At 40.9% G+C, this 70,559-nt stretch overlaps 4 protein-coding genes and 1 long non-coding RNA gene across 8 annotated transcripts; 3 read left to right on the top strand and 2 right to left on the bottom strand.

The window, feature by feature from the left end:
* Positions 1–22,781: 22,781 nt before the first annotated feature.
* Positions 22,782–23,928, bottom strand: LOC124348375. The gene is made up of 3 exons (XR_006919957.1): positions 23,586–23,928; positions 23,427–23,523; positions 22,782–23,359 (listed from the first exon to the last, which is right to left on the bottom strand). It is a non-coding gene; the product is annotated as an uncharacterized LOC124348375 (long non-coding RNA).
* Positions 23,929–28,654: 4,726 nt separating this feature from the next.
* Positions 28,655–33,109, top strand: LOC124348470 (integrator complex subunit 4-like). Its single transcript, XM_046798695.1, has 18 exons — positions 28,655–28,893; positions 28,961–29,119; positions 29,235–29,363; positions 29,431–29,514; positions 29,602–29,664; positions 29,743–29,901; positions 30,005–30,144; positions 30,205–30,397; positions 30,511–30,685; positions 30,798–30,885; positions 30,953–31,070; positions 31,135–31,257; positions 31,321–31,456; positions 31,532–31,665; positions 31,733–32,061; positions 32,127–32,291; positions 32,356–32,500; positions 32,578–33,109. Exons 1-18 carry the CDS (start codon positions 28,843–28,845, stop codon positions 33,040–33,042), a joined length of 2,856 nt encoding a protein of 951 aa, XP_046654651.1. The 5' UTR covers positions 28,655–28,842; the 3' UTR covers positions 33,043–33,109.
* Positions 33,110–33,328: 219 nt separating this feature from the next.
* On the top strand, positions 33,329–34,640 carry LOC124348472 (eukaryotic translation initiation factor 6-like). The gene is made up of 6 exons (XM_046798697.1): positions 33,329–33,553; positions 33,643–33,728; positions 33,823–33,947; positions 34,014–34,241; positions 34,315–34,499; positions 34,565–34,640. Exons 1-6 carry the CDS (start codon positions 33,447–33,449, stop codon positions 34,572–34,574), a joined length of 741 nt encoding a protein of 246 aa, XP_046654653.1. The 5' UTR covers positions 33,329–33,446; the 3' UTR covers positions 34,575–34,640.
* Positions 34,641–34,705: 65 nt separating this feature from the next.
* On the bottom strand, positions 34,706–39,724 carry LOC124348471. 2 transcript variants are annotated; one of them, XR_006919991.1, is made up of 8 exons: positions 36,842–39,724; positions 36,716–36,771; positions 36,458–36,600; positions 36,162–36,385; positions 35,657–35,736; positions 35,398–35,538; positions 35,169–35,325; positions 34,706–35,098 (listed from the first exon to the last, which is right to left on the bottom strand). XR_006919991.1 is itself a non-coding variant. In XM_046798696.1 (7 exons), the coding sequence occupies exons 1-7, from the start codon at positions 36,912–36,914 to the stop codon at positions 35,275–35,277; spliced, it is 768 nt and encodes a 255-aa protein (XP_046654652.1). In that variant the 5' UTR covers positions 36,915–39,724; the 3' UTR covers positions 35,125–35,274. The 2 variants fall into 2 exon arrangements, 1 of the variants encoding a protein (XP_046654652.1); XM_046798696.1 differs by lacking the exon at positions 34,706–35,098 and having other exon boundaries at positions 35,125–35,325.
* Positions 36,609–63,432, top strand: LOC124348469 (filamin-C-like). Of its 3 annotated transcripts, none has more exons than XM_046798694.1 (47): positions 36,609–36,627; positions 43,318–43,442; positions 43,563–43,693; positions 43,768–43,981; positions 44,054–44,171; positions 44,242–44,429; positions 45,536–45,691; positions 45,930–46,058; positions 46,132–46,350; positions 47,477–47,699; positions 48,014–48,157; positions 48,268–48,369; positions 48,619–49,116; positions 49,213–49,320; positions 49,431–49,631; positions 50,441–50,579; positions 51,109–51,188; positions 51,286–51,425; positions 51,739–51,766; positions 53,957–54,358; positions 54,425–54,564; positions 54,751–54,778; positions 54,839–54,985; positions 55,097–55,315; positions 55,424–55,597; positions 55,662–55,811; positions 56,657–56,881; positions 56,984–57,151; positions 57,220–57,447; positions 57,522–57,659; positions 57,739–57,912; positions 57,975–58,205; positions 58,270–58,385; positions 58,454–58,652; positions 58,720–58,905; positions 58,982–59,203; positions 59,277–59,450; positions 59,517–59,900; positions 59,971–60,287; positions 60,361–60,640; positions 60,730–61,083; positions 61,149–61,287; positions 61,361–61,503; positions 61,679–61,813; positions 62,141–62,323; positions 62,459–62,640; positions 62,896–63,432. In XM_046798694.1, the coding sequence occupies exons 2-47, from the start codon at positions 43,425–43,427 to the stop codon at positions 63,025–63,027; spliced, it is 8,406 nt and encodes a 2,801-aa protein (XP_046654650.1). In that variant the 5' UTR covers positions 36,609–36,627; positions 43,318–43,424; the 3' UTR covers positions 63,028–63,432. The 3 variants fall into 3 exon arrangements, with proteins under 3 accessions (XP_046654650.1, XP_046654648.1, XP_046654649.1); XM_046798692.1 differs by lacking the exon at positions 36,609–36,627 and adding an exon at positions 40,174–40,837; XM_046798693.1 differs by lacking the exons at positions 36,609–36,627; positions 48,268–48,369 and adding an exon at positions 40,174–40,837.
* Positions 63,433–70,559: the final 7,127 nt, after the last annotated feature.

Here is a 70,559-nt window from a genome sequence, read left to right as displayed (position 1 = left end):
CTTCCCACACCTTTAATAGAAGAAAAAAAACGTCAGACCTTTTTTCACTTCCAACGTCCAAATGGCGTTCGGGTTTAGGACGGCCCGACCTTCCCTACTTTCTCTCTTTGTCGTAGCCTACGACCGTCGTCGGCTTTAGAATTGGGACTTCCAGTTACTCTTGGTGTCGAATTATCTTTACACATTTATTAAATCATCTTAATATTGTCACGGGCGAATTCAAAATGGCAACTAATACACTTGCTGAACGTGGCACTACAATGTAAATCACTGAGACGCTGGCCGTCGACACTGGCACATTATGGGGCAGTGAATCACACCATCTGTCTACACTATTCTAAACCAACTACTCCGATGGTCCAAGTGGGTTTAAACTAACGTAAGCAACACACACTGTAAAAGTGCGAAGATTGTAAACACGCACGCAAAAGCACAGAGCAAATTAGCTTGCGACAGGACCGGACAACAGGAGGCGAACTCTGAAATAAAAGAAAGATGAATCTGGTTTAACTAAGCAGCCAAGCAACCAACACCATCTAGAAGTCACCGGGCATGCACAATAGAATAATAGGAAACGTAATTAGATCACACAAAACAGGCTGAACGTGAAAATATCATTGCAAGACTTCGGTCGCTTGTTGTGTATTACACAAAATAGCGATTGATAGGAAAATTCCATTTGATGATCTTGAATTGGATGAGATAGATGAGGTGTGAGGTGAGGTCGCTCACTTCCATCCTGCCCAGTCAGTATCTGAAGCTCGAGCTAGTCAGTTGGGCAAAGCAAAAAGACAAAGAATTGCTCAAAACTTATTTGGCCGATGTTTGTTTTTTTCGTTATTGATCTTGCCGATCATTCATTGTATTTGCACACATCACACTGCGGACAAAATAGACAATAATGATATTCAAATGTTGTCATAAGGATCAAAGATAATGTCTTGTATGTCTTTTGGGATTTTGGCAGCAGTCATTGGATTGTTCAACTTGTAACGCAACTCCATGGTAGCAGAGAGTAATCGTAAGCGTATCTCTATCATGTGGGCGTGGCCAGCCGTCTCACTTGTAGAACAAGGCTCGAATTGCGTAGTTTTCTTGGTCTCTCTGATGGTTTTGGAATTGCGATTCAAAATTTTATTCAAAGTAGAATGAAGGGGCGAGTCAGCGACACCAGAATAAACGGAAACGGCGCTAGATGGACCCTTTTGCGTATTCTTTCTGTCCCGTAAATTGAATGAGTCTTCCGGCTGAGTGTTGACCTACGAGCGTTGTTAATAGTTGTATGTATGTATGTCTCAATGTATGTATGTTAATTAGTTAATAGTTAGACGAACTTCTTCTTCTTCATCATCATCAGCAGATAATTCTATCCCATCTCCATTGTTACTCTTCTCACCCACCATATAACTAAATAAAGAACCAATGTTTGTATGAATTTTGTTTAAAAATCGTTGCTGAATAAATAATATATACCTGTTATTTGACGACGACTTATCAGCCCTTTGGATAAGGTCATTAATTGCATTTTCATCTGGCAGCCTACCTAACATGTGCTCAAACACATCCCTCGCTTGACCATTGAGCAATTCATAAACTGCTTCGATGTCAATGACGCCCTGTTATGCAATTAATTATTATAATAGTCTATTTTTATCATATTCGATTCAGAAATTGAATCAGAGATACAAACCTCCTATCTTACAATCATCGCTGTCTTATTATTACAGCAAATGAGGCCGTCGTCGACCCAGATAGCCATTATGAGGATTTCTGTTTCTCTTCGTCTAAAGTAAACACATGGGTCATGCTTGCTACAGGTAAAGATAAACAGAATCAGGAAATCGTTGAACTTCTCGTTCCAAACCTGTGGGGCTTGTTTAAGTCCGTAGATGCACTTCACCAATCTTCCAACGAGGTGCTCACTTTCTGGTGTGGTGAAGCCCTCTGGCTGTTCAATGTAAATATCTTCCTCCACTAGAACGTTTAAAAAGGCTGTTTTTATGTCTAGTTGTGCCATTTCGAGGTCGAATATTGAACATAGGGACAAATGATACGAAGTGAGGTGTATCCTACTACTGGTGCATATAAAGCGTACTCATTAAAATCAATACCTTTAACTTGAGAATAGCCTTTTGCTACGAAGCGCAACTTGTAGCGTGTAGGAGTTTCTAGATGCCCGGGTTTCACCTTGCCAATATGCGTACGACCAGGTGGCAAAGTAACCAGTTGCCACGTCCCGTTACGGATATGGGAGTCATATTCTTCTTGGACCATAGGAAAGCTTCACGAGACTCCATTGCTTCTCGGAAAGAGCCTGGCTCGGAAGACTGCTCACCAAAATCCATTGAAGTCATCGACTGAATTATTTTCGGCTTCCGGTTTCTGAGTGGGTATCGTCGTTCGATGGGCGTCGTGACGTTGTCTAGATCGTCGTTACCCGGTTGTATGTTCTTTTTCAAATCGTGTTGATTCAACGTGTGAATGTCAACTCCGTTGATTTCGCGCTGTGCGATTCGCGCGTTGTAATTCAGTGAGGGGCAAGGGATCGACTGAGTGCTCGCCAAGTGATGGGGGAATTGGCTGCTTTGTGACCTGAGGTTTGGCAGCTGGAGGGTTTGTGATGGGTAGTGGAGACTTCAGCTGTTAGACGGTCGCCTAAATCACCATCCAGGGTGAATGTTGACTGCTTTGCGAAGGGGAAATCTGGTAACGACGACGAGGTTGAAGTTTCAGGATTGATCAGCCATTCAATCTTCTTCAAATTTGACTTCGTCGCTTATAACGACTTTTAAAGTAGACAAGATCAGAACACGAAAACCGGTTGAGGTCATGTCGTAACCGAGGAACATTCCTTTTTCTGCTTTTCGGTACAATTTTTGACGTTTATTATCTATGACATGTACAAAACATGAGATACCGAATTGACGTATGTGTGAGACGTTAGGTTTAGTAGCTGAGTATCTTTCAATTGCTGTCACGTTCCTAGTCCGAGATAGAGTGCGGTTAAGAGTGTATACGGCATAATTTATGGCTTCTGCCCAGAGTTGTAGCAATACATGAGAGGTGACTGGATGCTTCCTGCCATATAGAGCACTTCGTGCTGCTTCAAGTATTGTCCTGTTGTCTCGCTCGGAGACTCCGTTTTGCTGTGGGGTGTATGCGATGGTATATTGGCGTTTGATGCCCAACTCATCTACCCAGATCCAGTGTTGTCCTCTGTACTCGGTGCCATTATCTGTGTGGATACATTTAATTATTCTTCCGGTTTCATTTTGAAAAGATGGGATATAAATTTTAAATTTACCAACTACTTCACTAACTAACCACTAAGTTACCATCAATGATCTCCCAATGATTTTCATGAACTTTTGTTTAATTTTACTGACCAATTGTAGTTGTATTATTCAGGAACATTGGGATGAATACAATTTTCAAAATGGATGGAAAACCTAGGCGACGAATAAGGGAATCAAACAAATGGGTTGCATTCTATCACCTTTCGTTCTTCTAACGTCTTGACGTTGAACACTATCTTCACTATCGCTTCTATTTTCATAAAGAACCAAATTTATATCATTCAGAATCACTAGTCACTCGATTCTGTGTTGCTGCTAGAGCTCAACATATTTGTTTTATCAAACAATTTTGACATTCGTCTGCTAAAAATTATTAAATTTAGCCCTACTACAATCAATTATTTGCACTGCAAAGCCAAACTTAGAGGTCGTTAATCCAAAAAAATTTGGATTACACTTTCCAGAAAGTAAAGTAAGAATTAGAGTAAAAACATCTGGACTTACAACAATTTTGGTTGAGAATCTCGTTTTTGGACTTAAAAGTGAGAAAATCAGTTTAGTACGAAAGAAAATCATAAATTTAAGTACGAAAATCAAAGTTAAGTACAAAAACTGACTACTGACTTAAACTTTCGTTCAGAATTTCACCCCTGTTGATTTCATATATTACAGATAAAAGGGAAATAAATAGTTACCTAATGGTAAGATGTGGATGAATAGAAGTCTCTACAACTCTGCATTCATTTGTGTTGTCAGTTGTCAGCTAATGGCCCCTGCTGCTGTTTCTGTAGTCTATTTTACACAATGGGAATAAAGAATTAGTCTACTGATAACACGAGTAGAGATAACGAATATAAAAATCTTAACACAATTATATTTACGTGACATATTCACTGGAAATTTTTTTTTCAGTTGTAACAGCCCAACGACTACTGCTGCTATTGATAAATTCTATTACAGAGAATGGACATAAAAGATTAGCTAAAGATTACATGCATAGAGAAAGGTATAAACACAATAACAAACACAAAATTTACCTGACGAATTCATTTCACAATCCTCCATCCTATGTAGTTCAGAATCAGCTTCCATAGCTGAACGCATAATAGCCATATGGTGGTGAATTACGGCACTGATTTTAACAGGACTTCGTTCATCCTTCTCGTCTATAAAATAGTTGCTCAGAATTTTGCTGTACATAATGCCTTTTGATGTTTCCTCAGTAAATTCCCAATGCATGTCGGTGTTTACTCTGATCGCAGGGTCCTAAACGTCGACTGCAGACGTCATGAAATTATGCATCTCGAAAGCGTTCACAAACAATAGCCAGCTGTCATTTATGGATAATATCACAATTGCACGCCGCCCATTAAGGGATTTTACGGACAAAGCGACGGGCGTGGTAATTAGAATTCTGGCTGGGTATCAGCAACGATATCATGACCCTCATCGAAGGATGCGTGACATGTCAAGAGCGACTCGCTAGTCATCACAAAAAGACTATGATGACGAAAGAGCACATAGTAGCACGTGATCGTGAGGCGGCAATCAACGATGTCGCAAAAGAGCGTTACAGCGAGTCTGCAAGTCGCTTATCCCCACCTCCCATCGGTTCAGTAGTGCGGATGCAATATCCCAATTCAAAGCTGTAGAATGCTGTTAGAATTTGTGTGGGTTTTTTGTGGTCGTACCATGTTAAATTCCCGAGCGGAAGCGTGCTGTGGCGGAATCTCCGATTTCTCCGTCGCCGCCTAATTGTAGCCGACTCCTTCGTGCACGCTGCTCATCCAACAGAAAGTATTCCAACAGAAACCGTCAGGGGGCCCGGGAATAAGTCCGTACCTAGATACGAAATCCGTTAATAGAAAGGTGAAGATCAGACCAATCAACAGATTTGTTAAATATTAACATGAACATCGATTTGGGAGCACTCAATGACATTTTTTTTGGACGCACCAGTGAAGTACTTGGTTGCACATAAGCTGGAGGTTATGAGTCGCTATAGCTGGATCTTTGTGCGATGTGACTAAGGTTGGGTCATCTGCGAAGCCTACTATGGTGAAGGGAAAATCTAAGTGGAGTCTCAAGACGTCGTCAATAAGGACGGACCACAAAAAGGGAGATAAAACTCCACCCTGAGGGCAGCCTAAATTAATAGAGAAGCTTGCTGAGGAACCGTTATGGGAGAGGAGCGCCAGTTGGTTGAATAGGAAGAAAGACACAAGTTTGACCAAGTAAATCGGACAGTCGCGCCGGGCAAGAGCCGCAAGAATTGCGGGGTGCCGGACAGTGTCAAAAGTGCTTTTAATGTCTAAAAAGCCGCAAGCAGTGGTACGCTCTTTGAGAATTCCCGCCTCACAAAACGATTTGAGGGCATGACCTGCCGATTTGGTTGGTCTGCCAGAAGTAAAACCTAGAAGCTCTTGGCGCGTCACAACTCTCTCTGATAAATAGACTTAGAGGCAGAAAAAAATGGCCCTGTTTTCGTCTGTTCTCAGGTTGGACCAGCCTTTGAAGGCCTGTATTGCCCTATGTCTCAGAGCGCATAGCTCCTGGTTTCACCAAGGCATACCCCGCGACTGATGCGAGAGTTGGTTGCCCCTTTGTTGGTTCGCACGCTGCCGCAAAAACGACGCCTGCTAATTTGGTCACTAAGGATTCTATCTGCTGCTCCGAAGCTACTAATGGTAGCACTATTCTACCAATTGTAGCTGCCACTTTTAGGCGCAATTCCGCCGTGTTGATACGAGAAATGTGAGGTGGTCTCGGAGACCGACTATCTGTTACGAACAGTTATTCTTATAGAGGGAAGAGTAAGCGATTCAAGCCACATGCACATATTTGCTAAGTGTCCATATTGAGTTAACATGTATACATATTAGGGTGTACAGTAAAAAATGGACATTTTTTTATTCATTCGGCATTCGAGATTTGGGTTAATAATTGTAAAATAAATAACTTCTTAAAGTCTTAGATTTTTAAAATAAAATTATCTTTCCCCACTTGCCAGAATAATTTTTGTGTTTGGTTGAAATTCATTTTTTAAAATATATTTTTGGTTAGATACTGAATTAAAACTAAATAAATTTAAACGGCGCTTGGCCGTTCGTTAGCTACACATATGAGGCACGTTTACTTAAAATTTGAGCCCTCCACCTCTTTTTTATCTTCACGCACAATAAGGGAAAAATAACTCTATTTGGATTTAAAGTACATTTGTATTGTTTTTGTACTATTACAACATTTCCATTGCTTCTTTACTCATATTTGAGATACTGAAATTGAAACGATGTCCACCAGTCTTGACTATAAGTGAGACCAAGCAAAGCAAAAATAAGCCAACGCCCAAACGCCCAAACGCCCTACTGGTCATGTCTTCCTCCTCCCCCCTCCAAAAAATATATGAATGAAAATAGACATCAAATAGCTTCTCTGTTTGTTTCTGGATTCGTGCTGATCGTCGGAGTCGTGTGGTTGAAGGTGGGACATGATGAAGGTGGTTTTCGAATCCATGGAATGGATCATCATATATTTGCTTCTCATCACTGCCATCATCATCCTCCCCTTGGGAATCATTGACAGGTTGATTAGCATCAATTTGGGCAGGGTCTAGGTCACTAGCTTCTCCTTCGGCTTGATCGAGGTGGCTCTGCGTTCATATCAGTACCAATTTTCTATTGTAAAGGCAGTTAATAAATGTGGTGCTTCCTGGGGTTTATACAACAGCACATTACCACTGGCTGCTGTGGGAAAATCGAGTAGTAGTCTGTATCCACAGTGGCCCTTGGGCTTTCGACAGTAGATCCCTCTTAAAAGATTACATCTCTGCTGGTGATGAGTTTTCTTAGCAGGGTCCCAGATCCTGTACAGAGTAGAGGATCCCTCGCAGTAGCCTACATCATTCCCTGGATCGATTTTTGCTGAACAGAATTCTTTCTTTTCTCAACAGGTACGTGAACAAAGGCGAGACATCCAAATACTTTGAGGTTAGAAACATCGGGTTCTCTCCCGTGCCAGAGCTGATATGGGGTGATGTTGTTAGTGCTGGAGATGGAGCGATTCTGCACGTAGGTGGCATATTTGACGGCGAGGCCTCACAGTTCTTGGAGGACATTCTTCCCGTATATTTGGCTTCTAGCTGATTCAACAATAGTCCGATTTGCTCGTTCGCTGACTCTATTTAATTGTGGCGTGTAGGGAGGGGTAATCTGATGGATTATCCCTGAGTTTGCCAGCCAGTCTCGGAAGTCGTTGCTGCAGAACTCTCCGCCTCCGTCAGACCTTAAGGTCTTTGCTTCTTCTCCGGTCTCAGACTTTAGTTTCACAGTGAATCTCTTGAATGTTGCTGGTACTTCGGATTTCTTTTGGATTAGTTGCACTTCACATTTTCCCGTCGTTCTGCATTTTCACATCCTCCCGCTTTGTCATCTAGCGCGCTGAATTCTAGTTCTCTTTCGTTGTCGCGTCGCCACTAGTGGCCGTCTACTCTATCAAAACTGCCTCGCCGTAGGAACAGCCCATTGAGCCGTACCTTGCACGCCGCTCAACACGAAGAGAGGAAAGAGAGTCAACGCAAAGAAAAGGCAGCCGATCGATAAAAGAAGAGAAGCTGCACAGGATAAAGACAAAAAAGCAAGACAAGATTACATCCGTTGGGCAATCCAAGAAGCTGAAAGAATCCGAAAACAAATTTTGGCAGACCGAGCAGCCGAAGCCGCAGCCAAGACCCAACAACTAGCTGCCGTGCAAGAAGAAGAGATAGAAGACGACTACTCCAAATCCAAGAAGAAAGCCAAGACAAATTCGAACACGTGGTCCTAGCGACTGGTCCTAAGTCACCCTAGGCTTGTTGGTCCGTCTGTTATTGGGCCCAGCGCAGTCATAGTCCTAAGAGCGCGGTCCTAAGCCTGCAAAGGTTCATTGGGCCAGCTTCTAGTTGGGCTTGATGTGTCATCAAATTTTTGTGTGTATTTGTGTACAGACTTGATGGTCCTAAATTGGGTCTCTCGCTGTAATTAGTTCATGCCTTCATCAAATACAATCATTTCGTCCCACAAATCATTCTAAAAAAAACAACAACAACAACTTCAAAATGGCAACCGCCAACGGCGGTGATGATCTGAATACAAGGGGTTACCTTGCGCGGCCTCCCAGCCGCTCAGCTGATGTGCAGACGGATCACACCGCTAGATACCCGCCTTTAAATACAGCTCGTGATCTCGAACAACAGAGATCAAATGAGAAGTCTCGTCTGACCAGGCTGGCCAATACGATCGCAAAACACACGGTCGACCGCGGAAGTCGCACCATTCTCAGAACCTATCGCGAAAATTTTTCCGCCCAAAGAAATCTATGCATGACATGTCACAACAATTATTGTTCATTAAAACGTTCAGTTGACCCAGAAGACAAAAGATGGGTCGATGAAATCAACGATAACACCCAACGCATCTACGACAACATTGATACTTAACTCTGAACACGTCCCGACCGCCATCAAACGCCGCTCCAGGTACTCCAGTACGACTTTCTCCCGCCAATTCCGCACCAAGTCATCATTCATCTCATCGCCAATCATACAGCGAGTCCGTAGCCATACCTTCGCCTGACTTTGCAAGAGCCCTCGACCATGAGAAAAAACGCTGCATCGAACTAGAGAAACAGCTTGCTCAAATGCAACTCCAAGAAAAAGAAAAAATTAAACGGGCAGTCGAAGCAGAACGGATTTTATTGGCTGCAGATTACAATAAAGTTCACAGCGACAAAATAAAAAAAGTTCAACTAGCAGCCAAACAAATCGAAGATGAAAATGACAAGTTCCGAAGCGAGCTACGCGCTGAAAGGAAAAAGGCGCAAATGGGCTAGACGAAGCCAACGAAAAACAACGCCAGCTACTTCAACAACAAGATGAGCGGCAGAGAGTTGAAGAAAAACTTTAAAACAAATCTAATTTCTTCAACTAAAAGTGAACGAGTCAAGTGGGAAGCCTAATACCGACTCTAAAGAAGCTGAATCAACGACCAAAAAAATTTACTTTCAACAGTGGACCACCCAAACCGACGACATTCAGTCAACAAAAACAGTAGAGGCGGGTGATCTCATCAGAAACACAAGATCCGTGTTCCGGCTACCCAAAATGGATATAAATCCCTATGATGGAGATCCCAAGAAATGGCCAGATTTTATCGCGATCTTCCGGGACTTAGTGCATTCAGACTCAACAACAGAAAAAATGGCAATTCTGAAACGATCCTTGTCAGATGAAATCAGGAATGGACTGGTCGATTCACTAAGCAGTCCGGCTTTGTATCATGAAGCTTTGACGGAACTAGAAACCACATATGGACATCCTCAAATAGTGTCCAGGGCTTACATTCAATCTTTGATTGAGCTCCCGAAAGTTCCCAGCAACGAGCAAGACTTTACTAAAGTTTTCTCAAGCTCTCACGGGGGCTGTATCATAATTAAAACACGGAGGTTACGATCATGAGCTGAAATCATCCGGAATTTTAGAAATCATCCTCGCCAAGCTTCCCGCCGAGCTTCAAAGCAGGTGAGGGAAAAAGATCGTGAAAAACCACCCAGTCTGCCTCTCGTTGCAAGATTTCGCTCCATGGATTCAGACGATCGCCAAGGCTGAAATGATGGCAAAACGTTGTCAAATTTCTACAGCTACATCATTGACAAACAAACATGGACAAAAGCAGGGCCGGCAGCCGGAAAATAAAGCTAAGCATCCGCCGACAATCAATTCCATCAATCAAAAACCACCAGCTCCCGCCCCCAAAACCGTAAAATTTAGCGAGGTGAACGTAGGTGAAGTAACCCAATAACACGGACGTGCCTGTTGTGCCGAGAAGATCACCGCCTAGCCCAGTGCAAGCAATTCATCGCGCTGTCGCTAAACGAAAGAGCCAACTTGATTAAGCAATGGAGTTGTTGCCTGCGCTGCTTAAGCAAAGGTCATATTATGCGCGTGTAAACAGCAGAAAGAAGTGCAACGTCGACGAATGTTCTTCACCGCACCATCCTTTGCTGCACGGTGCACCTCGGATTTTTGTACCACCTCAATCAGAAGAATCGAATAAATCGGCAGCAGCAATTAAATCAAGAAAAATTTCGGCAAGTATCTACTGCAAGAGAATTCAATCACAACCTTGCTTCTTACGGTGCCGATCATAGTTGAAGCCAACGGCATTCAGAAAGATTCAGTTGGTCTCTTAGACCCTGGAAGTCAAGCCTCGTTGATTATCGACAAACTCGCCAAACATCTCAAACTGGAAGGACCAATGGAGTCATCACCACTCAGCACGTTCCATGGCGATGACCCGAAAAATAAAGTAAGAAAAGTAGCCTTTAACATCTTAACAAGCGACACCAGCAAATCGTTGAATGTTAAAGCCGGTTACACGGTGCCAAGGCTGGAAATCCAATCGACAAAAGTCGATTGGACGACATTCAAACACCAATGGGACCATCTCACCAACATTGAGCCGATCAATGCAAACTTGGCGCAAGTTGAAGTTTTATTAGGACGCGATGTGATGCGGGTTCATGACGTTCTCGATTCTCGATATCCATCCGACGGCGACGATGCTCCTGACGGAATAAAAACACATTTCGGCTGGTGTATTACCGGTCCAGTTCCGTCAGTCATGCTAAACCCGTCCGTCAATTCAATTTCAACTCATCGGTTTTCCGACCAACTTCTTCAAGACTTTGTGACACAATTTTGGTTGACAGAACCCTTTGGCGTTCGTCCTCTCACGACTCCGACGCAAGAAGACAAAATCGCTCTGAAGATTCTACAAAAAACTACACAGCATAATGGCGAGCGATACGAGGTGGGGCTGATGCTGTAGCCGTCCGTCATTTTAATTCATTAGAAAAACGATTAAAGCGTGATCCAGCGTTCGTGGCGTGTTATTCCAAATTTGTGATGGAATACATCGTTGGGTCACGCCAAGGAAGTTAACGACTCCGAACCAGCCTCTCCAGGTTTCATCTGGTATATGCCTCACCACGGAGAAGTTAATCCTCACAAACCAGAAAAGGTGCGAGTTATTTTCAACCCGTCAGCCCGCCATCGAGGAACTTCACTCAACCAGCTCTACAAAGGGCCCGACCTTTTAACTAGTTTGATTGGCGTCCTTCTCCGATTTAGGCGTTTTCCGGTTCCAATTTCTGGTGACATCGAAAAAATGTACCACCAGGTGTTAGTTCCGGCCCAGCAACAATCCCTCTTTCGGTTCCTGTGGAAAAATCCAGACGAAGTGGGATCACCAAAAACATTCCAGATGACTGTCCATGTATTCGGCGCAGTATCTTCTCCCACAAGCTGCATTTATGCCTTGAGAAGAACCGCAGAAGATTTTGGATCCCGTTACCCATCAGTAGCCGAGCGTGTGCTCACAAACATCTATGTCGACGATTACTTGGACTCAACCAAGACGGAAGAAGAAGCTGCTGACGTCGTAAAAAACGTTTCCGCCTTGTTGAAATGTGGCGGCTTTAATATGGCGCAGTGGCTTTCCACGTCTCGCACAGTATTGGCAACTTTAGATAAATCCGACCTCCTTCGATCGCTTGATCTAGACGCCGATCAATTGCCAATCGAACGCACGCTGGGTCTGCTATGGAATTGCGAGAACGATTCATTTAATTTCAAATCATCCATCGAATCCACCGCCAAAACAAAACGACAAGTGTTCCAGCAAGTTGCTTCAGTTTTCGACCCTTTGGGCTTTTTGGCGCCGATTGTGATGAGCGCTAAAATTCTACTCCAAGACATTTGGAGATCCGGATGTGATTGGGAAGATCCGCTTCCACAACGTCTTTTATCCATTTGGAATTCATGGGCAACCGAACTCCAAGCGATTAATTCAATTAAAATCCCGCGGTGCTTCCAATTAAAAGAAAAGCCAATTTCTTATGAGCTTCACGTCTGCACGGATGCATCCGAACTCGGTTTTGGAGCTTGCGTGTACCTACGAGCAGAATATCAATCCAGTTTTCGCCTCACCCTCCTGTTGGCGAAATCCAGAGTGTCACCTCTTCGCCAGCTCTCAATGCCAAGACTCGAGCTGCAAGGAGCTGTGCTTGGCCTCCGCCTTTCTATTACAGCCAGCAAAGGGCTTGGTCCAATCGCGGCAAAGATTTTTTATTGGTGCGACTCACAAATGGTTTTACAGTGGATTCATTCCAAGTCCTGTAACTTACAGGACTTGGAATGAAGTAACTTACAGGCTGTAAGTACCACGCCTTCGTGGCCCATCGCGTCACGGAAATATTGGACAGCAGCCAGTGGAGGCACATCCCAGGAGAAGTGAATCCCGCAGATGATTTTTCTCGAGGGATTCCAGCCACTCATTCATCACCTCAACATCGATGGTTTCGCGGGCCGGATTTTCTTTCACTGCCTCAAAGTTCCTGGCCAGCAAGCATCACAATAACTGAGCCCTCCTCCGATGATCCTGAACTTTCACCAGCAAAGTGGGTCGGCTATGTACAAGTGGCCGACGACCACACCTTTAAACTTTTTAAAGCTTCGTCTAATTTACACAAGTTGAAAAGATATGTAGCATGGCTGCTTCGCTTTGTCAACAACCAAACTCTCAAACCCGACTCTTGCAACATCTCTCCGGTTTTTTAAGGCGCCGGAACTCCGAGATGCCTTACGATTCATCATTCGGGTGGACCAGCGCCATTATTTCGATGAAGAGATGCGATGCTTAAAACAGAAAAAACCTGTGCCTACTGCCTCGCAGCTAGCCACACTCACACCAGTTTTAGACACCTTCGGCATCATCCGAGTCGGAGGCAGAATTCAACATTCGTCGCTTCTAGAAGATGTCAAACATCCGATTGTTCTCTCATCGGACAGTCAACTAGCTATTATGATCATCAGCGACGTTCATAAGCTCAACATTCATTCGGCTACCGAGCCAACTCTACACTATCTATGCTCGCAGTACCATGTTCTTCACCCGAGAGCTACCATCAATAAAGTCATCCGCCATTGCTTTCCGTGCAAGCTAAAAAATAGCCAACCGGATCCTCCTTTGATGGGCCCCCTTCCAGCGAGTCGTCTGAAGTCTCACCTTCCGTCTTTCACCAATGTCGGAATTGATTTTTTCGGGCCTTTTCCAGTCGTCATGTTCCGGAGAACTGTCAAACGCTACGGTGTCATGTTCACCTGCTTGGACTGCCGTACGGTTCATCTCGAAATCGCAGATTCTCTTGACTTGGAATCATTCGTCAACGCATTTTCTCGCTTCGCCAACCGCCGTGGTTTGCCCAGGTTGTGCTACAGTGACAACGGCACCAATTTGGTAGCAGGAGAGCAAGAAATCAACAAAGCCCTGTCACGATGGAAGCCGCAAGAACTGGTGCAAAGAATTGAAAAATTGAAGAATCAACCCGTTGAATGGCATTTTAGCCCCCCAGCAGCTCCGCATTCCGGAGGCTCTTGGGAGAGCTTAATAAAATATGCAAAAACCGCTCTACGTGGCATTCTAAACCAGCGGTCTGTCAACGATGACGTTCTTCCCACAGCGATGGTGGGAGCAGAAGCGCTCCGCAATTCTCGTCCCTTAACACACGTCAGTGTTAACCCCGACGATATGGAGGCTCTCACACCCAATCATTTCTTGTTGCTTCGCGCTCATCCTGGGTGCAATTTGGATTTTCCTCCGGACGCCCAGCCATCCAGTCATAAGCGACACCAACACGCCCAACAGCTTATAACTCACTTTTGGAATCGCTGGCTACGCGAATATGTTCCCGATCGGATCGAGTGCCAGAAGTGGCTGCGTGAACGTCGAAATCTAGCCGTCGGAGATTTGGTCCTCGTCGTCACTGCAAATTCTCCTCGAGGATATTGGCCAATAGGCCGAGTAGTCAACGTTCACCAAGGTCGAGACGGATTTATTCGTTCCGCCGACGTGAAAGTCGTCCGTGCACTTCCACTTTCAAGTAAAAAGGGCAATGGACCGACCGATCTCAACTGTACCACTCATCCCTACACGCGCCCCGTTCACAAGCTTTGTCTCCTCGAAGAAGACGCATCATCAGATGTTTCCGAAATCGGAAACAAGGCCGGCTATGTTCACAATGCTTAATTTCGATGCCATTTGGCAACGTCATCCTGACAAAAGCTTGTGATTTATACGCGCGCACACTTTTTCTATTTTCCCTAACTTATCTAATTTTTCTGAGTTCTCGTTGTTCCTTTGGCTCGATCGAGCCGATTGGCACTCGCCTCTTTAGTGTTCATAAGCATTTTGATTTAAACGAGATCTTTTCTATTGTGGCAAAACCGGAATACAAATCTTTTTCGTGTGTTCCAACAAATTCAGTTTCAGTAGGCTTATTCTAAACTTTATTCGATGCATCGACGAGTATGAACCTCTGAACAGTTCATACTTTGCGAGCAGACGAATTTCGATTTTTCCTTTTCACACAAGTTAAAACTCGACAAGTGAAAATGTCTGTTCCACCACCAAGACCACGCATGCCATGATATGTTACGGTGAATGGTGTGCGATATCTGTTAAATAACACTCCATCAGTTCAAAGTAAGTTAATCAAAATATTATAATTAATGTTCGTAGCCTAATAGGGATGTGTGTTTGTATCTGTAAAATCTATAGGGGTTTCACCAGTGGCTGTGGCACCACGAGGAAATGTTCCAACTGTTATACGTCTACCATCTGTTCCTAAATCTCTCCTCATAATCAACTGCCGCTTGTATTGGAACCAAGAGGAAATGTGCCAAATGTTTTATGCCTACCATCTGTTCCAAAATCTCTTCATCATAATCAACTGCCAGTTACATCCCCTTGTAAGTTTATTGATTTGGTGTGTTAGATTTGTTCGTAAATAAATTTAAGGCATTTATCAAATTTCAAACCCAACACACTTTTTTTAATCATTGCGTAATATGTCTGTGAAACTAATATAAATATTTTTGTGAAAGGTGCACCACCGTTTGAGAAGGCAACACACCCTCACTCGCAGCAATTAGTTCTTGTACCGTTAGCTAGAAAAGGTAGTAAATATTTTCTCTCTTTCATAGTTTTCTACTTTCAACCATAATTATATGTTTTATTGCAGATACGGAGAAGGTTATTGTGGAAAGCAATGAAGAACTAACCCAATCTACTCAATATGATACTGCAAAATCTGGTCAGCGTTGGGAGGACAAAGAAATTATCATGTTGCTCTCCTGTTACGAGAAGTTCCTTCATCGTTTTCAAAAGAAACGAGAGCCGGAAAAACGGATACGGACAGAAGTACGATTGAATTGTTTACTTTTTCATCATTACTTTTAATTTTTGCCTTTATATCCAGTATAGGTTTCTGATTTAATGCAAACGAAAGGAGTTACTGTATCTGTTGAACGCCGCATGGCGAAGTGGAAATCTTTGCGGGAACGTTACAACAACACCAATGAGAAACTTCAGAAGGATGGGAGCGTCAAAAGATCGCAGTGGCCTTACTTTGAGCGAATGAATGCTATCCTTGGCTTCGAAGACACGGTTATACTGCAGTATATGCATGAGGTAGGAGCCGGCTCGAAATCAAAGTTGCCCAACGAAGACTTGAAACGTTCGTGTGAAGAAAAGTCATCAACTTCATCTACCATCCAATAGAAAATGAAAACAAGAACTAACGCGGGTGAAACACTGAATCGGTTAACCGATCTAGAATACGAAAGAAACGCAAGAGACAAGGAGTTTTTAGAAACATGGAAATCGAAAAGTTAATCAAATGCTGCGAAGAACAACGCCATTATTGCTGCATCACAGGCGATCGGACAAGTATCATTGGCGATTCTCGAAAGATTGAAGAGAAAAGACAGTGAAAGCTCCAAGGTAACATATTTAAAAAGAAAATGCAGAAATATGAATTAAATTTTTTTTTGTAATAGGTCTCGTCAACACATCTTTCTATTCTGGATGGATTTCTTATCTCATTACTGAATATTGAAGCAAGCAGACCACACAAATTATTTTTACAACGGTTGGCCAGGACAGAACACATTTTCGCAATCATTTATTTCATTTGACAAATTAGTCCATTGTTTAAGCAGTCATTTTTTGGTTAAAATAAGTCAAGTGTAACCTGGTTTTTATCGGCTGAAGGTCCCAAACAAAATTTATGTTAAAATTATTTTCTTTATTGTTAGAAGTATAACATGATTAGTTTCTTCACTTACTAAAAACATTTCTTTGGTTTACCGTTCTCGTGTTTCAGTTGTGCAAGTAACAAAACAATTTAATTTTGTATCGTTTCTTTATTACATAATTGTCAAACCAATACAAACTAAAAGTTGTTTCAACTCAAACAATCAAATCTTCGGCCATTCCTCTTCTTTTTTCCATCCCTGCAATTAGATTTTCTTCAACGTCGTCATTTTCAAAATCATCATCTTCGTGTAGATAAAGTTCAAGGTTAACAATAGGCCCATCATTGATCCAGCCATCGTATTCAAGACTGAAGTTGTGCAAGCACGCTGCAACCATCAGCATTGTATGTGCGTTTTCGAGTTTGGAAAAATCGAGAAATTTAAGCCGACGCCATTTCATTCTTTTTAACCCGATGGCCCAACTCTCAACACTTTGACGATCAGCCTTGAGGACTACGTTTAAGGCGTTTTCATGTTCTTCCAGTTCCCAATTTATTTTAAATAGCACCATGATGTACACACTGAGTGGATGGGCAGTATCTGCCAATAGGTGAAAGTTTCTTTCGCCTAATCTAACTTGTAATGACTATGACAACGAACTATTCCGAAAAATTTTTGGATCATGCATCGATCCAGGCCACCCAACACTGACATCAATGGACCTAAGTTGTCTTGTTGCAACAACTTGCACTTTTACTGTAGTCTTGCACTTTCTGCTCGCATACACTGGCAATTTTTGAAGGGGTTGCCTTATCTCTACCTCAAAACTGTCAAGATAACCTACATGGATTTAGGTACTATTTTTAAACAGCTCTTCAATTAGAAATATTATTTCTTACCAATGGTGTTAGCAAGAGGGTTTTCTGAAAGAGGCCCATATTGATCTATTGTCGGCCACCTAATGAAGACGTTGGCTATTGTAGAAATTTGTCGAAAAGTCTTCAAAACGATGTAATGAACGTTTCCACGATTAAGACCGAAACGTCGTGATAGTACTCTGAAAGATTCTCTGTTTGCGAGACACCAAAGTGTCATCAACATCTCGTCGGTGACCAGAATTCCAGTGTATAAGTTTTCTCTTCTTATAACTGGGCCAACTATAATAATAAGATTCTGAAAACGCAAAGCCATAGATGATAAAAAACATTTGACAATGTGAATAGCTTCGTATGTCAACAAACCTGAAAAACCAATTTTTATAGTCTAAAATCATTTTTAAACTGAACTTCAGGGTATCCTTGAAACCACGTACCAACGCATTTAGTGAAGAAAACTTCATTGTTGGCATTTACTCGTTGTCGAGCTCTTCTTTGGTGTTGTAAAAGTTCATCAAAAACATAATTACGCCTTGCAATAAATTCTCGAACAACATTGGCATCACCATCTTCACCGCCAATTAACTGGAAAAAGATAATAACTTGGTTCAAAAACAAAATAATTTCTTCGATTATTTTTGTATTGAATACATCAATCACAGTGAATAAGACTTCAATATCGTCTGAAATCCGAGTTGAGTCGCATTTTAATGATTTTTTGGTAAATTTGGCAACATAGCAATCGCGCAAAAGAGCACAATATGCGTTGCCACTTAACGAACCCCTGAGTGGCAGTTAGCGCTCTTTCAGTTTTGGAATCATGCTCTTCGACTTCAATATCCAAGTGGTAGAGTGCCTTCTCCTCGGATCTCCTCCCTTCCATAATGACGACTTCATCTCTTGAGAAAGAGACGCTGTTGTTGGTGAAGATTACATCAAGACTCACAGCAGTAGCATGGCCAATTGAGTATTGGTTGATGCCTAGTCCTGGAACATAAAGCACACCCCTCATCGTTCCTGTAATTGGGTCATTGGTTAATAAGAAGTCAGTCTTCCTACATGGAGAGAGTTGTTCATTTATACCAAAGATAGTCTTTCCTGTGGCGGCCACTGTGACGTCTCCTTGACCCGCAACAGCGAGCTATGCCTCTCCTATCCCACACACAGTCCATTTGTCTGCTGTCAACAGGTACGAAGTTGGTGAGGAGAGATCTGTTATCTGTCATGTGCTGACTCGCTCCACTGTCTGCGTACCACTCTGTTGGTCTTTAAAAAAAATTATAGGACACAGGGCAGAGAATAATGACTAGGCTTTGGTTAAACATACTTATTAGCATTATCGCTCGTCGATGATTTGTAGCTGAATCCTCTACGGTCCTTGTTGTCTTTCGCCGGGATCTGTTATCTTTTTTTTATATCTGTCATCACGCCTCCGATCGTTGTTGTCAGTCCTCCTGGATCCGTTGTCATGTCTCTGATCCTTTTCATCGTATCTTCTCCGTTTACGGTCCCGTTCTTCCTGTTCTTCTTCCAGGCGGCGCTTGCAGGCTCGCATTTTGCTCTAATGTGATTAGACTCACAAAATTGCCAGCATCCCTTTTCTTTTCTTTTCCAAAAGGACGAAGTTTAGATCCACTAAGCTGCAATTAGCCAATCTTAAACTTGTTTCTGACAAGAACAAATCAAACGAACACCTTTTTGATCAGTTGACGGAGAATTCCAGAGTCTGTTCTTGACATTGGAGTCGGCAGACAACACTGTGAAAGTAGTAATCAGCGGGGTCAATTCCGTTTGAAGAGAAGCCATGAAATCAGGGATAGATGGGCGAAGATAGACCGAGACGAAGCGGACAGAACATTTAGGTGACTGCAGGTCCACCACTGAAATGTGATTACTGACACATCTTTACACTGCACGGCAAGAAGTAGCCAAAGAGAGTTTCACCAATATGGGCGCACCATAAGAATGGTCAGAGCCGATAGCGTGGAACGCTATGTAACCCTGAGTCATATCAGACAGAGTGGGGTGGGTGAGAAGAGCGCATAAGGCTCTTGAATCAAAATGACATCGATACTGTTCTCTGGGATCACATCAGACAGGGAGACACCGGCTAGCTTGGAATTTCGTAGGCTTTTTTGAAGGCACTTGAATCTTTGTAGAGAATGGTGACGTAAAGAGGGTTTGGGGTAGCTCATGGTTGGTTAGATGTATTGTGCTTTACGAAATTAGCTACCACACTTTTATGTGCCACACACACATAAGAACCAGATGCCCAATTCGGAAAACAAGAAGCGCAATTTAGGCTCGGGTGGGAGACATTGCAAGACTACGTGGCGTGCGCTTGGCTGCATTTGCCGCATGCAACTGGTTTGATAGATAACCTGGCTAAGTGCCCATAGCCTTGGCAGCGATTTCAGGATCTGACCTCTTTATTATGGTCTACTTCAATGACGGCATCTAATTCTAAGCGTCCCTGTTTCAGATATTGATCTCGGCTGACTTTGCAGAGAAGGCTTAATCTGACTAACGAGAAGTCGGCGCGATTAAAAATGATTCTGACACTAGAAATTTTACCTTTCAGTAATGGATTTTCGGAATGTAGCTTTTCTATGAGGTTACAACATTGCTTGGTTCTAGCGTTAAATAGTTCTGCGCTGTCGATGGAACCATCGTCTCTAATCATACTAATCCTGGACACACCATTTAGCCTGAGAATGGCCGGGTAGCTTTTCGTCGGGGCATGGACATTCTGGAAGAACTTCTCTGCTGCTGGACGGTCCAGGAGTTCTCAGGCTTTGTCGCGGTTGGATTCGCCCCTAAAGATTAACTTTACTAATTTTTTTCCGCTTTGTCGGATCAACTGTTGTACGACTGGACCCCCTTTCTCCTCCTCTAGACCAAGCAAGTCATCCACAGTACTTTCTGTGATTGATTTGACAGAGACAGTATCCCTGACTCTAGCGATCAGAAATGGTTTTACCGGTATGTTAGTAGGCAGTTTTCTACTCGGAGGCGCAACCAACGGGTCAGACGCAATTGAGAAGGACTGATTATCGTTTGTTAACTGAGCAGAGGGCAATGGGACGTGACTTGGGACTCGGCTTGAGGCAACCGAAGTGAGCTCAAAAAGATTTGTGTCTTTATCGGCAAGAGCAAGTTTGGCAAGCACGAGTTCTTTTTATTTACCTTTTTTTACAGATAGATGATGAAGTTGAAAATTTTCATAGTAATTGTGACGAATAAGTTCAGGAATAAACGCAAATTATTGCCTGATTCAAAACAATTAAAAATCTCTTGCGTTTTATTCCAACAAAACATACAACAGTTATTTTAGTCAAATTCAGCGCAGTAGACTGATAAAACAATATACTTGGGTGAAATTAATCGAAATAAGTAATTTTAATTCAAAAATCTCTCTTATTTCCCAAACGGCAAAAAAGCTCTTTTCATCGTGCATCTAGCGGTTCAATTGAATCGATTTTGATTTAATTGAAACCAAAGAATTTAATTTAAAAATGTCAGCCAATCAGGGTGCACTAGGCACCGTTTTGAGAAAAAAGAGAGGGATTTTTTAATTTCAACTATTTATTTTATTTAATTCACCCAATTATATTGTTTTATCAGTCATCTCCGCTGAATTTGACTACAATAACTATATATATGTTAGAAGACAAAGAAGACAAGAACAAGACATTTTTATCCGTTTTTAATTAGACAACAATTTGCGTTTATTCCTGAATTTATTCGTCACACTCGATCAAATTCTTCGTGATTGGAATGTCCCACAGATAGCTTAGCAACATCTTAGCAAATGTTGAATAGTTACAGATCACATCATAACAGAAATATACAGTACCTACACAAAGTTTGGAAACACGGCGAGTGTTTCCGCGCTTCTAACACGGCGGCTTACGGCCAAAGTGTCTCCCTTTTTTCGCGATAACTCACGTTTGAGTTATCGCAAAGCAAATTTTAAAAAATCTTCTTGGTGAGGAAAGAATTTCCTTTCACCATGATTTTTTGTAGATTTTAGTGAATTGAAGTTTATACCCCAAAAGACTAGATATAAAGTTTGGAAACATCGGCGCGCTCGCCATATGTTTCCAAGCTATAGTGTATGCTAGTTAAAAAATCATAAAAAATTTAAATTAATCAATTATGACTTGAAACTTGCACCAACGGTAGACGACATAGTCGTCTTCATTTGGTCAAAGTTTCAAATTTTTTAAATCAAACGCTGATTTTTGCCGATTTTTTAAAGAAAAATTCTGATTAATTTTCGTGGCGCAGGGACGAAATCCTAGCCCGGGGGAAGAATAGAGGGAAGGAAAAAGGAGAGAACAAAGGGGTCCGACGGTTTTCCCTCTTCTATTCTTCCCTCGGGGCAGGATACGCTCCACGCGACGAGAGAAGAAAAATCAACATTTAATGAAAAAATCGGCAAAAATCAGCGTTTAATTTAAAAAATTTTAACAAGCGATCCGCCACTCAAAGAGACCGTTTTGGGGGTTTTTGATTTTTCGGAAATCGTCGCTGGGGGTTCTAAAAATAAACAAATAGATGAGTTTTGTGCAAAATTTTTCGCTAAGTCGATTGCTAAAAACCGCAATCGCCTAGCTTTTGTAGTTTGGGAGATATTTAAAAAAAACTGAGAGGGGGTAGCCGAAATTTGGACTTTTTTTCGTTTTTTGTGCAGCAGTTTTCTCGTCAACTGCTGCACCTAAAAATAATCCAATTGGTTTAAAATGATGGGATAGCCCGTCTCTTCAAACCATTTTAATGTTTTTTAAATATTCGGCTTAGTATCCGAGATATTAATGATTGAAATTTTGAAAAAAAATTTCCAAAAATTTCTTCGTTTTTTGGCCATGCCGGCCTTCATCCCGTAAGCCACCTAGCGCTCGCGAAAGCAAAATTTCCCCCTCTTTGCCTTTAGGGTATGTTGGGGTGGTCTCCCTCATAACGTCAGCCTACACCTATCGAGAGGGGGTGGTCACCACAACAGACCCTAAAGGCAAAGAGGGGGAAATTTTGCTTTCGCGAGCGCTAGGTGGCTTACGGGATGAAGGCCGGCATGGCCAAAAAACGAAGAAATTTTTGGAAATTTTTTTCAAAATTTCAATCATTAATATCTCGGCTTCTAAGCCGAATATTTAAAAAACATTAAAATGGTTTGAAGAGACGGGCTATCCCATCATTTTAAACCAATTGGATTATTTTTAGGTGCAGCAGTTGACGAGAAAACTGCTGCACAAAAAACGAAAAAAAGTCCAAATTTCGGCTACCCCCTCTCAGTTTTTTTAAAATATCTCCCAAACTACAAAAACTAGGCGATTGCGGTTTTTAGCAATCGACTTAGCGAAAACTTTTGCACAAAACCCATCTATTTGTTTATTTTTAGAACCCCCAGCGACGATTTCCAAAAAATCAAAAACCCCCAAAACGGTCTCTTTGAGTGGCGGATTGCTTGTTAAACTTTGACCAAATGAAGACGACTATGTCGTCTACCGTTGGTGCAAGTTTCAAGTCATAATTGATTAATTTCAATTTTTTATAATTTTTAAAGTAGCATACACTTTAGCTTGGAAACATATGGCGAGCGCGCCGATGTTTCCAAACTTTATATCTAGTCTTTTGGGGTATAAACTTCAATTCACTAAAATCTACAAAAAATCATGGTGAAAGGAAATTCTTTCCTCACCAAGAAGATTTTTTTTAATTTGCTTTGCGATAACTCAAACGTGAGTTATCGCGTAAAAAAGGGAGACACTTTGGCCTTAAGCCGCCGTGTTAGAAGCGCGGAAACACTCGCCGTGTTTCCAAACTTTGTGTAGGTACTGTAAGTATCCTATTTCTTAGTGCCCAAAAAATTAAATGGAAGTAATGCACGAAATGGTAGCTTTCTCCAGTTTTTAAATTTCTTGTAACAAGAATGTTTAAATGCCGACAACAAGCAGAGCCAAGACCGGTTTCATCTTGTGATCTTGAGTACGAAAGCGAGATCTACTTTCTCGTCCTGCTTTGAAGGTGATGTTTCCACACGAATCGTGTCCTCTTTTCTACATGACCGCATAAGCATATGTTAGTGTGCACCAGGCCTGTAAATCTAATAAAAATATAGGGTACTTATTGCGGCTGGATCGAAGTGATCATTTCAATATGCGTTTCAAAGTCTCCGTCCAATTCCATCGCTTCATTGCCATACAGAAAATCCATGTAGCCACTGTGAGAGACACAAAAAGTTTCACATGAAATAATTTATATTTTTTTGTCGTGTTCTTTTACCTTCCGGCAGACTCGTATCGGTATTGCTTCATCACGACATCAAAATGCGTGTACAAGCAAGGTTCTACGCAACATTTACATTTCATCTTTTCTCGTTTTTTTATATCAACTTCAATTGTGATGATACAAAACATGAGAAAAAGGAAAACTTGTAACTGCGTTTATTATTACCTGGGGTTTACAGCTGCCAGTAACGATTCTGCTGGGAACAGGCAGAGGTCGGGCTTATATATTGGGAGAAACTGATTGTACCATCACTTGTAGTGATGGTGCAAGAGAGAGAGAGAGAGAAAGCACAGGAAGGAAGTGTCTTGGTCTAGTAGTACTAGACAATCACAGGATGTCCGGGATGTAGTGAAGGTCGTGTGTGGTGAACCATGACATCCGGTATGAGGATATAAAGACTGGGATCTTCACACTCCTTCCCTTCTCGGTGAAGATTTCGAATCAGGATATGCAACAGGTATCAGAAGGTGGTCACACTTAGTAAGTACAAGTCGTTTTTTTTATTATTGCTGCTACTCTAAGCTATTTAAAGTAAAATAGTAGACCATTACCCATTGTAAAGTGATTTGTTACTTGGTGCGGTCAAAACGATGGATTACATACGTGATAATAATTGGATTTGTTACGTACAATAAATGTGAATTTGTTTAAAAATATTGTCTTATTGCCTTGGTGTGGTCAAAACAAACGTGTTAGTTTAATAATGTTGTCTTCTCGCGCGCCACAATTTTCCAGCATGGAACTCGTACTTATAGTACAAGTTCATGCAAGCGCGAGTGTATTTTCTAATCAGCTTCTGACGATGACGTTGGTAATCTCCCTCTCTCCGGAGGACTAACGGTGTTGCGTAAGAGTCTTGGATCTGGCTTGACCCTGGTGGTGTTGGGGAAGGCAAATCTCGCTGTGTCGATCGGGAGTATGGTGGTGGGCGATCCTCTGGCGAATACGGTAAATCCTCGTTGACCTCGGTGGCATCGCCATCCTCTGACGTGGGTTCTCCTGATGGATTCTCGTGTTGGTCTGCTTTCTCGTCTTCGGAGGTGGATTGGTCGGCGATCTCTTCGTTTCAGTTCTTCTGTGGCCTCTTGTACTGGTTCCTCTCGTTCAGTGGGGGTATTGTTTTGTACCATGTCCCCTTCCAGTTCAAATAGGCCATCACAAATAACGTGATCTTGGTGGTACCTTGTTGATGTTGCGTATTCCACTTAGCCTTCTCGCCTTGTTACTCATGCTGGAATTGTTCTTACTTCCAATCTTACGTCTAGAGAAAAGAGAGCGAGTGCGCCATGGGTCCCGTGACGAAAATGCGAGAAAGACGTACTAGCTATTTTCAACATCACGGGGTTTATTGTAGACATCTAAAATATGCAGAAATATAAATTAGATCGATGAAATGTTTTTGTTTCATTAATCATTTAAACATTAGACCATTAGAGTCCTTACCCGTACTGATTCAGCCGACATTTTTTCAAGCATTTCTATATATTTCATAGCAGCGGTTGAAGGAGTTTTGTGTTTTAAATGGAACCATTGGATCAGAACTGACTTGGTGAAAAGAGTACAACTTCTAGTTGGAGAACCTGGCCAGAATCCAGATAACACATATTCTCTCCACGACAGCCAAATTGGTTTTCGAGTAGGTCGATCGACTGAGTCAGCCGGATCGACACATGTCCAACTTATTGAAGGCAATCTTAAGAAGAAGCTAATCACTTGCTGCGCGTTCCTCGACATCAAAAGCGCGTTCGACGCCGCTTGGCAGCCCACGATCTTAAACGGGTTACTAAAAAGGGTTGTCCCCTCTACCTTATTAAAATTATTAGCAGTTTTCTCTATTCAAGCAAAGCAGAGCTGTCATGCGCAGACACCACCCTATTAACTACAGTTGACCTAGGCTGCCCACGAGGCAGTATACTGTCGCGATTTCTCTGGAACGTTCTGGTAGACAGCCTGCTAGACACGCATTTCTCTTTCGCCAACAAAGTCATAGCCTATACTGACGATCTGGTTCTCTGTACGTGACATTACGGCCCGAAGATAGCTCGTAAGAACCTGCAGTCTTCGATCAACCACGCCATTTCGTGGGGTGCAGCGGCAAAGCTGGCATTCAATGCGGTTAAAACTGTGTACATATTTTTCTCTCGTAGACGACGGAATCAATTAGGCCTCCCTCCAATCCATGTAAACAACACACCAGTTAACCCCTCCAGTAGCTGCACTTACCTCGGGCTCACCATCGACACAAAGTTGAACTGGCGTAAGCACGCAATGAAGAAATACACTAGCAACAAGCGTTTATTTTTTATTGTAAACAAATGCTGCCGGCTCACATGGGGCATATCTCGAGAGAAACTAATCACAATTTACAAATTCATATTCCTCCCCAAATTATTGTATGGCTGTATCGTCTGGGGTGGTGCATTGAGACAAAATTGGTGCATTAAACTACTCCGGGCCGATCAGCGACCATTAATAATTGCTATTTCCAGGTCCTTCAGAACAAATTCGACACTGTCAGCCCTTGTTCTTGCCAATATTTCACCGCTCGACTATTCTATCAAGGAACGGATCGGCCTAAAAGTATTGTTGCAAGACGACTTCCCGATAGCCCTCTCATTCTCGGCTGTAGTCAACAACATAGTCGCATCAATCCGTAATCTAACCCGCCTCCACAAAATTGCAACTACACCCATTTCTGTATTTCTGTCGCAGCGCGCTACGGGATAAGCTAACGCTGGATTGGAACAACGAGTGGGTAACGTCATCAATTGCCCCGATAACCAGATTATTCTTTTCCACCATTACACACTCAGTGGTGCTGACCAAACGACGACTGACAGCAGCCACTGTCCAAATACTAACGGGCCACTCAATACTAAATGGCTACCTGGCCAAAATAGGCAAACGGGCGTCAACGCTTTGCGACTGCCAAATGGATGGTGAAACAGTACCCCATTTCCTATTCCACTGCAGCCTCCATCACACATCCAGATCAGCCTTCATAAATCAAACCTTATCATTATAAGCCGCTTGGCCACCCGATCTATCTCTTATCCCACAAAATAAAATCCTCTGGGACGAAATGGTAAACTTCATAACCGTTTCCCATCGTTTCTGTATCGAATAAGCCGATAAATCCCACACGCTAATTTTGGAAATGAGCCGGGTAACTCCGACAAGAGTAAGGCCGTTCTTAAATGACCGACCAGACTCGAGGACGAGGAGCCAGTCCGGACTCTGTCGCTTGGCCAGAGTACCTTCAAATCTTGTGACTAGACTCTACCAATGGTGGGGTTCATGTCATTTTTCGTCCCTCAGACTAAAGAGATAGGAAACATAGCAAAAGTCGGGCGGCTCTGACTGAAGTCGGGCCATCCCAAAAAGATGGCTCGATTTGAAGACTAAGAGACAATCGATACCGCCCCATTGACCATGCTTAACTTTTCTTCTTTCCTCCCTTTCTTTTTACCTCCCTTCCTCCGGATTGAAGTAACGATGTGTGTTATTGTTTTCGTTATTATAAAGCTTAACGCTGGAATTGTAAATATTTCTACTGTAATACACAGGAAACACTCGCTATACGAGTACGCCTTTATAAAAAAAATATTCTCCTAACGACAGAACAGGTTCTTTATGATAATTGCAGTTAGGGTTGAGGCATCACAATGAGGGAGCACTGAGATCAAACCAATCTGCATTTTAAAATATAAGTGAATTTTACTGTTTAATTAAATTATACAGAAAACATAATGTTTTTTTACCTTCTAGAAAACACACAATCACTGAAATTTCTTTCGATGGTTCCAGGCTGAGAGTACTCTTGGAATCACAACCAGCAGCGGAACAAAGCAGGGGACAGAGACTTCTGTATAATTTTCTAAAATTTACATTAAATGTGCAATAAAAAAATTTCTATTTCTAAATTTACAACATTGCTTCACCATACTCTCTATCACTCTGCTCTGATAAAATCACGATTCACGATGGCAATTATGGAAAAAGTTCAGTGCTTCCACTTTCAAATCGCTGAAGCTTGTTCCAATTCCCCAGACGACAATGTTGTCATGAGGTTAGAGTTCTTGACACCGAAACGTATTGGAACAGAGTGCTGTCTTTAAAGATCGACGGGAAGCCTAGATTTTCCAATCTCAGCATTTGTATTGACTTTCTGTTTTCCATGCCGTTCAGCAATGTTATAGCTGAACGGGAATTTAGTGCTTTTAAACTGATCAAAACGGACCATCGTAATCCGCTTCACAATCTAACTGTTTGTTCTCTCCTTCGAATCAAGCATTGGGGGTCTAACGAAGATCATTCTGCTTCTAGTGTCGTTATCCCTAAAACACTTGTCGATAAAGTTAAGTCCGTTAAGGCTAATGTCTCCATTGCAAATGGAATGTTGAGGGGTCGCAATACCAATAACAACCGTCAGGGTAAGCCGATGACTGATGGAGTCGCATAGGGTGGCCACAATTATGGAAAGACGGACTTCAAATACATAAAAACACTAAAAAGGCTCTCAGGTACCGCAAAATAAAATAGGGGTGATCCCTCAAGGGACGAGGGGTGGGCTCAGGGGTGCGCAAAGGGGCGGCCAAGGACGCTACGGAAGCCCGGTAAACCAAAAACTTTAAAGTCGATTTACTCAGGGATGCGTTCATTTGCACAAACTTTCCCATATACCATTCGAATCGGCTTAACGAGCTCTATCGAATGGCGTTAAGTTTGATTATTATTATTATTATTATTGGAGATTCCGTGCCACTCTAGGCCACTGCCTGCACTTTTAACCTTTTATATGTTCTTACCGTTAACTTCCAACAACCTCCCAAAAAATGTGAAAACTTTTTCAATGTGAGAATGTTATTCGGAAATGTCCAGTCAAACACTTGTCAAAAAGCAATAAAGAAATTCGTTTTGTTTTTTCAATTTCTTTTCTTTTTCTTTTTTTTTCATTGAAATGAACAGGGTTTTTGGGGGGGGTTTTCCCTCGAAAACAGAAAACTTTAAATAAGGTTTTCTGGCAACGCCACGGCGTATCCCAGAAACAACAGAAGTGGAAGCACTGGAAAAGTTACTGTTTAGCACATACTAAATGTGGCAGACAGGGAGACAGCCACAGCTGTAAATCATACATTGTTTACAAAATTTACAAGAAGTAAGAAACGAAATATTCCAAAAAGACAAAAAAAAGTGCCGCTGCTTGCTGATCGAAATCTGTAGAACAGAGAACAAAATCAAATAGCCTACTATGGCGGTATTGAAAAAAAGAGCTTTAGCTGAATATAGTCAAGTTGTACAGGTACAAGCAGAAGCAAATGAATAATTTGAATATACATTTGTAATCTATATTTAAACTAAATGTTTAGGAGGAAGCATGTAGTAAGCCTTTACAGTTAATGAAGAAACCTCACCTTTCAAGTGCAGTAGAGGATGAACATGTAACTGTCAATACATTTGAAAAACTAGAAACAAGTGAAGCATTGGTGGCCTATTTAAACCATATCCAGCTCAATCTTTCATTCCAAGTAAGATTAAAGACTGTTAGAAGATATGTTTATGTGTTGTTTTTACTTTACTGTAGGTCATACAAATATTGCCGTCATCACTAATCAAATTGTTTTAATTTATTTCATTCTTTAGACTGATGACAAAGTTGTTCTTTTGAGAAAGCTTATTGACACTTACCATCATAGTGAACAGTCTTATGTACGCCTGAAAATTGTTTGCATTTTAGGTGACTTTAGGAAAGTTCCAAAATTTGATGTTCAGGTAATATGCTTTGTTAAATAAATTTCCATTATTTGTTTGTGATGCATTATTTGTTTTTTTATTATAGATTATAATCAATGAAATAATAAAACTTATTTCAACTGAGACTTCACATAAAGTATGTGCTTCAATGATATGCACATTGAAAAAGGTATCTATATAACAACTAGTCGTAATATACTATAACTGTTACCTAGATAATAATTAATTGTCTGTGATTTTTTTGTGTTACAAATAGCTAGGCAGTTTGCTTTCATCTGATAGCCCAGTGCTTGGAAAAATTATTGCCATTGGCACTAAGGTATGTAGGCTATAAGCTTAACATTTAAGCATTTTATCAGTCTATATATTATTGTAATATATTTAAATGAATTTGCAGTTACTTAACAATTCCAATCACCTGGTGAAATGCCACTGTCTTTCTTTACTTGGAGGCTTGAGAAGTCTTAATAATCTTCAAGGTGAAAATGTAAAACTCATCTGTAAATTTACGAAATCTCAAGATCCTCGAGTGCGTACGGCTGCTTATGATGCACTGGTAAGAATATCCTATTTGTACTCTTTTTTTCTATCACTATTCTCTTCAATGACTCCGCTTCTTTATACATCAATATATATTGGTCTTATTATTATTTATATAGCTCCAATTGCATGACCGGGGGCAAAAATTAGAGCTGTGCATATATTCAGATGTGTGCTCAGCCTTACAAGATGACAACGAAAATGTGAGACAGTCAGCAATGCGAATTATCTGGGTTTTATCTCATACATATCCTGAAAGGTAAAACCAATGCTCTGAATATTTAAAGCAAAACTCAATAACTAATAATTTTTTCTGTAGTTGCGTTGTTATTCCTGGATGCCAAGATGAAGTGCACTTAGTCGATGATGCTTTCGCTAAGATTTGTCAAGCTATAGGTGATTTATCAGTTAATGTAAGAACATTAGCTGCAGAGTTACTAGGATCCATGGTCAATGTAAATCCACATTTCTTGGAACAAACCTTGGACAAAAAGTTGATGTCTGATATGAGGGTACATATTTATCGACTTTTTTTTTACATATACACTCGACTTTTCTTATTATGAGCGAGTAATTTTAAAATTTATTTTTATTATTATTAATTTTGTTTTTTCTCCCAAAATAGCGCAAACGATCCGCCCACGAAAGGCATTGGGAAACTGTTACATCAGGAGAATGGGCTAGTGGTGCACGTTGGGCAGATGATAAACCTAGAGAAAATTTAGATGCCGAATCCGTTTCTCTTATACATAGTGGGGCTTGTGGAGCATTCGTTCATGGTCTCGAAGATGAGTTTATGGGTAAATGTGATTTTATATTCCCCCTGCTTTTGATTAATTCGACTTCAGTTCATTCAAATATTATCCTCTACAAACCTTAACCCTTTCAAATGGTGTTTATCTTACTTTATAGAGGTTCGAAGTGCTTCTCTCGATTCGCTATGCCAATTGGCGCTTTCCAATCCAAGGTTTGCAACACTTTCTTTGGATTTCCTTGTAGAGTAAGTAATGCATTAAAATGCTGTTGTATTATGCTTGATCATTTAATAATTTTCCGGCACCCGGCAGTATGTTTAATGACGAGATTGAGGAGGTGCGTCTGAAAGCCATAGACTGTATGACCAAGATTAGCCAACTTATTGTGTTACGTGAAGATCAATTGGAAATCATCCTAGGAGTGCTGGAGGTATGGCGTATCTATTTTTTAGTACAAAATTCAGAGTTACTTTATTAAAAGTTGCAAATCGTAGGATTCTAATGTTGAAATCCGCGAAGGATTACATCGAATGTTGGGAGCGTGTCGTCTCTCTACAAAGGCTTGTCTTAAGCTGTGTGTTCAGGCTTTGCTTGACAATCTAAAACGTTATTCTCAAGTATGTTTTCTGAATGCTTCGCCTAATTGAAGGTATCTAATGCGTAATTTAAAATCTGTTTAGGATAAACGTTCGATATGGCGTTGTCTGCAGTTGCTAGGACCCCGCCATCCAGATTTGACACTTCTCCTTGTTCCTGAATTATTAACCGTTCACCCTTTTTTTGATATGCCGGAAGCTGACGTCGAAGACCCCTCATGTAAGAGCACTTAATTGTTTAAGTCAACGTTTTTTGTTTTTTTCTATGCATTTGTTTTTCGTGGTGTTTTTGCAGACGTTTGCGTGTTGTTGCTCGTTTTCAACGCCGCACAGTTTTGCCCTCAAATTCTTAGTTTATTCGAAGAGCACATCCGCAGACACTATCGGTACCTCCGAGACACAATTTCGAATTTTGTGCCTCATCTTCAGGTAAAAATTGTGGTCTTTCTGTAATACTAACAATTGAAAGGAAAGTAATACTTTTAACTGTTTATAGCTTACTGGCGTTGAAGAAATGGAGGGGCAGATAGAATTTGAAACGAACACCAATTATTTTCTTCAAAATGTTATGTCCCGTTTGAATCAGCCGATCAGTACAAATCAGATTAAAGTGTGGGATGCGGCATGTCATGATTTGATTCGCTTGGCTCAAATCGATAGCAGCTTGGCACATGGTGTAGAACTGTTAGCCACACAGTTAGAATGCCATATTCTAATTGCAAAAGTTATGAATAGTCCAGCGTGGATTGATTCTTCGAGTTTAAACGTACAAGACGGTGATGTAGTGAAAAATCTAATTGACCAGTTACAGAGACGAAGTCTTAGGTAATTAGATTTAATGTTACATTAATTGAAGGAGTAAACAAAATTTACTCATTTTCTCATTTTAGACTCCAGTACATGTTCAGTAATTTATCCACTGAAGAAATGCTACTCATTCAGAGCACACGTCTACAAGCTATGGCGATTCAGCTGGTATACATTGTAAGAGCTAGTAACACATCCGCGTTGGCTTTATCAGACCATTTCGTTTCCCGTGTCGAAGCATTGAAAGGGTAATTTCTTTTTCGTTTAACTTCGATTAAAAAAAATAAGATTTAATTAATCAAGTTGTTGTAGATATGGAAATTTACCTTCTTTTGCTGGAGCGATTGTGAAGGAAATTGCACGAGTAGATGATACTAAACCAGGTGTATTGTCGCGAATATTGCTTCCAATCCTTCAAGCTCATATTTATGTTGCCCCATTCTGCCTGCCTGCCAAGGTAATTTATTTTAATATATTTATGAAATATCAATGTACCTTACTTGGTAATATTTTCAATTTATTATTGCTTGTTAGGCTTTTAAATTGAGCGCTGACATTTTAGAACCGTCTGGTGAATCGGATAATCCGCAGAAGTTCCTGGCAGGCTTCGTATTGGGAGTGGTTTTAGACGCCGAAATTCAAGGACTTGCTCATTCAGAGTATTTGCGAGTCCGTGTGAAATATCCCGATCTTAATGCTCAGCTAATTATACCACAAGAGTCGCATCTGAAGATGATCAAACACTATCCTAAAAATGATTCGAGTGAGAATATTATTTCCGTTCCTGATCACCGTTTGCGAACATCTGTTTTGGTATCACATCAAGTGTGGACAGAATCATCGCATATTGAACTTTCTTTGGTTTTGGATGTTACTGATCCCGAGGTTCCTTCTGCTTTAAAAAGATGGCGAGGTTTCTCAGAAGACTCATTTATTATTGAACTATGTAAACCTGTACGAGTTCTTGTATCTCCTAAGCCAATCAAGCGAGGAATATGAATTTTAAATGTGAGATTGTTGGAACCATGAACGAAATTGTACGGAAAATACATATTACTACAATTAACTACTGAATTTGGTTTGTTCCTTCTATTCTCAAAATTGTCAGTGTCAGTTCTTTCACCCTTTATTTTTATTTTTAGGTATAGTACAAATTCAAGTAAGAATCGACAATCGAGCTTTGTGATTTTCAAAATGTTGTGCTTTTTTTAAAAAAATCCCCTACCGACAAAAACGTTTATATCGATAGTTACACAGTTCGTACATGTATCGATATTTAAGATCCGTCTCTCTTGCGTCTCGTCTCCCCGTTCGTCCCACGTGTGAAACTAAGTGTTCGTCTATTACTTCTCTCACGCACATCGCTACTACTTTATCGTTTAGTTTGACGAAATACTTTCATCATGGCAGTTCGCGTTCAATTTGAAAATAACAATGAAGTCGGTGTTTTTGCAAAACTGACCAACGCTTATTGCTTGGTTGCCATCGGTGGATCAGAAAATTTCTACAGGTAAAATATACGTGTCATGCGTCTTTTTCTAAAAAATCTTGAATAGGATTTCTCGTGATTTATCATGCTGCATTTGGTTCATGTTACAGTGTTTTTGAATCAGAGTTGTCTGACACTATTCCAGTAATTCACACATCAGTTGCTGGCTGCAGGATAATTGGACGGTTGACAGTTGGTGAGTTTTCCCTTCATACAAAAGTTGACAGTGGGTCTCTTGAAGATATTGAAAAATAAATTATGTTATTTTTGTAAATATTACTTTTCAACAGCTAACAGGCATGGTCTACTGCTGCCAAACAGTACTACAGATCAGGAATTGCAACATATTCGCAACTCTTTACCAGATTCTGTCAAAATCCAGCGTGTTGAAGAACGTCTGTCTGCTTTAGGAAATGTTTGTCAATCCCATTAGCCAATCAATTAATTAGGATTACCAATTCATCATTTGTGTATTTCACAGGTTATTGCATGCAATGATTATGTTGCATTGGTACATCCAGATTTAGATAAAGAAACAGAGGAAGTTCTTGCAGATACCTTAAATGTTGAAGTCTTCCGTCATACAATTGCCGGCTCTGTCCTTACTGGTTCATATTGCGCTTTTTCTAACCAGGGTGGTATTGTCCATCCAAAAACAACTGTGGCAGATCAAGATGAACTCAGCTCTCTTCTGCAGGTGCCTCTAGTGGTAAGCATTAGAACATGTAAAGAAGAAAAAGTTCACATATAAACATTAAGGTGTTTTTTTTTTCATTTTTCAGGCAGGGACAGTTAACAGAGGTAGTGATGTAATTGGTGCCGGCTTAGTAGTGAATGATTGGTCGGCTTTTTGCGGATTCGACACCACAGCCACGGAGATTTCTGTTATTGAAAACGTTTTCCGTTTGAATGAAGCAAATCAACCCAGCGTCATTACCACAGACATGAGAGAGTCGCTAATTGAGACGTAAGACTAATTCTATTTAATGCTTTTTATTGGAGCAGTTGAATTAATTTTTTCAATTTCGATAGGCTGACATAATTCGGAAAAATTGCAAAAAGGATACCCAAAAATAATGTATCAGAACAGTTGAATAAACAAGTTTTGAAACATGCCATTGTTATATTTACTTTAAATATCCACAATTTCTTTTTTACTGTGCCGTTGATGTAGCTACAGAAATAAAGGTTGCATTTTAATTGAAAATCTGTTGTATCTAGAAATATAACTGGTAAATTAATACAATCTTCGATAGTAGTTCCTAATTTAAACAAATGAACTTTGCGTAATTGCTCGATATTGTTTATTTATAATTGCAATAAACCTAGCCTTGACACAGTGTTAGAATGGAGCATTACCAAGATTGCTGTAAACCAAATTTTAAGCATAAATTAAGCTTCCTACAAATACAAGAGTGAAATTATAATAGAACTTTAGTTTAATGATGTACTGATTCGACGTGTTAGCCCTGTGCTGCTATTCCTCCTTTGTGTAGTCTACTTTCGTGTAGATTCATTTTTTGCAAAGCATCGAAATTTTCTATCCTTTTTTTTTTTTTGGTTCACCTTTTTAAAAAAATGGCATTACTCAATTCGTTTAGTTCCTGCTATTTATTATTTAGATTTTCATGCGTACCATATGAATAAAATTTTCCACAAAAAACAGTTAAAGGATACCCAAATTTGAATATAAGTTTTAAATCGTAAGTTGATGCTTCGAGAAAAGTGCAGATAACAATGATTTAAGATTTTTGTTTTTGAAGGGGAACTGAAGAACTGCTTGGTTTGAAATCCTGTAATAGACAATCATATTTGGACATCAATTAGACGGTGAATTTAACTAAAGCGAGCGGACATAGAAATACCAAGAGCTGGTTGTTCAGGTATTCAGTTATCGACACGCTTAACTGTAGGCGAAGCTCTTCTTCTACTTGAAACCACAATAGTTCCGTCATCAAATTAACGATTTGGGTGTAGGTTGCGGATGTGCTATCTGTACCGGAAATCTATATAAATAAAATCCAACTACTAAAAATTTGTTCCCGCTACTTCTTGTAGGCAATATAATATTTGTAAAAAAAAAATTATAATAAACAACATTTTTTTAAATATAATTTAAAATACCGATAGACTGAAGAATTCGGCAGTTGCCGATCCGTACAAAAGCGGAGTTAATTCCAACTTAGTCAAACTATAAACCGTACCTAAATGTAGAAAAATGTATATGTTTAGTTATTTACACACTTATGATAGACTAGCATACCATATACCATAGCTTTGTGCTATTGTTTTAATGGACATTATCGACACTATTCTACTGCTATGATTTAATTTCTTTTTCCCATGACTTTTAACACGAAATCATTCAACATTTTTATGTACAATGTCAAAGGAATAAAACTTAAGGTACAATAGTGATTAAACATTCTGTCACTACGGGTGAGAGCGTCGGACTGTGTCGACTTTCTGAAATCAGAACCAATTTACGTTTTACATTTGAAATATTGTCCTGCCGTCGTACCTGTTGCTATTTTTTCCAGAATTTATTTATTAGCATAGTCTAGTAATAAAACTCAATTAAACGAGAATTAATCACGATAAGCCAAGCTTATCTGCGCTTAGTGCTTACCATTATACATGAGAGTTGCAGTCCCGCTTGAGTAAACATCCATCATCATCATATCAAAGGGTCCATTCCCGACAATAGGATAAAAATAATGGTGGCTACCCACGACTGAGTAGAGGCCATTAATTTTTAGGTCTGACAGAGTCAGGGAAATGTTAAAGTGCCCGTTTCCATTGTCATACACTGCTGGAATCTCCACTGAAGAAAAGCCAAGCGACGTAACGTTCCTTATTATACGGACATCTCATTTAATCGTGTTTCATACAAAAAACTAACTAGATTTACTATTTGACGCTTACGTAGCATTGACATCTGCACGAAGAACGATATCGCTATCTTGCATCCGGAATGGGAAACTGTCGTTAGAGAACCATGGATCAAACGTCGGGATATTGAGGCCAGGAATTCCGTTGTCCATTAAATCGACAAAATCATTCCAGCACTAAACATATATACATACAAAAACAAGGTAATAGTAAGGACTATCTGGCCATTTAAACAAAAACGAGAATTACAAGAACAAATACGGTACTTTTTAAAATTAGAAATAATTTTACTTGTTCCAAATATTCCTCCAATGAAGTTTTTGCCATTTGAATACGGGTCATCAGCGCTAAAAAAATTACCAACCATTAAATTCTATTCAACAACTTATAAATTCAAAAATTCTCTTAGACTCTTACCTACTCCATTAGTACGACCGATCGAACCCAAAATCCCAATCAGAAGAAAACCCGTTATCAACTTAAAATTCATCGTCTCTACTACTTTGTGTCCAACGAATGATAAATTTATAATTAGCAAAAGGAGCACGCATCCAGTACGAAAATCTCCAACTCTTGTTTGATATCTCCAACATTAAAGATGCCACTTATTTGTAGATCTTCTTCTGCAGATAAGAATGATTGCTATCTATTGATATGAGATATATAGTACTGCACACAAGGAAAGCAATTGATGCCCCCTTGAATTGGGATTGATCAACCTTTCATTGCGACATTGGTTATATCGGAGTTATTTATCTTTTCAATCGCCGTGCCCCCTGTGAGCCGTGAATGTCAAGACACAGAAGATAAGGGAAAATTTCATTAAGAATATCTCACCTCTTTATTGGAATTATTTCAATAATGATGCAATCGTGATACGATTTACGAGTGTCAACTTCAGCTCTGTGACGTTTTCAAGTTGATATCCGTATTTGGAGTTCAATCAACAGGATAATCGTTTTTAGTTTTAGTTTATATTTCTTTTTATCAAAACAAATACGAAACTGCACTGATCCTTACCGTCTAAGATCGCTCCGCATCCGTTTCTTTTCTTCCCGCTCTGGTCCGCGATGCAATATCCGCTTTTCGCGATCCGTTCAAGATCAACCACATTATGTTTACTAATTATCAGAAATATTTTGTTTCGGTCATCTACTTAACTTGGAAACCACGGAAAAAGAATGTGCCAACACCTCGGTGTAATTAAATACACTTAACTAATTTCACTCGTCAGGAAAAATGACAAAATAGCCGGGAAATCGGCCAGAAATCGAGTATATAGGAAGACAAAAAAATTTTTGGAAAATACCCTCTGAGTTTGTTGGGAAAAGCTTGGGGGAAAAAATTCTCAATTTTCTCATTTTTCCGGAGGTTCACTTGGCAAAAGAGTGGGCAACCCCTCGCTTTTCACTCCTCTACCAGCGCTTTCTGCCTTCCTTCAACTGTGTATTTCAGTTGTCTTTAATTTAACCACAACTAGATGGCGTAAAGTGATCGGATGTTTGATGGCAATTCTTTTATTTAAAAAAATTTGACCACAAATACCGATCCTAACTTCAGTCATTTTTTGGGAAGCGGGTTTGACTCTGGTTCGACTAAATCATTTCGTCAAAGGTCGGCGATCGCGAACGAAAATCGAGTGTGCTCGGTACAATCCTGACATTTATGGAAGCTCCAGAATCGTTCTTGAAATTATTTAATCGGACCCTACTGCATAGATGTTTTAATTTTTTTTTTTATCACTAGTTGGTCCAACACTAAGACTTTGCTAATGCAAAATTTTACATTCACCCAAAAATTAAATCTTATCATGAAGCTATTTATACATTTTCGGGTTTTTTTGTTTTCTTTTACCGAGATTATACAAACATCAGTACACTGTCGATTTTGCGCCTTCCTGTTTTGGTTTGGCCCATCTTCAGAGCGGATATACTTGCCCCTTCATTTTTTTTTTCTTTCGCAAGGTCTGGCATGGGTTTTTTTTATAAGATGGGGAGAGAATCCCCAAAATAAAAATTTTTCCCACCGATCCCGAATTTTACCCCACCAAAAATGAATAACTTTTCTTTCTTTAGCTTCCTTTCACACATAGATCTTTTGTATTTGTCTCACTCTGGTATTGAACCCGGAGTGGGGGGACACTGGAATCAAAGTACAAAAGTTCAATGAGAATCCTAAATCTATGTTGGTCTTGCGTTATCAAACGACGGAGATAAACGTACAACAATTAATAAAAAAAGAAACATAATAAAAGAGCGCCAAATATTTTGGTACAATTTTATCGAGGTATAATCTTCAATATTTTTACCAAATTTTTACCGACATTATTTCTTAGAGAGTATAAAAATTCCTCTTTGAAATCCCAATGTGATTGAATTTTGTAATAATTTATCACAACTCTTGCAGTAACATGTATTCTGAAAAAGCAAGGCTGTTATTAAAGCTTTTTGAAGTGGAACCTGTTTTTGAACAACATCAGAGGAGGGCGTAATGGTTGTATTGTGTATTGTATAGTAACATCGTTTAATGCAATCCACTACATAGCAGCCAGTTCCTGTCCCAATTCCCATTCATTGAATTCTACTTTTACTCGGCGTGTATTTTTTCTGCGGATAACTAATTCAATACGTAGCGCAAAAAAATTTGGGACCGATAAATGTTCCATCTGTAGTCAAATTAACACTGTTTATCGCATGCTCTTTTTGCCACTTTCTTCCATCCACATCACTTGCGGCGTTTGCCTTTTAGCTTCATCCCTGCCACGGTTCGTTTTATTTATCATTCATTGCTTTCGCGTGTGAAACATTTCTGTTTCGTGTTACGAAATGAAGAACTATTGCGAGTTTCACCCTTTCAGCCAACACCTTGTGATACCTTAACATATTAACATCCGTTTCCGGAACGCTAGGCCAACAACGATTTACAATGGAAACATGACTAGTACCGACTAGTACGTAACGTTTATTTAGTATTTTTTTTTTCTTTTTTTTTGCGCATGTTTATCATTATTTCTTCTATTGTATACTATTTCAGAGAACAACTGATTACCACTACGGTAATAATCACCAGTAATAAGAGGTTAATCAAGGTTAATATGAAACTGAAATAAGGTAAACATTGGGTTTGATCGTAACATCGCGGTTCTGAAATTCTTTACAGATGGTTAATTACAGCGCGCGTCACGGGAAAGAATCGGTCCGTAGCAAAAATTTCAACTTTCTACCAATGAGAAACGACGAAAAGAGCGATGACAAACCATCATCTGTGTACGTTCACCCTGGTATGCGGCTCCCCAAACACAAACATCGGCTGGCATTTGTCAAACTAATGCTTATAATTAAAAGAAACACGATATTTTTTCATCGAGAAATAGAGTTAGTCAAAAGCAATCTGTGTTCACCAGACTCTGTCGTGCGTCCTCCCGCAAGTTGTAAACCGAAGCAGAAGGCGAGTCTCTCATTTTCTCTTGAGCTGCGCTGGGGGGCTTTGCTTCTGACCGTATCACGAATTCAACGTTATAACACACACACACACACACACACACACAGCACACAGTGCACACACGTGAATCTAGCCCTGGAGCGACTAGCTGGGAACTAAACGCCGCTGCTTGGTTGGTTGTGGCGCGTGAGGCAGTTGGGAGAGGGCGAAAGAGAAACCGCTTTCGATTTCAACCTGCGTGGTTGCGTGGCCTACCGCCTTCCTTGTATTCGGCGGTTCGGCCGTCCCTGTGTCGAGTGACGGCCAAGCAGTGAACGAGTCGATAGCTCAGTTGCCATTGCTGAACGAACGCCAGTGTCTAGTGAGTTGATACATCGGACAGAGACGGAACCTTTTGATGTGTCATCGAAATTAGTTGGCCAAATCAACGTCAAGTGTATCTCTTGTTTATAGTTGTTTGGTTGGTTGGTTTGTGTGTCGAGAGTGAGGCCGGCCATCTGCACGATAACTTTGCAGGAGTGTAAGTCAGTGAAGAAATGGATTGTTGACGGGGTAAACATTTGATTTGATCAACGCCGTTTATCTGTGGTGCCCGTTGGAGAGAAAGAAACGAAGAGTCGGAGATGGAAGACGAAAGCGCTTACATTTCGCACAGTGGCCTGGTGGCTCGAAGCCCGCAAGGGCACGCTGCCACCAGTATGCCCATCAAAGGCAACGAAGAGATTTGGGTGGAGATTCAGACCCACACGTTCCGCAACTGGGTAAACGACATGCTCAAGGAGACGGGCTTCCAGGTGCGCGATCTAAGCACCGACCTCTGCGATGGCGTCCGCCTAGTGGCCCTTATCGAGGTCCTCCAAAAGCGAAAACTGCGCAACGTTCTCCGGCCCGTCAATCAGCACCAGATGCTGGAAAACGCAACCACCGCCCTCAACGCTATCACCGCTGACGGCATCAAACTTGTCAACATTGGTATACACTAATATTTCCAATATTCGGCCAGAATGATGGGGCAATTGTTTAAAAAAAAAAAACGTGGAGTAGCTAGGCTTTTAGACAAGAAAATGGACTGTAGGCCCCGCCCACGGAACATCCACACGACCTAAATTCGTGAGATTGTGTCTGAGAAAGAAAAAGAAAGAAAGAAAGAAAGAAAAAATAGTCAGTGGATGTGGCACGACGCACCATCCGCTGTGGATAGCAAAAGAAAAAAAAAATTTCCCAAAAATCCACTTTCACTCTCTTACCGTATATGGTAAGGCTTGTCTTGATGCTCTCGCATTCTAACCGTCGTCTTGCACGAGGCACAGTGACGTAATCAACTGTTTGAGAAGGGACGTGCTGCAAAAAATAGTTGAGAAACAATAGCGATATTCGGTTGGAGCTGCTCAACATGAGCTATCCTTCTCTGTTTGTCGAGTTGTTATAGTTTGTGTAGATTCTTCCATTTCCGACACTCCCTTTCTCTCCTTTGTTTCATCTCTGCTTCTTCCTTCTCCTCTTTTTCTTTACACGTATATACCTTCACTTTCACGTCTATGCAGCAGCCAGCAGCAGCGCTCACACACATTCTCGTTCTCCCTTTTCCCTTTTTTTCCAGCTTTTTTCGTCCGCTGCTGCTGGGCTCTCTCAGGTGATACCAAGCGAAAGTTCACGTTGATGGTGGTGTTCCCGAGCCTTTTTTGGTTCTACTACACACAAGGGGCGTGCTGCTGTTGACTGCGCTGCTGCCAGTTTCAGTCAATTGACTCAAGTCGGGCGGCCAAGACTTTGAGACTTTAGAAGCTCTTGTAATTGATTGATTGACTTACTTGGCTCACTCCCTCTTGCACTCCCCTACTCCCCTTTGGAGGAAATATTTGAACTTGAAAACACACTAATCACCAACCATTTAGTTGCCCAGATCTTTTCAGGTTTGCCAAAAGCTGCTGCCTCCTAAATTGTAGTTCAATGAAGTCATTATTGCATGCTGCACTACCTTACAGTAGTAGATAGCTTGTACCGCATGTGTGCCTGCGCGTGCCAACCGTTTAGAATGCTGTGAAGAATAAACACGTTTTTTATGTTTCACTATAACAACTAGAGGAATATCACACCATTAGGCTCGAATAACGACCAATGATCATCACGAGACGTTTGTCTTGTTCTTGTATATTTATTAGCCGTCAAAGACTGAATCTGCGAATCAGCCCTTTTTCTTTGAATTATTTTGCTTTTGCATGGGAAAAAAAAGCGTGGTGTAAACTGCATTCACCGGGATCAGGTGCGGGACAAGTTTTCTGGGCTTTATTCGAGAAACCGCATAATAGAGAAAAGAGCCGGCCGATTATACAAGGAAAGAGAAGTTTTTCGCCATAAGAGTTCTCTGTTCTTTCGGGAGTCTGCCTATAATATGGTAGTGAGGGTGAAAGTGGAACGCCGTTTAAGGATTAAGAAAGAGCAACATGATAGCATGTAGAACGACCTTTTCCAGAAAACAATTCAACAGCTTTCGAGTTTGCAGCTTTCTCTCCTGATCGTTTGTCCTTTAGCCATTCCCAAAAGGGTCCGCCAAAGTGCTGAGGCCAACGAGTAACTTCAACGAGCCCAATGGTCGCCAACCCCACTTACACTTTGTCACTTAGCAGTTAACTCATTGCCTATGGTTACCATATGCAATTGTCCCATTCATTCGATAGGCATCCCAGATTGTCACAGTAAAAATATGCAATGAAACTCTCGTCATCATTTGATGTTGAATTTGAATGATTGATCGGCCAAATGTTATGCTACCTCGCGGAGGTAGAACGAGGCATCTGCTAAACACAAAAGTATCACCTATACCTGGCAATAAGCTAAAAAGGCAAGCGATTTCAAGGCCGCCGTGAATCGCCGTTGGCCAAATAATACTTTCCGTCTTTAGGCATGATTGGAATTCGTTATGATCACGGAGCTGGCCCAACTCCTTTGATTGGGAATGACATCAGTCAGCGGAACCAACGGCGGGCGTACTCCTCCCAGTGCGCCCCAAAATGGGCCCTACTTCTCGCCTTTCTAGGGATGCAAATATATACACTAGATAAGGCCAAATTCACATTTGATTTCATTTAAGGCCAGACTATCCGGACAAGAAGCGTAAAATGCAGTAAAATGAGCTTTTTCTTTTGGGAGGGCCACTATATGCGTAGCACCAAAAAGGCTTCTCGAGGACTCTAGGCGTCCCCTTTACGTTGTTAATGGCGTGTTCTTTTCGTGAATTCACGTTTCCGCCCAGCAAACTGTATTATTGACAGCTGTTGCTAGTCACAGAGTCCCAATAGTCAATTGACCAAAAGAATGTCCTCCACCTGCACCAAATAAGTCAATGGTGAAATTGATATTCTTGAGGCGTATCCATCTACGATTCGTGATTTTAACGTTCTGCCAAAAAGCCAGTTTTGTTTAACTCTTTGTTTTTTCTCTACCATTAACAGGTAACGTCGACATTGTCAACGGGAATCTGAAACTAATATTAGGCCTCATCTGGTCACTAATTGTCCATTACCAAATCGGGCGTTCCAAATTCCCGCCCAAAAAGTTGATGTTAGCATGGCTCAAGGTTAGTTTTTGTTTTCGATATGTTTTTTTTCTTTGATTTCTCCTTTTTTTTGTTCCGTTAATGCTGGTCTCGTATAGTAAGATCAAACCGTTTAAGGAATTTAAATCTGTTTTGCTGTAGGCCGTTTTACCAGAGACGGGTGTCCACAATTTCACCACCGACTGGAACAGCGGAATACGATTAGCTGCCCTGTTGGATTATTGTAAACCTGGTCTTTTCCCCAATTGGCGTGAGCTCGACCCAAGGAATAGGTGATGATACATGATCAAAAATGTTTAATTTTAATTCCAGCGTTTTTTCAACGAATTGCTGTTTGATTGTTTAGTGTGGAGAATTGTCGACGTGCCATGGAATTGGCCCAAAAAGTCTTTGACATTCCGATGGTTTTGGAGCCAGAATATTTGGCTTCGCCGTATTTGGATGATTTGTCTGGAATGACTTATCTCTCCTATTTCATGAAGGAGAACAGTCCTGGATTTTTCGCCACGCTGCGCTGGGTTAACAGTCAAATACCTCAGATGAAAATTAATAATTTCACGGTAACATCATACTAGGCTATATAGTACGATACTCCTATTTAGTGAATTCATTGAATTGCTATTTCATCGCAGTCAAATTGGAATGACGGCGTCGCCGTTTGTTCGTTGGTCCACTCGCTCGGAGGACCTGTTCCAGGATTTAATAATCTCTCGCGCGATCCTGAAAACTGGGAGAGCAATCTTGAATTGGGTTAGTAAGATCGAAATGTTTCATTGGCAAATGATACAAAAACTAATATTTTCTGTCGTGCGTCGACCAGGAATCCACGGAGGTGAACGTCTGAACGTGGAGCCGGTGCTCAAAGCTGTCGATATGGCCGATCCCAACGTGGAACATTTAGGTGTCATGGCCTACGCTGCCTATTTCCAGTGGGTGAAAGCCCGTCCAAAGCCATGCGACCGCTTGAAAATCATTCCCGATGGCAAAACTGTTCGCGTCCATAATCCGGTAAGAAAAAGAAACACTACTATACTCAGCAACCAGCCAACCACTTCATGTTAACTCCTTTTAAAAGGAAATTTCCCTGAAAGTAGTAGGGGAGGGGGGCTATGAGAGTTTTTGTGGTTGAGTCAAATGTGTCGAGCAAAATATCCTAGTGAAATCGCGAAGAATGATGGATGAAGATACATCCTCGTCTCAGTGTCGTTATTGTGGAAGTGCCTTTAATTCCACAAGAGTCCCAAAACAAGAATGTTTTGAATCATCGGCACTATTATGCTGCATTTTTTTCGTTGGCATTTATTATTCAGCGCCAATATGTCTGAAATATGTCATTGACAAAATCTGATGGAAGGAAAGCGAAGCTGATAATTGTGTACATTGTAGGAGTTGTGGGATTATTCCGCTTGCAAATGTGGTAGTTCCGCATCATTTGTAAAATAAATTGTTCGTCTGCATGACACGATTGCCGTCATGTGCGGCTTTTCTCCATGCCGAAATCAAGACAACGGGGATTTCTTGTTTATTTCTGTTTTGGTTTTTACTGGTGCGGAACTCTTTGTTCCAATAGTGTAGCATTAATGAAACGGCCAAAGCCTTCCGTGCCAGGTGGGAAGCGGAAGCCCAGGTGAGGAGAGTAGCCAACAAGAGCCTGATGCAACATAGTAAATGGTAGGAGGAGAAGTAGAGGTAAAGTAGAGAGAAAGGAAAGGAAAGGAAACCTCAAGAAAGAAAAACACATCGACTGAAAATTCTCATGTAGAAAGTACTTGGTTATTTCACGCAGCCGTGAACGCAATAGTGACCATTCGCAGCAAAGGGAGAGGTAACTGTTGCCCCGCACTTATTAACGCTCAGTTTCAAACTCTTTTTTTAAAAGGCCGGTTGAGTCCATCCAAATAATCGGGGATTTTTCATATTATCGCAAATCGCATATTATATTTATATTATCCCACTTCTTCACTCTTCTGTTGTAAATGCTGTTTTCTGCATTTTCTCCCGTCTGTTAGTTTTCACTAGCTATTTGCAATAAAATTTTTTTTAGTAACGTTAAGCTGAACGATTGATTCTGACGTTGGCAGGATGTTTATTAATCTGGCCATTACTTTTTTTAGGCGAATTTCAAAATCGAATATCTGGTTCCAGACGTTGACATCAAGGAGATAACAGCCGAGGTGCGGGGGCCCAGCGGCGAAGTTGAGTGTCGCCTTAACTTGACTCCCACGGGTGGAAGTGGCTCGTTTATTCCCACAGAAGTCGGGATGCATGAGGTTCGTATGACTCTCTCACGAGTGGTAGATATACTAGCGAGCGAGCTGTTGTCCGCTGCAGCCACAGCAGCACCCACCTCTTCGTCGATCGTCTCGGATGGCGTCCTACGATTCGTTCGAAACGACGATGAGAGTTTTTAGTCAAATGCCAGTTGATTACCAGCAGCTTCACTGAAAGGCTGTTCGTTTATTCATTTGGACGTGTGTTTTTTTGTTGTCTTCTTTCCTCTTTTTTTAGTTGACCGTCTACTGTGAGGGAGAAGTAGTCACCGGCTGCCCGGTTCGCATCCGTGCCCTACCGGATTTATCGCAGATCATGTTCTCGGGAATCGATCCGTGTGCGCTCGGCTCAATCGTCGAAGTGTTGGTACGTTTGGCCAATATGGTACTACAGCTTGATTAGAGATGAATCGCTTCAACACCTATTTTCTGGAAATTAGATTAATTCAAATGGCGCCGGCGGAGGGTCTCTTGAAGTGGAGGCCAAATCGCCAACTGACCGCATACTCAACTGCCCTGTCTCCAATGACAACGGGGTCTACACGGCCACTTTCCAGCCGGATGAAGCTGGCGAATGGAAGATTTCCGTCACCTACGAGGGAGAGCACATCCAAGGCAGCCCATTCACATGTTTCGTCTTCGATCCGCATGCCGTTAAGGTAAACGAATTCATTATTTCTTACTCAATCTATAAAGTACGGGGTCCCCGCACTGCGCACTTCAAGCTCGCACTTTAACACCGTCAAATACGCATTTCTACACTCCGCGAATTTTACCCGCATTTGTCGAGTAGGCTATACAAAACAGCAAATAAAAAACAAACGAATTCAATTTCATGGCGAAAACCACCAAACAAAATATCACATACTGAATCGATCAATTACAAAATTAAACGAAAAAAAAGTGAAAACCCCGCAGAAGGGCGATATCCGGATACCAAACTTTCAACCTTCCTATTTAAATCTCTAAGGATGAAATTAATCTTTCGTCGAATAATTAGTCTACCATGTAGAATTTCATACGGCTAATCGGTAAAAAAATTACAAAAAAAATTGTCGAAAAAGTGCAAATCCTAAATGTAGATGGAATATTTACCTCAACCACCAATGAGTAATACCCGACGTTGGAATCCCAAAAACTCCCAAAGCGATATCAATAAATGTTTGGGAGGCCCCAATAAATCCGATAAAAGCCTTCGCATTTTCCAAAGAAAATCAGAAAATCTTAGGGAAAAATACAAACATTAAGGGCTCGCATTATTTTATGTCAACACGCTAGAATTGTCATTGTTGATTGTTTCTATTGCTACAGCAATACGGCTTAAAGAGCCAGACAATAGCTGTTATCCCTAAAATGACTCGGTTGCCGAAGCTAGCCTAACTTGAAAGTACACACGGGCACGTTTTATCACGCCACTGGTGTGTATTATATTTATAACCGGCGTGAATACCGGTGGAGGATCGATCAACACTTTCCTCTTTTTTTTCTCCAACGGTCGAGATTATTTTGGGTGTGAACAAGTCTTCCCCCAAAACGACTCTCACTGACCACACACCTGCCAGACTACACGAAACGTTAAAAAGTTGCACTTTTCCCACGCTAGCACACTCTACCACTATCGAGACTCTCCGTATAGCCAACAAACATGTGGCGCCAGCTCGAAAGTGAAGCCTGGTGAAAATCAAAAATTAAGGGAAAACCCGGAAAAGCAAGCCATGTAGTGGTCTTGTCAATTTTGAATGATCTAAAGACGCTAATGAATTGAATTTGATTGATTTTGATCAGTTGCTGGACATTACGGGAGCCATCCCCGGAGAGAAATTCACGTTCACGTGCGATGCGTCGGAAGCCGGATGGGGCGAGGCCAAGTTCGACTTGGTCCATCGTGGCCGCTCCTTGCCACACACTGTCCGCGAGGTGGAGAAGGGCATCTACATGATCACGTTCACGCCACAAGAGCGCGGAAAGCATCGCGTCTACGTCTACTACAACGGCATTGAAGTGAAAGGTATAATAATACGCTCATGCAAATCATCCGCCTCTCTCTCTCTTTTAGCTTTTCAAATTTATTCACGTGCGAAACCGCCGGCACTCACAAACTTGGCCGAGCGCTTTGAGATGTCATAACACAAGGCAAAACATTTTGATAGATGGCGATGGGAATTTCTTGATTCGTCGGTTTCCCTTCGGCGAAGACACAAAAAGAAAAGCCGCACGGTCCAATGCCTAAGGCTTGTGAACTTGTGACCAACCAATATATGCGCTGCAATGCAATCCAAATGAAATTCATTCAACTGTTATATATTGTATGGGCGATGACAGGCTCGCCGTTCAGTTTACGTGTGGGCAGCGGGAGCAGTGGCAGTGCTGATAAACATAATCACACCAGAGATTCAAAGTACGGAGCCAGCAACACGGCCAGTTTCAACAAAACGAAGGATACAACGACTGACATTTCGGCCGAAAGTGAGTACAGAAATTTACATTCTTCGACCGAGCCATAGGCCATATCTTTTATTTTTCTCTAACCTGACAAACTTCAACGATTTTGAATCTTGGTGCTAAACTAACTGCAGAGATTCTGAGGCAAATCAGTGCTAACCATCAACGCAGCAAAGCTAACTCGATATTCAATCAACATCAAAACAGTCACGGACATGGTGTTTCATTCGGCTCAGGTACTTAATAACAGTCCTGACCTATTTTAACTCTAACACATCTTATTAATGTCTTTTTTTATTTGAAATCTTGAATTAAACCCTGAGCTCCAGGAAGCAAAAGGTTGGCATGGTGTGTACGTTGAAATTCAAATCAATGTGTGACAATAGTTTCCTTGAAAATTCTTTTTCTGACATGAAATTGCATCAGTAGCCAATTTTTAAAAATGAGACTGAACTTGACATACCTAATAAGATTATTTCCAATAGATGTCACCAACCGATCGGTGAATACCAATGTCTCCTCATTGGTAGACAAGGGTTACAGCACTCTAACCAGCGACCGTCGCCATCTAACGGAGTTGAACCAAGAGAAACTCTACGCCAGTTTGGGCCGGGACAAGCGGCTGAGTTCAGTGGAGCGGGAAAACAAGCTCCTGTCGCCCGAGAAGGTCTTGTCGTTGAGACGAAATTCGGCCGGAACAGGAGCCGACGCTGTCACGCACCCGACACAACCGTTGAGCTCCCTCTTCCAGTCCAGCAACGCAGAGGAAGTCAACGGAAGGTCAACCTCCAAAATGTCGCGTGAATTCACGACCAACGAATCGAGGCGCTACGTCAACGAGACATTCGAGTCAAGATCGTCCAATCACTTGTCAAGCGTCAACAAACACGAATATAATTCCAACGAAATCAGTTCTCCCATCAATCACGTCCTGACAAACAAAAGCGAAAGCAACCGGATAGACAGCGCTTCAAACGTCAAAGGTACGTAGGATAACCACCTCACATAATGTACATGTGACGTTTCTTCCTTTTAAAATACAAATGAAAACACAATTCAATAATGACAACGTGTAATAGTTTCGTCTATGGCGTTGGGTGCCACGCCGTATCGTCGAGACTCGTGGGATGCAATGGCCAAAACAGGAATCGGCTTCAGTCCCGATGATAAACTCAACAGCTCATCTCGTAAGTCAAACCCGTTTTGTAATTAATCCACTGCTGCAATCGTCTAATCTTTTCCTGAAATTACCCACTTGAGAGTTGACTCTGACTCATTGACTGATTGAATTTGACAGTTGCCCGTAACCTGTTTGTCGACTCGGTGCACGATGAATCAGACGCCGTCCATTCACGTTTAACTTCCATTCGCCAGTTCGATGTAGCCAACGTGACGGTGACCGGCGAAGGTTTGAACTTGGCGCCAGTTGGACGCGTCACTACGTTCACCATCCAGTCACGCGACATGGAAGCCAATGATGTCAACGTCAAAATCACAGGTCAGAGCAGCGTCACATATTTTTATTGTATCTACAGAAAATAGTTCAGCCGTTTTACTTTTCCGGCACTTCCACTTCCACCGCAATTCAGATCAGTGCAGCCTATAGTTAGCGCACAAAGAGGCGTTTCCCTATCTCAAATTTTAATAATTTTGCCCCATTGCTTTGAGTTTGATTCGATTAGTCACGTAGGTATATAGCGTTTATCTAACGTTATATTTTCCTCCTACGTGTTTTGTTATTTAGCTCAACTCCTGGGAAAAAAAATAGGACATTTGACAGCAGAAAGAATTGTGTGGTGTAAATGACGACAACTCAAAAGATAAATACTGTATTTAATGTAGTGGAAAGGAGATTCTGAAAAAAAAGGACTCGGTGAATTTTCAGTTGAATCCCATTCTCCCTGCTTATCAGTTATTCTACATTCTTAGACAAATAAATCGAGCTGAGAACCCACAGAACCTACAGAAAACAATTGGCGGAAAGCTTCTTCTTTGATGTAGAAAGTACCGTATCAATTTTACCGGTTAATTCTGCTGTTACGCACCAGTTCATATCGAGTTTAGCGGCCATGGATCCGATGGATAGATTGAAAAGCGTATAGCTTGGGTCTTGGCAGACTTGGCACCAGTTGTTTAATACTTAATGTATAAACACACCAAATATATTTGATGGGTACCTTACAGGACATGGGCAACTGAAAAGAATTTGAGTGATTGCATGAAATACTTTTGTCATAGCAATGAAAACTGTTCTTGAATTTATCAAAGGCAAACTAGCTACATTGATTTATTATTATTAAATGACAGGTCCGAATCAGCGCAACATTCCTGTTCAGATTCAAAAGGCGCCTGGTGGCGTGAATGTATCCTTCAGCTCCACTTCAGTTGGCGAGTACACCATTGACGTTCAAGTAAAGAATCAACGTCTCGCTGGTGCTCCATTCAGGTGTGTATCATGTGACAATGAAGCTTCATTTGTTTACTTTGTGTATTGCTAAAAGGGAGAGGAGAGGTGAGGAACACCGAGAAGTTATTTAGGTACCGCTTGAGGCTCAAGGATTTCATTTGTATTTCCCCGGAAAACGGATATCCTCTGGGTGTTTTTAGCATCCTGAGCTTCTACGTTTACCACATTGTGCAAGCCCAAGTGCATGTTGTGCTGATGGTTAATTTGTTTTGATCGAATTCAACTTCTCATGGTTAATGCAGCCAAACGTCTCGTGCGTAGTATCCGCTTAGCTTACAAAAGAAAAGAGCGGGTTTGGATAGATCACACGCCGCTGAGATGATTTGGGTTACTGGCGGTCGCATTTCCTCCAGAAAACATTGACAAGTGCTTGTTGGGTGAGGCATGCTTCCAGCGTCATTATCGGTGGGAATGGCGTTCAGTTCCGGTGTCGCTTTTTAGGTTGCAGCTATACTGCCATCTCAATCGAGACTATCCCAAAAGATTTCATTTGTGTTCTGGTTTTTAGATGTTTCGCCTACAACGCAGAAGAAATCCGCGTCGGACGAGTCCCTAGTGGCGTCGTTGGCAAGCCCGTAGAATTTGAAAGTATGTGATTTTTTTTTGTCTCATTTCAATATCCCCGATCAAATGACGTGACAGAAAAAATGATACTGGTACTCTTTTTTTTCCAATTTTTAAACAGTTGACGGTTCGACAGCCGGGTCAGGAAATTTGGAGATTCTGGTGAATGGAGGACATGTGACGAGTTACGTCCGTGAACTTGGAGATCAATGCTTCCTGGCCTCATTTGTGCCTCATCAAAGCACCGTTCACACAATTGAGGTATGTTTTTTAAGAACGATCTAAATCACATTTTCCGAATTTTCCCTTATAGCTTCTGGCTTTTAAATCTGTGCAAGACATTTTTCTGCGTAAATGTCTTGCTTTGATATGGCCTGACTAAATGCATAGGAGTACTTACAGTACTAGCCTAATTTGAAACGGAAAGCTCATTTGTCTCGGTTGAACCGAGTTAAGAATTTACAATGAAATTACAATTCTTTTCAAGTCCAGCATGTATTTCAAAATACCGTGTTCACTGCGTTTCCAAATGAAGAATTGAATTTGCATTTCCTTTTTCTCTTTTGTTTTTCAGATGAAATTCAACGGCGAAACCGTACGAGGTATGTAAAAGCAGTTAACACACAACACCTTAAAAGACTATATTGATGTTGAGAGGTAGACAACGGTTTTTGGAATGGAACAATAGTTTTTCCTCTGATTCATTCTTTTTCTTCAAATACGGCGCAACAATATCGAATGTTGGCGATCATGATTTTTGTTTTTGAAATGAGTCAATTAAAATCCCTTTTTTTAGACTGCAAGTGTTTCGGGGGGCTATAATATCTCTGGTAAATTTAAAATAAGCCTCAAGAGGAGGTATCCCAATTGGGTTGCAGTTGCTGTTACACAAGTCTACCTCTTCTCTTGGAAAAAAAGAGTTCTTTAGTTGTTTGGCTTACACCGGCTTTCATCATCCCCTTTGGTTTGCCCTATTTATCTATTCTTTTCCCCCTCACTTTTCCTTCCTGTTCCTCCATCCACCTTTCTACGTACCTGTCTCTGTTTTGGGAGAGGGGGAGGGGAGGAGGAGTAGTAGAGAGGGGCTGCACCCACACTCACCGGTTTTCTAGCAAAAAGTCTATAGCTTCTAGCTAGCGTTTGACGTTCCAACCCAGTCCAGTCTCTGTTGACTTACTGCCACCGCTACACTGAAGCCAAGACCCGTATGCCAAATTGAGTTCAACAAGACATACGGAAATAGTTTGGTGAATTTCGGCTGTTTACTTGTTTAGATATTAAGGCTTTAATTTGAGCGAGCTGCTCACAGTGAAATCGTGCTGCACTCTTCTAACGGATTACGTACTTATCCAAATTATTTGATCTGTCGGGAGCAGACGAATAACTCTCTCTCTTCAACAGGTAATAAAGTTACGATTTTGACAACTCCCAAATTCTGTCCACGCACGTACACTCACGTTTTGTTCAACCCACACTGAACTCGACAATGGCGGCAGTAGGAAAAAATTTTGTTTGCTAGCATATAATGCAACTATACAATCGAGCTATCTTTTTTTACTGGACTAGGAACAGACAGACTATCAATCTGTAGCTCGTGTGGGGCTCGATGATTCACTGAACTTTGGAATTTAAAAGGTCTTTGGAATTGACCTTTTTATTCGAGGATATGGACGTGCTCTTTTTTTTATTTAAAAAGGCTAACCAGACAGTTAGTTTAAGCTTAAGAAATAGAGGGAAAAAAACACATTTTTTGGAAAAGAGGAAATCAATCGGTTGACCGCTCTGCCGACTGCGAGCTATACTTATTTTGATATGCCAGTCACGTCGGCTATTTATTTCTTTTTTCTTTTTTGAACGAAAATTCTTTCCTCATGCCGGAGCATGGAAAGCATTTGCGTGAAAAACCACCGTTTCCGGGATTTTTATTTATTCCAGTTAGTTGTTTTCCTTAATTCAACCAGATAACACTGGTAAATACTGGTAAACATGTATTTTTGTCAACTATTATTTATCATCAAGGACCGGTGGGAGGGAAACAAAAAATATTGTTTGCATTCAGAAAATGAGCGAAGGTATTTCTAGTGACCTGCTATTGTGAACCTGGGGGACTGTTATACCTCGTCTAAGGACGAAGAAGCCCCACCCGACCCGTTAGCTAAAGTTGCTGTGTGGAGTATATACGTGAAGACTAGGGGAAAGATTGTGGCAGCACCAGAAAAAGAGTGAAGCCTACCTGTGTGTGTGTGTGTGTGTGTGCTGGAATGGCCGGAGGGTATGCAGCAACGGTTCTTTTTTCTTCTCATGTCTTCCATTCTCCAGCGATTCTTGTGGGTCAGGATGCGCTTATGTAGCAGCGCAGCTCGAGATCGATGGTGACTTGCCGCACGCCCCAGCTGGCTGCCCTTTTCTGGGAAGTAGACGAACCAACTCACTCACCTGTGTTTACCCGCAAACAGTTCGGTTTCTCAAATTATTATTCCACTTTGGCAAGAAAAAATCAGTTCCAATTTTCCCATGCACTTTCTGTCCATCACAAATCAACGTACATTCCGATTTCGAGAAGACTGCTCAAAACGGTAACGTGACCAAATTGGTTTCGCTCTGTTTGCTTCCATTTACTCTGTGGAACAGACAGGCCCTGAAGTGTTGAACGAAGCCAACAGGTCTAGAGCAGCAGTCCCATACAGAAATCTAGGCCGAATCTAATCTAGGAGAAATCCCGCTTGTTTTGATCTCGTCCGATTTGGTTTTGATTGGAACCCTCTGTGACGATGTGATGTTTGCGCCAACAGGGAGCCCATGGGAAGTAGAAGTGTCGGAGGGATCTACAACGATGCTGTCAAACGCCGCCATCAAACCAGCCGTCATCGGAGGTGAAGGAGTGCGCCATTTCGCAGCGGGCAAGATCGCCTCGTTCGATTTGGATTTGCACGGCAAGAGCCGAGACGCGGCCGCCGTTTCCATCACCAGTCCCTCCAAGCGACAACTCTCGTCCCGTCTCGTCGACGGACCCACCAGCCAAGTGCACCGCGTCGAATTCAATCCCTCCGAAGTGGGCAGCTATTTAATAGACATCAGTGTCGACGGACTCAAGATCCAGGGCAGCCCCTTTGTGGCCAAAGCCTACGACAGCTCGCTCATTCGTGTCACCGATGTTACCAATGGCGCCGTCGGTCAGCCATGCCAATTTAGAGGTCCGTCTTCATTGCATTTCCACATTTTTCTCACTTGACTCTAATCGAAAATTTCGAATTCATTAGTGGATGCCAGCCAAGCTGGTGAGGGTCAGTTGGAAATATCCATCAACGACGGAGAGGTGCCTAATCACGTCCAGGTGCTTGGAGGTGGCAAGTGCTTAGTTAGTTTCACACCTGAAATAGCCAAAATTCACACCATCGAGGTAAGCCAATCATTCACACGACATTCCTACCCACTATTTCATTAAAGCCAATAATAACAGTATGCCTGCAAGGGAGAAAATAATTTCCTTAGTGTTTGTATGTGGTGCCTGTGTGGAAATTGTGGAAATTGATTTTTTGATTTATTATTATTATTTTTTTTTTTATTTTTTTTATTTTCTTAACAGATTAAATTCAATGGAGAGACAGTGCCAGGTAGAAAAGAAGTTGAGATGATTTTGAATGAATGAAATAATAATCACTTTTCATTTGCAGGATGTCCATTCGTGTGCAAGATAGCCGACACCAGTAGAGTTTCCGTTTCTTTGCGTAACATGGAACTAGTGGCCGCGGGAGAAGTCGCTCAGTTTGAAATCACCGTTGATGGGACTGCTAATTCCGAATTGGCTGTGGCTGTCAAAGGTGAGTCCTTACAAGAACATGTCTCTTTCTCAAAAAAAGAATCCGAGCGAAGGATTAAACATGAATTCAACTTGCACGTCGTATCTAATCATTGTGGTAATTCTTGACCAGGTCCAACTACAAATTTACCGGTGAAAATATCGGGTGGTGCACGCAATACTTTCACAGCCGAATTCAGCCCACGCGAGGTTGGCTCACACACAATTAGCGTTGACTACAACGGCTTACCGGTCACCGGCACGCCATTTGTATGCAAAGTTTACGACTCAAAGAAGGTCTACGTTAGTCCAATGCCAACCGGCGTGCTTCGAAAGAATTTGCAATTCACAGGTAAACAGATTTGGGTTGAACAAATTACGCTGTGGGAGGGGGGGGGATACGCTTTGTGTTGAGTTAAGTGAAAGAAAAAGCTCAGCCGACTTGAAATCTATTTAACAGTGGACGCCAGTCAAGCTGGAGAAGGCAATTTGGAGATCACCATTAGTGCGCGTGGACGCAACATTCCAACCAAAGTCCATCCTCAGGGAAGTGCTCGCTTTGCAGTCAGCTTTGTTCCTTTGGAGGCTATTGATCACGTCATCACCATTACATTTAATAAGGAAGCAGTGCCAGGTGAGCTGACGTCAATTCATTCGCTAACCCATAGGATGATCATTTAACATTAAAATTCCAACAGGATCGCCTTTCAATGCACCTGTTTTCACCGAACCTGACCGCATCGTCGTCAGTGGCCAATCGCTAGCTTCTTCCGCTGTTGGCAAAACTTCGTATTTCAAGTTGAGCAACGTCACGGGAAGCGTCGAGGATATTGAAATTAACGTTGAAGGTTTGTGGTTTTTCATCGAGTAAAAATGCACAACGCATATTTAATTGATATCAAATTCAATTTGAAATATCGCTGATGTATCCTTCAAGTTACTGTCCATTTCAGAAGACGTCAACATCTTCTAATTCATTCGCTCAAGTGCTGAATGTCTAATCTTTTTTAGTCAGTTGCACCACCTGAAAAGGTGTTTCATCAGCTCATAATTAATGGATGGAAAAGCCGATTTCTTGATTTGACTATCGTTATAGAGTCTTCATCTCTGATTATTAGAGGAGATGAGAAGAAAAACAGAATCCAGTTTTAGCATCTTCTTTCTCTTTTCTGTTCCAGGATCCTCTCCGTACCGACTGAGAGACTATTAGACCTTGACGTGACTTTCTTATTTCCTACTTATCCCCCCCCCTCCCCAAATATTCATTAGGCATAAAACAACCTTTCTTGCATTACTTTCCCTTTTTCTTATTCTTTTTACTCCCTTTATTTACCAATGTAACTTGGTGGTCTGTCCATATTTTACCCTTTCAGGAATTAACTGTTGTCGAGTTTATATTCATCGTTATTTTGCAATCCAAGACTTTCCCAGCATCCTTTTTTATTTTATTAAAAAGAATATCGAGTGACGCGTGGCCAAAAAAAAAGAGAGACTGACAAATATGACCTGAATTTTTTTTTACGTGCTTGAACGCTTTTTGCATTAACTACTTCGCAGATGTCGATTTAGATTGTGGTGTTATAAATTACCAAACTATTTGCCGCTATTAAACCCCACGTGGAAACGAGACATTTACGTTTTAATGAAAGATGCAACGTTAATACGTACGACGCTTGTGCACGACTATATGCAGGGCCATCTTTGGGAAATACGGTGGCCGCTCAAGTGAAAGACAATGGAGACCAAACGTTCCAGGCGGAATTCACACCCAAAGTGGCCGGCGAGCATCGCATTCATGTCCTTTATGAGGGACAGCCTGTAGCTGGATCACCTTTTAGTTGCAAGGTGTACGATGTGACGGCCATTAAGGTCAAAGAAGCTGCAAAAGGCGTAGTAGGAAAGCCGGTCACCTTCTTGGGTAAATTCCAACATTTATATTTTTTCTTATGATGAGAATTTTACAACTGGATGAATATTTCATTAAATATTCAATTCGATTCTTACCACGTATGGGCTAAAGTTGAAACCAGCCAAGCCGGACCCGGCAATTTGGAAGTTACCGTGAACGGTGGCCAGGTCCCTACGTCGGCTCAAGCACACGGTCTACATACTTACGCCATTTCTTTCACGCCTAAAGATCCCAAGCCACATGAAGTAGAGCTTAAATTCAACGGAGAAAACGTTCCAGGTCAAAAGAAAAAGAAATTGTGCAAGTTAAAAGAAAGTTGCTAATATTTCTTGATTTTACTTCAATAGGGAGTCCATTTATTTGCCAAGTAATCGATTCACGCCAGGTCCGCGTTACTGGTGATGGACTAGAAAAAACATCCGTCAACCGCCCAGCCTCCTTCCTTATTGACATTCAAGGCCAGCCAAGCACTCTGGACGTCCGCGTCCTTTCACCGTCACGCCGTGTAGTTCCTTCGGCGATTGACACTGTAACAGAATCTCGTTATTCGGTGACCTACACGCCCAACGAAGTCGGTAAGACACAAAATCGTAAATATTTCACCTTCGGTCTGAAGACTATTGTTTCAGACAAAATATTTAACCATTAGGTGACCACAATATTGAAATCAAATACGCGGATCTTCCTATTCATGGAAGTCCGTTCACCGTTAAAGCTTACGATTCGGCAAAAGTCCGTGTCACTGATGTCAACAACGGAGTTGTTGGGAAATTTGTTTTCTTCAGTAGTAAGTTTTTAATGCCACTTGAAAAAAAAAAAAAAAAAATCAGTTCAAAACCAGTTTTGAACGATTCTTCTCTTTGCAGTCGATGCCAGTCAAGCGGGAGCCGGGAACTTGGAGATTATTGTTTCCGTTAATGGCCGACACGTTCCGAATTACGTTCAATCGGAAGGCAATGCAAAATTCAAAGTTAGCTTCAAACCTCAAGAGCCCCTTCCACATACGCTGAGTGTGCGATTCAATGGAGAGGCTGTTCCAGGTGAACTGACATTTATTTTCTATCTAAAATGTGACTGTTATAACTCGTGTTTGATTTTCTAGGGTCACCGTTCACTTGCAGAGTGACAGACGCTAATCAAATTCTGGTGTCGGGAGCTGGCGTCAAAATGTCGCCGCTAAATAAGCCCGCCTCTTTGTTAATCGACTCACGCGGAGCTGAAATGTCGGACTGTAAAGTCAGCGTCATTTCAACTAGCGGCCAAGATATACCTGTCAACCTAGAAGTCATTGAAGGGGGCAAATTTAAAGCCGATTTCCTCCCTTTTGAAGTTGGTGAGTGTAATCTTCGACGACCAACTTTCCAACGGATAAGTTTTATGAATTTTGGTCTTACCAGGTCCCCATACAGTTTCAGTAATGATGAATGGGGATGAACCGGTTGGAGGAAGTCCGTTCGTCTGTAATATCTACGATGTGTCGAAAGTCTTAGTCACCGGATTGGGTTCTGCAAAAGTATTCATCGATTTTTGTTTGTAATATTTGAAATGTGACTCAACATTTGTATTGCAACTTTGTTGCAGATCTGTCAGTCAATTACTTTTACCGTCGATGCATCTCAAGCTGGCGAAGGCACTCTGGAACTTGTTGTGACAACTACAAAGTCCTCGGTTAAAGCCGACGTCCGGGCACGAAGTCGTGGTCTCTATGACGTCACCTTCATCCCGCAGGAAGCCGTTCCTCATTTCGTCAACATTACCTTCAACGATGAAGACGTTCCAGGTAAACAACGAATTGAATCATTTTATTTTACTTTGGCCGAGATTCACTTTTATTTTTTATTTTCAAGGGAGCCCTTTCAAGTGTGAGATCTCCGATGATGGGGAAACCGTTGGAATGGCTATCCGAGCACCACAGGAAACGAAGCAGGCAACTGCCAACGGAGATGGTTTGAAAGAGGTTGCTCTTGGAGCACCGGCATTTTTTGAAATAGACACGAACGGAATGGATGGTCTGGTCGACGTCAAAATCGTTGGTAAGTGTTCAACTCTTTTAAATAGACGCAAATGTCCTCCATTGAGCTAGTTGATGAATTGCGATTTATTTTAAAGGACCTGGTGGAAACATAATCAGCAGCCAGATTACCAGAATGAAAAACGGTTTCTATCGCGTAGAGTACGAACCCGAAGTGGTTGGTACATATCGTGTCGAGATCTCTCATCAGAGCAAGCCAATCACCGAACACCCATTCTACGTTGAGGTCACCGATCCAGCCTCTGTCCGTATTTCTGAGGTCCATGAAGCCTATGCTGGGAAAGAAAGCTATTTCATCCGTAAAAATCTAAAAATTCTCAGCTGCCATCAATTGTAAGTAACATTCAAATTTCCGTATTTTGTGAATCGCAGTTGACACTTCGGAAGCGGGTCGTGGAACATTGCACGTAGCTCTTCGAGCCGCGAATCAAAGCGTCAAGCACAACGTCCAAAATCTTGGCAATGGACTTTTAAAAGTAATCTATTTCCCAAAACTGCCCATACCACACCGAGTGGATTTGAGATATAGCGGAGTTCATGCTTCAGGTAAAAAGTGTTACACCGTCAACAAAAATGTTGAAATATCTGTTCAACTACATTTGTGTCAAACAGGCTGCCCTTTTGAACTGAAAGTGAAAAATCCATATTTGGGCAAAGAAATACTGGCTCATGGAACGGGTTTGTACCAGTGTCGAACCGGTCACATCAACTCTTTCATTATCGACACGCGTGGAAGTAGCACCAAACTGTTTGACGTGGTCGTAGCCGGTCCTCAAGACATGGCTGTTCCAGTTCGATGTTATCAGCAGAAAGATGGCAACCTACTGGCCCAGTTTACACCACCCGTTTCGGGAGGATATCGGATAGATGTCCTCTATGATGGCAAACCACTTCGCGGATCGCCTTTCACTGCTCAGGCTTATGACGCCCAGAAAGTAACGGTCGACAACGTGCGGAGTGCTAACGTATCGGTTCACGAGCCCATATCTTTCCAAAGTAAAGACAATTTAGTGTAGATTTTGTAGAGTGAGAGTGATAATGGATGTGTCTCATTCTCCTCAATTAGTCCGCAAACGAGAAGCCGGAATGACTGCCATCGACGTAACAGTGGTGACACCTACATCGAAGGAGTTGCCACTTGAAGTCAAATCGCTTCAAAACGGCGAAGGGGATTTGGTAGAGTACCACCCAACTCTTCCCGGAAAATATAGTTTCAACGTCATTTGTGGCGGCGAAGCCATTCCAGGATCACCTTTCATTTTCGTCGCCGAAGAAGAAGGATTGGCTAAAGCCCACGGCGAAGGTTTACTTCATGGTATCGAAGGATTGCCTTCTCAGTTCACGATTGACGCCAGGGGACTTGTTGGCGAACCAACCATCCAGGTGAGTGAACAAAAAAAAAAAAAAAATGAATCTATTGATCAAACTAAATATCTAACGTTTCGTAAATTTTAAGATTGACGGACCGGATAGCATCTGCAAATGTCAAGTTTTACAAGAAAGCATCGGTGTGTTTCGAGCGAGTTATACACCTCAAGAAGTCGGCATTTTTGACGTTCGGGTTTTATGGAACGGCCGAGATATTCACGGTTCACCTTTTCATCCGAGAGTAATCAATCCGCGAAAAGTGCGTGTCATCGGTGGCTGGGAGTCGCTGACAGATAGCAAAAACAAATTGATTCTCACTTTAGGCGAAGAAAAAAAAATTAGTTTCGATACGTTGGACGCTGGCCCAGGTTGCTTAAACAAATCCAAATATCATTTTGGGTATTTTATTTTACTCTCGGATATTTCCTATTTGTTTTGTTTTCAAACGCTACTATAGGCATGTTATTGGCTGAGATCAGGAGTCCGTCAGGCCTAATTAAGACAAATGTCGAAACACCTATGCCTCATCGGACGCGAGTGGGTTTTACTCCGATGGAAGTAGGTGAATATTCCATCAAGTTCACCTGGAACCGCGTACCTTTACCCAACTCCCCTGTTGTGGGAGTGATCAGCATCGATCTCCCGTCCGAGGAAAATAATCGCACCTTGCACAACAAATCTCGGGCCAGCAGCATCAGCAGCTCGAGTAGTGGGGGTGATCATAAGGTGATTCTGACGGGCCAAGGCCTAGCCAAAGCCATCACAGACACCGAAGCTGAATTTACTATCGACGGATCACGGGCCGGCCCAGGTATTCACATTATTGATATAGTTTTTATTGCGCGATGTCAATGAATGAATTTCGGTTTTTAAAAGGAATTCCCGAAGTAACAATGACTGGTATCAAAACGGATTTGAACGTGACACTAACTTTGATTGGCAACAACATGTATAGAGCTAGTTACACGCCAGATACTGTTGGTGTCTACCTGTTGAACGTCATGTGGGCGGAAAGGTATTATACGCGATTATTATATTTTTTCGTCGTGCAGCGGGTTTAATTTGAGTACTTACACTATGAAATATAGACAGGTCAAGGGGTGCCCTCTGAAAGTCACTGTCAATTCGACTGTGGATGCCTCTAAAGTTATTTGCTCCGGCGAAGGACTTAAATGGGGAATTTTGGGCCGAGAAATCAAGAGTTTTATTGACACGCGTAACTCTGGCCCTGGTAAGTCTTTGCTAGTCTTTCATTAAAACTATCTTTTAGCTATAGTATTAATAGGTAGGAAACATTCGAGTGGAAATTCTGATTCTAAGTGCGGTTGAAGAAGTCATTTTTAATCTTATTAAATTTGTTAATTATTATTTTCTTTGACGTTTTGTGTTTTTATGTTAATTTTCAGGTGAACTTGCCGCTCAGTGTGTTGGCCCACATAAAGTGGCTTTTTGTGAATTGTTTGACCACTGCGACGGAACTTACAGTTTACTTATCAAACCACAAGAGCACGGTCGTCACACCCTAAACATAAAATACGGAGGTACTAACTACTCATTTCCCCATTCCATTCAGTATTTTTCTTATTTTTAATTAAATATTCTTTTTTGAAAACCTAAGAAATTATGCTAGATTTTGTTATTACACTTGTCCACGTAGTAATAAAATAATTTCGATTTTATTAAAAATTCCGCATAAAAATGTAAACCTTTATAAAATGACTAAAATCCGATTAAAGTAAAAATTTGCCTATCTTCCTAATTTGCGAGCAACAAAAAACGTCGAAAAAAGTTTCAAGATGTAGTAGTGATTCTTAATGTTTTTTTTTTTTTTGCATTTTTTTTGTATTTGTTTTTGTATTTGTTTAAAGGTCAACCTGTCAATGGAAGTCCGTTCAATTTGCGTGTAATGGGTGCCCCAGACGCAACAAAAGTGAGAGTGCATGGCCCAGGTATTGAGCATGGTGTTTTGGCGACTTTTCAAAGCCGGTTCTTGTGTGATACCCGAGGAGCTGGTGCTGGTCAGTTAACGGTTCGAGTGCGCGGGCCTAAAGGTAGTAATTTCTTTTTTTATTCCATATTATCTGTTGGTGTTGCTCTAGCGTAGTTTTTGTAATAGTTTTCGTATACAAAACATCATAATCAATCATTTTAGGATTGCAAAAATAATTACATTTTTCTTTTACTAGGTGCATTCCGAGTTGAAATGCAAAGAGAAAACCAGAAAGATCGTTCGATAGTATGTAAATACGATCCGACGGAGCCGGGAGATTACCGAATTGAAGTGCGCTGGTCCGGAGAACATGTCCCGGGTTCTCCTTTCAACGTCATGATTTTTGACACGCAAGAAGAACTCGGGCGATTTGTTCAGGTAGTAAAATCATTAAATGGTTGAAAATTTTTCCACGTTCCTTAGCGAGCCGTTGAGCAATTAACATGATAATAAACATTGATAATCCGTTCATTTTAAAACTGGATACGTTTCGCTTAAAATCCAGATTACTTACTGTTTGCACGACTATGTTTTTCGTTTCTAGTATTGCAAAAAACAAAAACAAAATTAAGCTACGAAAATAATCGTGAGCCAAGTTAACCATGCTAACTTTGACTTTGACTTTTTTTTCAGGGTGGCTACTCTCCTCAACAAGGGAACAATGTTGGGAGCGAATTTTATGGCGGGAGTATGGGATATTCTACAGGATTCGGACAGATGAATCTAAGCGCAGTTTCTTGGCGAGGTTCTCAGGCGCAACTGTAAAATGTTCTATCGTTGAAATAATCAATTGTATGGTGATTAATGATTATCATTCTGTCGCTAATCATGATTTCTACAATCACGCAGCTTTTATTTGTGCGTTGCTTTTTCTACAGCTCTCCAATCAACGTGTTTTCCACAAATTATCCTTTCAACTCTATTTGATGACAAAAGCTTATCGATCCGTTTCTCATCATGTGTTTCTTTATTTTTTGGGTTCAACTCCACTTGTTGTTCATTACCAAACTTTGTCGTAATTATAAATAAGGTCACTTGCACTTTGGTACACATGTTGAAATAGATATAATCGTAACCAAAGCATGGTTAGTTGTCTCTAGCTATCCCTAACATTGCGTCGCTGTTTAGTGAATAAAAAATGGAATGAAATAAATCGACTAAAATCAGCAACACTTTTTGTCTATCTTTTTTATTTTATTTTATTATTATTTTTGAACCTTAGTTGAAACCTAAATTTTTTTCCCTTTTAACACGGATTATAATAACATAGTAGCCTAACAGAGTTTATAATAATCCGATAAAGATGTGTTTTTCCAAATATTGAATGTTTATTTTTAACAGTCATGGAAAGGAAAATGATTCATAGTGGTAGACTAAACATTCCTCCTACCATACGCTGTCTACACTACTAAACAACGTCGACTTACTATTATCGATTGCGTCAAAATTAATTAAAACAATAAAAAAGCGGAGGATATATGTTAAAAGGGTCGGGAAAATACTAGTATGGTTCTTTTTGATAAGTGCTGTATATAATGGTCTAAAAATGGAAAAAGAAACAAGAAATATCACCTATTGTTTCAGTCCTTTACTTAGCGTTCAAGCGTGTCTAACAATTCATAAGCAGAGAGAATCCATCTGGACTGAATGGAGAAATCAAATACATCTCGACGGGTGACGTTGCTGGCTCCATATAGTGGCTAAAGTGGTTCTTGCGTTTTGGTTTCCAAAAAGAAAAGGCACTCTTGTTGGTTTCTGATTATCCCATTATGTTTATAATGGGTTTTTGTTTGCTTCAGTAAATGAATCCCCCCCCCCCGATCCCCGTGCGGTACGGTATTTTTTAAAGAGTAATAATAACATACAAACTGAATCTAAAAACAAAACTTGAAATGAAAAAATATCGCATACAAAGTAAATAAAGCATAAAGAAAACTACAATAAAAACTTAAGCTACTTTATTAATTAATCTTTTATTAAAACTTTGGCTATCAGAGTCGGGCATCGCTCACTGAAACGCGAGCGCGCTCTGAGCTTTCCGCTCAGTTCCTCAAAGTGAGCGCGCTCTAGCTCAAGCTCACCCCAAAAAAAGCGAGCGCGCTCGCGCTCGTTTTCCGCTCGCGCTCTTCACACAAAAAAATCTCTGTCAAAAACTTGTATTTTCTCCTCTTACTCCTCTTAAAAGCGATAACAGTAGGTTATAGGTATTACAACTTCCTAATTCCTACACTTAAAAAGTTAAAAGGGTTCAACTTGCTAGCTATTAGCTAGTTTTTGATGGGCAAAGTTACCAGTTTCGAGAAGATTTTCCATTTTTTTTTCAAAAACACAAGTTTGTCAAAATTACTGTCCGATAAATTTGAACGTTTTGGAACAAAAATGAGTCCCGTAGTGCTGAAAAGATTAAAAAATATTGTGTTCATTGATAGCGCACTAAGTTTGGACCAAATTTTTTTATTTCTGACTAATAGAAATGGCGTTCGCGTTCGAGCGAGCCGCTCAGTAGGTCTCCGCTCAAGCTCGCGTTTTTTAAAATCGAGCGCTCTCCTGTTTCGCTCAAGCTCAGAGCGCGCTCCGCCCGACTCTGTTGGCTATTCACTTTGGTTTTATTTATTCGCACATTACCCTACTTATTTGATATACATTAAATAAAAACCACTTTCCTTATTACATAATTAAATTGTTCTTTGTAGTTCGAGTCATAAAGATATAATTACTGAATTACGACTAATTGAAGATTTTAGCAAATAATTATTTACATAAACCTTGATAGATACTGGATAAGCCGTATGACAACACGCGGAGCACTGTGTGAGTCATTTTCCCAGCTGAAAAAATGTCTGCGAAAAGTTCTCTCTCCAATAGTCTTCCTCACGCGTTGACATCAACAACGCTAAGGATGTCAGTCAGTAATGGAACAATGTCATTGTGATACAATTGAGAAGAAAACTTTGTTTGGTTGGACTGAAAGGAGGAGGCGAGAAGGCGGAGCTACATCAAACGCGTATAAAAGCAGACGTAATCCCTATCTAGGACGTCTATAGACTGCCGATTCACGAAGCAAGATTAACGCCAGTCACGAAACGAAAGGTAGTCCATTGCTCCTACCCATACGAGTTCAGCACACTTCAAGTGATTTGGATGGACATTCTGCTTTCGATAGTGAACGAATTCAGATTTCTGACGATACACAATTTCTTCTTACTGTAGTTCAATTTGAATCAGGTTAGTCCGGCAAGATTCGTGGCTGACATAGCGAAACTTTGAAATAATATTGTGATCACCATTTTTTTTGTTTAAAAACGCATAAAATTATACAAAGATGTGCTATAATTGGTTCCTATTTATTTGTTAGTTCATTAATTTATTTATATTAGACAGCAATAATAATTTATTCTACAACAAACATGTGTCTGCAGCAGGTATGACGCGACCGCTGTTTTACAGTCTATTAATGTTGGCTTGGATGATCATATCTCTTTACATTTCCGCATCATCGTCCCAGCCTCTAAAGAATAACCAGAACGACTCTGATTCGGCGGAAGAGATAGAACAGTGGTCGTTTAAAGAGAAAAGGCCATTTTGCAATGCTTTTGCAGGTGCAGTATTCTTAAAATATGGTTACGAGGGGAAAAGATATAATCTAGCTGAAAGTTGCAGTTTCCTTGCAAGGCTGGCATAGATTATTTTATTTTTTTTTGCTAACCGTGAACATTCTCTACCTTAATCTTCAACGTACTAATAATTTTCAAAGAATTCAAAGTTTGTCAGTATATTCTTTTTTACAATAATATATAACATTTTCCGTAGGTTGCGGCAGAAAAAGGTCAATGATTAAGGATACCAAACATCCTCCTTATGAGAAGGCGGCGAGCAATCATCTACGTCTTCCAAATGCCGATACTAAGCTGTTGGACAAACTTTTTGCAAAGATACAACACCAAAGAGCTAACTTCGTTCAGCTGGATGACCCAGAATATTACTGATCATCACAAGAAATCCATGCTGTAGACAATGCATTAGTCACTGATGCGGTTTTCATCTCAAGTTTAATTACCATTTCAAAATTCAATGCGAAAATTATTGCCCTTGTTCAAAACACAAATTAATTATCACATATTGACAATAAAAGTTCCTAACTGGTTAAAGGTATACCTCGAATAGCTATAAACTTTAAATTAGATTAGACGCGACAACATTGCTCTTGTTGACTTCATTTTCGGCACATATCATCCCTTTTTTTAAATCGTCCTTGACGATAACATGTTCGTGCCATTTACCGTGTGATAGCGCCTTCAAAACTATTCCTACGGAGTCACTCATTCTTCAATCTAACCTATACTTCCTTATCCTCAGGACCTTCGGATCCTTCAAACTGCTGCCACTTTTCGTTTACTCTAATCCTGTATTAACACATGCTTTGCCAACTCCTCACAAGATTTTATTCTCAAACGCTTGCCCTATCTGAATTAGGCTCACAAGTAGACTCGTTACGGTATAGTCAGAATGGACCAAAAAAGGAAGTTACCCCAAACAAATCGAGGGTGGTCGACTCGAAAAAAATATTCGTACACCCACCCCCAATCTGTATTTTTAATGAAAAAATACAAAAAACATGAAAAACATGAAAAAATACGAAAAAATACGAAAAAATACGAAAAAATATGAAAAATACGAAAAAAATATCAAGGGTCCGGCAGTGCAGCATTGGAACGTTTTTGGAACTTTCCCTAGCAGAAAAGGGAAAAAGGGAAGATCTTTATTGTTTTTGGGAAAAATGTTTGAAAAGGGGTAAAAAGAGACGAAAGGGAAAGGAAAGAAGGAGAATTATACGGGGGAGGAAAACAAAAGGAAGAGATGGAATGTTACTTTTATAGCCACTAGCTAATTAGTGCTATATGGAAGCCCAAAACCGCCACTTTTTCAATATAATAATGATTTTCAAAATATCATTATATAAAACAGAAAAGAATATATAAAAAACAAATTCAATATAAAACTGAAAAAAGTATTATATAAAAACCAAAAAGAGTGTAATATAAAAAACAAAAAGTTGATATAAAAAGCAAAAAAAGTCAATATAAAACCCAAAAAAAGTCAATATATATAAAAAATATTCAATATATATAAAAAAAATTCAATATAAAAACTGAAAATGTATTATATTAAAACCAAAAAGAGTATAATATAAAAAACAAAAAGTTGATATAAAAAGCAAAAAAAAGTCAATATAAAACCCAAAAAAAGTTCAATATATAATCCAAAAAAGGTCTATATAAAAACAGCAGCCACCTAGCGGTCAAAAGAATCACTTCATGCCACATCTCCACCCCCTTTATAACCAGTTTGAATCCAGTAGTACAAACGGGGATTCTTGCGCGATAAACGCGTATTTGAGCATTTATTTAATCACATAATTAAAAACGAGCAATCGCTTAACTAACGCTACTTAATGCGCGTCGCTCTAAATTATTATTTTTTAAAATGTAATTCGAAGTAAAACGACTGTGGCTGACTGCGGCGACTGGTCAGACGAGTAACGCGAGCCCGTCCGTTTTTTCCAGCGGTTATCGCTGGTCCGTTTGCTATTTTAGCGCTGCCGCCCGTCCGCTGTTTTCGGTGGCTCATTATAAGCGAAAAATAATCCATTCAAATGTTTTGCGCTAAGCGCGCGTTGCGCTAGCGATTGGTTTGCAATAAACTTGCGCGCGATGCGCTATATTTAGCGCGATTCATTGCATCTCATTTTTTACGAAACGCGCAAGCGCTTCGTTAATTAAAGTAAATGGTTCCGGAAAAGAAAACCATTGCGCGACTGGACTAGTAGCGCGTGCCCGTCCATTATTTCAGCGCTTATCACGAGTCAGTTTACTTGTCGTAGCGCTTATCGTCGCCCGTCCGCTGTTTAATAAGGCGACTCGCTGTGCACGGGTTATGCGCGTTTTGTAAATAATACGCATCTTGCGCGCGACACGCTAAATTTTGAGCATTTTATTTAATCTTTAATTAAAAAACGCACAAGCGCTTAAATAATTTGAGCGCTTATTTCTGGTTCTTCAAGCTGTGTTAGCGCTATCGCCCGTCCGCTGTTTTCAGCGGCTCATTATGCGAAAAATAATTAAAACACATTTTCATTCTAGATCTAGCGCTAAATAAACGCGCATGGCGCTAGTGATCTATTTGCGATTTACTTGCGCGCGATGCGCTAAATTATTTAGCGCAATTCATTTAATCGTAGCATTTTATGAAACGCGTAAGCGTTTCGTTAATTTAACTAAATGGTTCAGGAAAAGAACACCATTGCGTGACTGGCTCCATTATTTCAGCGCTTATCACGAGTAAGTTCGCTTGTCGTAGCGCTTATCGTCGTCCGTCCGCTGTTTAAGGCGGCTCGCTGCGCAAAACAATGTCAAAGTTCTAGCGCTGCGAAATCGTAAACTCGCTTATGATAAACTTAAGATTAACTTGCGCTGAATGCGCTAAATAGTCGGATTAAGTTCATCACATAAATTACGAAGCGCGTATATAATTTGCTAAAATAAATATTTAGCGCTAGATCTAGCGCAAAATATATTGACTTCATTATTTTTCGCGCTAAATATTTATTTTTGCTAGTTATTTGCGTTTGTAAATTATTTAATGAATTTAAATGCGCTAAATTTGACGCATTGCCTGCAAGTAAATCTTTAGTTAATTATTAGCGCAATGGGCGCTTAAGAAAGAAAGCGCTACATCTAGCGCGAATTATTTAAAATGTTTGGCCCAGCGAGCGCGAGCCGTGTAAAACTTTGGACGGGCGACGATTAGCGCTAATAAGGTAGCGAACGGACTCGCGACAAACGCTAATATCATGTACGGGCGCACGCTTCTCGTCCCGTCTCGTCCATTTGCGGTAATCGTTTACCCTTTCGCAACATTTTATTAAAATTAACGAAACGCTTGCGCGTTTCCTAAATAATGCAATGAAATAAATTGCCCTAAATATAACGAATCACGCGCAAGTTCATCGCAAACACATGGCTAGTCCCACGATCGCTTCGATAGCGCTAGATCTAGCGCGAAACATTTCAATTAATTATTTTTCACGCAATGATCCGCCGAAAACAGCGGAAGGACCAGCGGAAATAGCGGACGGGCTCGCATTACTCGTCTAACCAGTCAGCGCAGTGGTTTCCCTTTGCATTCAATACAAACAAATAATTTAGAGCCATTCGCATTAAGTAGCGTTATTTAAGCGCTTTCGCTTTTTTAAATATAGGATTAAATAATACGCTCAAATTGAGCACATATCGCGCAAGAAGCGTTAAACATTTATTTTAACGCTTGCGTGTTTCGTAAGTTATAAACGGACTCGAGACAAGCGCTAAAATTATCAACGGGTGTGCGCAACTTGTCCAGTCGCCGCAATCGTTTTACCTGTCGCATTTATTACTTTTATTAACGAAGCGCTTGGGCGTTTCGTAAATAATACAATGAAATAAATTGCGCTAAATATATATTTACCGCATCGCGCGCAAGTTTATCGCAAACCAATTGCTAGCGCAACGCGCGCTTAGTGCAAATCATTTGAATGGCTTATTTTTCGCAAGCTTATAATGAGCCGCCGAAAACAGCGAACGGGCGACAGCGCTAAAATAGTGGACGGACCAGCGATAAGCGCTTTAAAAAATCGGACGGGCTCACGTTACTCGTCTGACCAGTCGCCGCAGTCAGCCGCAGTCGTTTTACTTCGCTTGACATTTAAAAAAATAATAATTTAGAGCGACGCGCATTAGGTAGCGTTATTTAAGCGCTTGCTCGTTTTTTTATTTTGTGATTAAATGCCCGTTTGTACTACTGGATTCAAACTGGCTATAAAGGGGGTGGAGATGTGGCATGAAGTAATTATTTTGACCGCTAGGTGGCTGCCGTTTTTATATTGAACTTTTTTGGGATTATATATTGAACTTTTTGGGGGTTTTATATTGACTTTTTTTTGCTTTTTATATCAACTTTTTGTTTTTTATATTATACTCTTTTTGGTTTTAATATAATACATTTTCAGTTTTTAAACTGAATTTTTTTTTAATATATATTGAATATTTTTTATATATATTGACTTTTTTTTGGGTTTTATATTGACTTTTTTTGCTTTTTATATCAACTTTTTGTTTTTTATATTACACTCTTTTTGGTTTTTATATAATACTTTTTTCAGTTTTATATTGAATTTGTTTTTTATATATTCTTTTCTGTTTTATATAATGATATTTTGAAAATCATTATTATATTGAAAAAGTGGCGGTTTTGGGCTTCCA

This window comes from Daphnia pulicaria, chromosome 7 (assembly GCF_021234035.1).
Source record: "Daphnia pulicaria isolate SC F1-1A chromosome 7, SC_F0-13Bv2, whole genome shotgun sequence".
NCBI classification, from domain to species: domain Eukaryota; kingdom Metazoa; phylum Arthropoda; class Branchiopoda; order Diplostraca; family Daphniidae; genus Daphnia; species Daphnia pulicaria.
This window is presented reverse-complemented; position numbering and strand designations above follow the sequence as displayed.

Coding starts and splice junctions, on each gene's coding strand:
- LOC124348470 (XM_046798695.1), top strand. CDS start 28,843: ATGGCGGTATTGAAAAAAAGAGCTTTAGCTGAATATAGTCAAGTTGTA. Junction 31,071..31,134: donor TCATCCTAGGAGTGCTGGAG/GTATGGCGTATC, acceptor TGCAAATCGTAG/GATTCTAATGTTGAAATCCG. Junction 31,457..31,531: donor TGACGTCGAAGACCCCTCAT/GTAAGAGCACTT, acceptor GTGTTTTTGCAG/ACGTTTGCGTGTTGTTGCTC.
- LOC124348472 (XM_046798697.1), top strand. CDS start 33,447: ATGGCAGTTCGCGTTCAATTTGAAAATAACAATGAAGTCGGTGTTTTT. Junction 33,729..33,822: donor AATTGGACGGTTGACAGTTG/GTGAGTTTTCCC, acceptor ACTTTTCAACAG/CTAACAGGCATGGTCTACTG. Junction 33,948..34,013: donor GTCTGTCTGCTTTAGGAAAT/GTTTGTCAATCC, acceptor TGTATTTCACAG/GTTATTGCATGCAATGATTA.
- LOC124348471 (XM_046798696.1), bottom strand. CDS start 36,914: ATGAATTTTAAGTTGATAACGGGTTTTCTTCTGATTGGGATTTTGGGT. Junction 35,737..36,161: donor TGCAACTCTCATGTATAATG/GTAAGCACTAAG, acceptor TTCTACATTTAG/GTACGGTTTATAGTTTGACT. Junction 35,539..35,656: donor CCGAATTCTTCAGTCTATCG/GTATTTTAAATT, acceptor TTATTTATATAG/ATTTCCGGTACAGATAGCAC.
- LOC124348469 (XM_046798692.1), top strand. CDS start 40,489: ATGGAAGACGAAAGCGCTTACATTTCGCACAGTGGCCTGGTGGCTCGA. Junction 46,351..47,476: donor TCGATCCGCATGCCGTTAAG/GTAAACGAATTC, acceptor GATTTTGATCAG/TTGCTGGACATTACGGGAGC. Junction 58,386..58,453: donor CCGGATTGGGTTCTGCAAAA/GTATTCATCGAT, acceptor ACTTTGTTGCAG/ATCTGTCAGTCAATTACTTT.